This window comes from Populus nigra, chromosome 7 (assembly GCF_951802175.1).
Source record: "Populus nigra chromosome 7, ddPopNigr1.1, whole genome shotgun sequence".
Taxonomy (NCBI): domain Eukaryota; kingdom Viridiplantae; phylum Streptophyta; class Magnoliopsida; order Malpighiales; family Salicaceae; genus Populus; species Populus nigra.
In genome coordinates this window covers 12,921,679-12,993,767 of record NC_084858.1, presented here as the reverse complement: position 1 = coordinate 12,993,767, position 72,089 = coordinate 12,921,679, and the positions used below count along the sequence as shown (strand labels likewise).

Genomic DNA, 72,089 nt, shown 5'->3' with positions numbered 1-72,089 from the left:
GTGAAAACAAGTTAAAATTTAAGTTTTAGAGTCCTTAAACTTACATCATGATTTGACAAATGATGTTTCGTTTATTTTATTAAATAAAAAGCTTAGTACACTACATTTCATGTACTCTTTTTTTAAAAAAGAAATTATGTTGGCCTACCCTTTAGTTACAAATATGCTTAAGCCTTTTTTTTTTTCTCGACTAGGTGCCCTTGAGCTATCCTAGCCCAGGTGTTTCTAGACTTGGTCTTAGGTTTTTTAATATTTTAGAATAAAAAATTAAATAAATAATTACAATAATATTTAAAAAATCATCTGGTAATATTATTTTTTAAAATAAGATTAGAGCTTCTAAGATAATATTTTGTAATTATTTTATGAATAATTATACATGAATATAATATACAAATGTTTCTTAAAATTTTTGCACATAAATATTCAATGAAAATAAAATATATTTTTTTTATTGTAAGATTTTTCTATAATTTTCTCTAACTAATTATCCTTTTATTTTTCTATACAAGGACATAAAACTTATCAAGACATAATTTTTTTATTCTTTTGTTGAGAGTTTGCTTTTCAAATCATGATAAATTTGAATTTCAAAAAACATGCTTTTAATAAAATATATATAAATGTTTCCTTAAAATAAATTAATAAGGAAAAAAAGGATTTTGACTAAAGAAAATATTTTTCTCATGAATTTAAATTATTAAAATTCTAGTGAATATTTATTTTAATTACTTTAAGTTTATTGAAAAAATCATGTTGTTAATAAAACAAAATGTTAATCAGAACAAGAAAAAATGCATAAATAAGAAAATAAGGGTTTTGACTAAAGAAACATGTTTTTAAATATTTTAAACCCTTTTAAATATTAATTTTAATTGTTATAAATAAAATTTAACTTCGTTCTTTTATTTATTGCATAGTCTATTACACTAATGTTATTATTAACAAGGACTCTTTGTAGCCTACATATATAGAATATTTGCTTATGCATGTTTTTTTCTTTTTTTACTAGGAAGATAAATTTTTTATTTTAGTTTTTAATTAGTATTTAATACTAATTTTATTATTAATTAGTTTATATATTTTTGATTTCATTGTATTAAATGCATGCATCATCTTTCATTTCTCAACTAATAAATTTGATGATACCATTTATTCACCTTTTTTTTTCATTTTAAAAGTACTTTTGAAAAAATTTAAAAATTGTTTATTTTTTTCTTTACTTGAAATTAATATTTTTTTTGTATTTTTTGATCATTTTGATGTGTTGATGTCAAAAATAATTTTTAAAAAATTAAAAAAATATTATTTTAATACATTTCTGGGTGAAAAACACTTTGAAAAGCAACTGCAACCACACTCTTAAACACAGGTGGTTGCAGTTCAAAGTGTTTTTTGCTTAGAAATGCATCAAAATAATATTTTTTTTATTTTTAAATTTTTTTTTAGATCAACATATCAAAACGATGTGAAGTATAAAAAAATAAAATTTTAAATTTTAAGAGAACACTGCGTTTCCAAACAATAACCTTCATGTCATGTGTGGCGCATGTCTATTGTGCACTGGCTAAGCCAGTGAAAACTTCACAAACAAAAAAAAGGAGGGAGGGAATACTGAAAATATTGTTAATAGTTATTGAGATACTATTCATGTTTTTTTTTAACTCTTTTTTTTTAACCCTAATAAAATATTGATTTAAAAAAACAATTCAAAAATATTCAAAAATATCCCAACAAATAGATCTAATAGTAATTAGATTTAAACCCCTGATTTAATCTGATCTAATAGGGTTTACCATATTAGATTAAAATTCAAATTTATCTTAGTCCTTAAAAAATATGTCACTAGATCTTATTTTGTCACGTCAACCAAATCTTGCGTGTTTTAAGTTTTTGGTCAAATACGTAGAAGGGCATTATAATATGTTGGTCCTTCAAGGTCAGTTAATAAAGAAACAAAAAAGAGTTTAGTATTGGATGATTCGCTATAAAAAAGTGATGATACTATATTTAACAATCCATTCACTGATCAATATAGATATAACTATTTGAGCGTGTACTAAGAATCCAGTGCACATTATCACACAGAAGCAAATATCTATCAATCAGGATCTTCAGATAAAGTTTCAAATCAAGCCAACCATAATCGTGGGATCGATTAAGCAACGATCTAAAGGTCCCAACACTCCAGGCGCACTAGATTACCATGTCCGCGTCTACACCGTAATATTTCTCAAAATCTCTCTCTTCCTCATTAGCGATTCTTTCCGCCATCAGATTTCCCAACCCCGGCCACCTCATGACACCTTGTCATCGTAGAAAGACTACTCTTCTCCTCGCGAGAAAACCCTTGGTGGTCCTCATCGTTATTGACATTTTATCTGGCCGAAAAAAGTTAGCAAAACCTTTGGCTAACTGAAGCCTCAAGCCATTGATTCTTTCTCCCCAACGGTCAAAGACCGATACCACCACCACCACCACCACCACTAGTGGAGTCCATCATTATGATCTACCAGAATCTACCCTTGTTTTCATGAGTTCTTGCCGGAAAATTTCACCCCCTCCAAGAATGGTTGCGCATGAGCTATACGCGCAACCAGGAGTATTTTCAACATTTCCATTGAAGTTCAAGGGTATTTCAGTATTTTTTCTAGATAGTGACATTCATGTAAATTCAGGGACTTCTAGAGTATTTTTAATTTTATTTTTTTACATGAAGTTGTATTGTATTTTTTTATTTATGTAAAATACCCTAAATAAATAAATAAAAAAAGACGCGGGTTGCGTGGATCAAATACCTAATTTTTCATTGCCAACGTAGCTCCACAACTCATTTTTATATTTAATTTAATAAAAATAATTGATAATTAATATTTGATTTTGAATTAATTGTCTCTCGACTCAGGATGGTATGGTCTAAAGTTAAGCCCGGTCTTTGGTATGTTGACATGTACCTTCGAGCCTTATATAAAATGATCTTATCATTTATTAAAAGAACAATATCTAAACTACATACTACTAGTTTACGCAGATCATATTAAAACATATTTATCTTTAAAAACAAACGTTAATATAACTTATCTTAGTTAAATGAATATAATAATAATTTTTTTATATTTTTTATTCAAAATCTTTAAAATTAGTTAGAGTTATTTACTACTAGTTATTATAAAATTAGATGATAACTTTTCTTTTTCCATATCTTTTCCCTTTTCATATGGAATTAGCTCGCAACGATGTCCATACAATTATTATAAGAATAAGTATTGCATAAATAATATTCAGAGGGATCGATACACTTTGATTGGAGGAGCAACGGATGACCATTGTTTGGTGAAGGTCCTTCACTTCCTGCAACACTAGCTAAATATAATTTTATTGGGGTAGATTATAAAGTAGTTCCTCTAATTTGTTTTTTTTTTATTATTATTATTTAAGTAGTCTTTCTGGTCTGAGAAAGTAATTAATTATTTCCTTTTCTTGGTATTGATCGCACCCAATTTAATATTATTTTATATTAAAAAAATCTTATTATTTATTCGATCTTTTTATATTATGTATATATTTTTTTCTTTTTTATAATTAAATAATAACATAAATTGAAAAGAAGCATAGTGAAGGAAAAAAAAAAGAATTAATTTATAGATAAACTTAAAATTATAAAAACTAATCAATTAGTTTTTAAAATTAAAGAGACTATTTAATTAGTTTTGCAAAATGAAAGAGATTAACTTGTATCTACTCATTGGGTAATCTTGCTTGATCATTTGATTTTTTCTTATATGCTATTAGCCATAAATATATTTTTATAAGATGATTTTTTTTTACAATTTTATTCTCATTTTATAATTTTATGAAATGACAAAACTAACCTCAATTTAATTCTTCAAACATTAATAAAATAATTCAAACATTATAATTTCATTTTTCTAATCAATTTTTCTATTGTATTTTTTATTTTTATAAATACATAGATTTTACATTCATGAAAATAATTAAATTATTTATTTTTTTAATTATTTCTTATAGTTTAATCTACCATAACTTTTTAATTTACAACACTATATAAATAACAAAACATCACTATCATCAATCAATGATATGATATTATTAAGAGTATTTATATTTTAATATATACCAGGCGATCTATATTTTGATTATTATCGTAAAGTTATAATTTCTTAAGAAATTTGCTTGCAAAGTCTAAAATATTTTTTTTACAATAATGATTATTATGGATAGATTACATAAGTCAATAACAACATAAATATCATTATCACGTTAAGTTTAGATTTTAAGAAAACAGTTTTCTTTTTATATAATATTTGTTATTGAAATTATATACAGTGTTTTTTTTATTGTTTTTTTTAATTTAACCCTTCATAACCGATATTTTTTAAAGAAATTTATCATTCAATATTATATTATATTTAAGAATTCTATCTTGTATTTTTTTATATTTTTTTTTGTTAGGCTATATACCATTCTCATGGATTTAATTTTTTTTCCCTTGATTTTCAACCTTCAATGGTTTGAAACATAGCTATTAGACTCAATCCGGAGGTTGACCCGACCAAGGAGTCAGTTCTCAGGTTACATGGGTTGACCCGGATTAACCCACGTCAACCCAAATCAACCCAAAAAAATTAAAAAAATATATTTGAAGTTTTAATATTTTATATAAAAAAAATTAAGAAACAATCCATGTAAATATACGCTAGACATGTTATAAACAATGAAGTTTAAAAGATTATTTCAAAAGGTTTTTTTATCCCACGTTGAAAAGATATTATGGTAGTATGTTATCTTTTTAAGTTGAAATATTTAAATTAAAATGGTTTTTTTATCCTACATTATAAAAACATAACTTTTTTTCTTGTGAACATAGAGTATATATACTAAAGGGTTTCAAATCTCATATTGAAAAAATAATTTTTTTCTTGTGAACATAGAGTATATATACTAAAGGACTTTAAATCTCACATTGAAAAAATAAAATATTTTTCTAATATTTATATAGTGAACTTTGAAAATTTTTAATGACCAACTAAAAAATATATAAAACAGATGGGTCTTAGGCTAGGAGAAAAAACACATTTGAGAAAAAAAAACTAGGTCTCAACTAGGTTTTGCTAGGTCGCCTGGGTTACGGGTCAATCGGGTTTTGTCGGGTTTTTTTTCATCCCGGTCTTTTGTCTTACCCGAACCGGTTCAGCTACCGGGTTCAATAACTATGATTTGAAGTGGTGTTTCATAGTTTTTTTTTTATTTGCTTTCTATAAATTTATCTTGATCTCATGATCTAGGTTATAGATTTAACAAGTTAATCCAGGTTGACCCAGGTTATTTTTTTGGGTCGCTTTTCTAATTGATTTTTTTCTCGATTTTATTCTTCAACATCAAGTTAGTTGGAAAATTGAGCTTCATAATTTTTTTTTGATTTGCTTCTTATGGAATTTTCCTGATATTATAACCCGAGTCATGAGTTTAACAAATTAGTTCGGGTTGACTTGGATTGTTTTTTTTCCTTCTTTTTAATTGATTTTTTTTCAATTTTATCATTCAATATTGAGTTAATTGAAAATTAAACTTTATTTTTTTTATTTGCTTTCATGGGATTATTCTAATTTCATGACTCGAATTAATTACGGGTTTGAGAGGTTGACTCGGGTAGTTATTTTTGTTTTTTTTTTTCAATTTTATCTTTCAATATTAGGTTGATTATATAAATTATTTTTCATAATTTATTTTGATTTATTTTTTATATGGTTATCACAGTCTCATGGGTCATAGATTTAACGGGTCAATTCAAATTGATCCAATATGTCATATTTTTAATATTTTTTAAGAATATCTTCTAATATGTCATTGTATCAATATATTTTTTTAAAAAATATTATTCAATATACATCATATTTTAAGTTTATAATTAATTTTTTTAATTATTAAAAAGCACATTAAAAATGTTTGGATAGATATTTTTACTTTTTTAAAAAACAATCCATCCGAGCACAACACAAGCCAATAATCTATTTCTAAATGAAAGTTATTTTAGTTTTTAAGGATAGAGATGAACAAATGAAGAAGTTGGAATATCACCTTTCTCTCTCTTTTTTCTTTTCTATTTTTATTTTTTTTAAAATTGTTGATGAGAGCTTGATTTTACAGAACCCTTTTTCTCCCCAACTCAAGGGGCAAGAGGAAAGATTTCTTCGTTCCTTGAGCTAAAGACAGATTTCTTCGACACAAGGGTGAGAAGACCAACTCAACGGCTTGCAATGTGTTTAGTAGGTACGGGGATTAGTTGTGATACGTGTAAGCTGGTCCGAACATCCCGGATTACCAAAAAAAAATATAAAATTCCCAAATCCCAATTCCCATTTCTTTTCGTAGTTTGTGCAATCAAAATTAGAATAATCACACAATTCAACATCTAAATTTTTAAATAGAAAATTCAATGCAGAAAAAACAATAAAATTATAATTCACTTAAAAATTTTAACTATCAACAAAATAATAGGTTTAAGATCTTAGCTATAACTAAGTGCTACAACATATTCATCTTCAAGAAGAATTTATTTTTGAATTATAACAAGATTAGAAAGAAAAAGGTTTGAGAAAATCTCACACACAACAATTTTTTCATTAGTTTTTTTTTTTTTTTATGAAAAAAATCATTTTAGACATCATCAATTTTCAATCCAACCATCTAGAATGAAACGCAATGTGTTTAGATTTTTTTATAAAAATCTCAGTTCAATTCAACGATTAACAAACTGGAAACTGGAAACCAGAGAATGAAGGAAGACTGCTCAAGCTGTCTCGTTTGGTTTTTCTCCCATGGTCTCTCCTTTTCTCTTGCAAAGCCTTTCAGCACAGCAGTGCCATTTGCTATTTATATTAGAGGAAGCTGACACTGTGCACTTAGAAGCTTTCCTCTGTTGTTTATTTCAATTGTGTGGTATTTTTATTATCATATGGCGCGGGACTACACATAACAACACAACAATTCTCCCCTCCGTTATCCAAATCGCAATATCTGATTGTGTAATTATCAGAATATTAATCAGCTTTTTGTTTACACAGTAATTCAGGAGACAAATTATTGACTCTGATTGCGTGTTTGTCATGCAGTAGATCATAGTGCTTATTTGTTTTTTTTTTTTTTCATTATGGTTAAGTAGTGAATTATGAAAATCCGTTGATTGTTTTAGTTGATGATGGGAATTTGATGCTGATATTGGGGTTAGATTTTAATCCATAGAGGTTCAACGTCAAGTGTGGATGATGCACTAGCACATTGTCCTTAACGGAGGGTTCCAGCTCTCACTGGTGCTGTTAGTGCTTGGGTTTGATGAATTGTGAATGTTAAGATTTAAGGGTTTTGAAATCAGTGTTGGATTACTCGCTGTGTTCATCAGTGAGTCCAGATTTGTTAGGGAGTCAGAGTCAGATATATTTACTTGGTTTCTTCCCTTCTGTTTTCGTTATTTGCTAGAAAGGTGTTTTGCTGCTCCCCTGCTTCTTCCATTGGGGCATTTCTGTTTGTATGAAGTGTTGGATAGTAGATACAATTCTGGGAATGGAAGCTTTGCTTTGTGAAAAGTAGATGCCGCTGAATTATGAACAAGGTATGAGAAAATTTTAATCTCCAGATGACGGAAAATATTTTGCAATGGGAAAATGGGCCATCTCCTTTCTCTTATCACTGCATCCTGAAGCATGCCATCCCCTGATTTCAGTGTGTACATGTGAGAGATGGATCATTTTTATGCCAGTTGATATTGCTGTGCATGATCTAAATTATCCTTTAGTAAGGATGGTTAATCGTGGTGTTTGAGATGGAAGCTAGCTTCTCAAGCCTTTTTACTTCATTTTTTTGGCAACTTTCTGGGTGGGAATTTATTTTATCAAAACTTTCTGAAGTCTTGTTCCGGAAACATCATGCTTTCCAGGAAGAAGAGAGATGTGAAAATAAATTTTTAAAAAAGGGCCACAACTTGATCTCTGCTGGGCTGTGAACGCTATACAGGATAAAACAAATTACCAGCTAAACTCAGACAAGCCGCTTTCAAAAAGCATGGAACAGTAATTGGGATTTAGTGGGCAGCCTTATGATGTGTTTTTCTATCGTTATCATATTGTTTTTCTTGTTATAGTAAGTTGCATCATAAAACAACACAAGCCAGTAGCCACCATCCTTTTGTTCTGTGTTACATCGAACACTTTCCCATCCCAACGCATCTGTTACTTCCTCGATTTTGTTACGCCTGATGGAAGTGCTTCCTTTCACTCACGATGGCTTATTTGTTTCGATAAGATGCTTTTATAGTTTTCATTGTATCTTCTTTCGGGCTAGAGTTTAGGCAATTGATCCGTAGTCAAGGCTCTTACAGATGATTTCTGAGGAGGGATCTTGTGGGGTTTTACTCACGAGTCTTTAACAGGCACTGCTTGCAATATCTTTTTGTGTTTCAGTATGCCTGTTGTGCTGCTTATAGTGTGAGTATTAATGAGATTTGTATGGTCTGGTGTTCTCATGTGATTTGGTGACAGCTTAAGAATATCCAAGCACGAATATGTAGCATCGAATTGCTCAGTAATTTAAAGATACGATCCAATCGTGTTATTCCACTACTGCTCATTCTCTTACAGCTAAAACTGGGGCTGGGACTGGTTGACTTTCACAAACAGAAGAACCAAAAATGGGAAAGAAAGTAGACTAAATATGTTGCATCCATCTTAACCTAGCAAATCTGAAGAACTTGTGATGGATTGGTTTGAGGACTCAGCTCTAAGATAAGCCGTATCACAGGTGATGTCTTCCAGGTCTTTCAATGAAGGGTAAGGGCTACTGAGTTGCATGTCAGTGAGCACTTGACGTAGTTCAGAAATCTCCTCTTTGAGTTGATTATTTTCTTGCACTACCTGTTCATGGCACTCTGATACACGGTTCACCTTATCTACGAGCTGGTGATTTTCATTTCGGAGCCAAACCACCTGTGACCAGAGCTCATCTAGGTGTTTCTGCTTCCGCATGCGTGATCGGCGTGCAGATTCTCTATTGGAAATCATCCTCCTCTGTTTTCGCTCATTGATAAGAGAGAGTTGTTGCTCATCTGCCTCATCAGAAGTTGAGTGGCTGCTCATACATGATGCTTGTAGACTGAATTCTTGAAGCTGAGGAGGGATCTGGAAATTATAGGATTGATTAGTGAATTGGTTAAATTGAAACATCTGTGAGTTATCCTGAGTCATGCTGAAATGAGCTGAATACGGGGATGAGTTGGGAGGAACTAGATAATGGAGTCCTGCAATCTCATTTGGTTGCATGGCTAAAAGCTGGAGAAAACTTTCAGGATCTAAGCCTCGGAGTTCGAAGGTGAATTTCTCTAGTCTGGTATTGTGTTGAACGGGGTTAGAAGTCCAAGGTTCAGTCGCCTTTTATAGTGAGGGGAGAGTTTGAGGTGACCCCACTGTTGGCAATTTGGAGTAACAGAAGCAAAGCTTCTTAAGACATAGACCACTGGAGCATCATGCAGATCATGTCATTGTTCTTATGTAGCCCTTGTTAATGTATGCACATGAACACATAATTATAACACTAAGAGCTCGTGTACTGTTTGCCTTGTATGGTCAGGCTATGGCTATATGCGTGACGACAATGACGTGCACTCATAATAAGGTCCTGCATTTTGTGTTGTGGATAATCATCTGATATCCAATGATGCTTACATCAGGAGGGGAGTTCATATTGCGGGAGAGTACAATTATATCAATGGGGAAATGTTTAAGCAACAGAGAGCGAGGCAGAAAATAGGGTGCTAGAAGTCAATCTTCAAAGTGGAGGTGTATTATTTCAAGCCAAGTTTATTTAAGTAGTTTACTTAATGATCTTAGGCCAATAAGACTCTGTGACGTATGGAACTGGAGGAGAGGGAAAGCCAAGCCTTTTTCTAACCATATTTTGGAAAAGATTATACAACAGAGTGAATGACTCGACAGCCACTTCACAGAAATAAAATAAAGGAGTAAGAGTGTGCCCGTTTAAATTGATTTTCTGTATGCACATTCTCTCATGTGGAATACCTTGGTATCCTTCATGCATGGCATGTCATGGCATGACAGGCATCGTTGTCCTGGGAATTATTCAGGGAGTGCAGACTTTGGAGGATGGGCAGAGCCTGTAAACCCCTGCAATCTGTGTTCGTTTTTTCTTTTTTGGGTTTTGGAGGATGGCCAGAGCATAATCCGGCTATATCTGTGGAGACAACTTTCTTTGCTAGGATGTGCTTGAATGCCAAGTTCTAAAAAAGCTTGCTTTAAAATCTTGAATTTCTTATTCATGTGCATGTAAACATGGATTAAAACTGTCTTTCATGTGCATGATGATACAAAAGCAGCCATAATCTGTATTCTTTCAGCTTGATTAGATATCAGAACACTATGGAAACAGGGGTGGCAACTTTTAAGTGGTAGTTACGTGTGGTCCAAGATGTTCTTCGTACTAATTGGAAGAGGCCAATAGTTTTTGATTGCCACATATCTATCGACTATATTTTATGCTTATATAATGCATAGAAATTCTGACCCCCAGCAGGGAGATTTGACTGAGAAGTGGGATCTTTAATGGTGGGAAAAAGCTATGGCTACTTTTATAGAATCGGAAGGGAAATGGAGGTATTCTTCAGATCTTCCCCAATGCAACAATGGACTGCATGGTTCGCTGCTGATCTCCTTGCCAAAACCCGATCAAGACTACAGCTGCTATAAAGCGCTAGAGAAAGACACCTTAGCAGTCATTTCTCCCTCCCATGGAATGCAAAGCTTTCAGTAAGCAACCCACAAGGCCATTTATCTGTTCAAAAGATGCGAGGTTGCCCCGTAGAGGGCACACGCCATTGAAATGCGTAGTGGGCTGTTTCTTTCACTCTGTTAACAGTAACTTCCACCCAAGACCACTAGTTTGAGGATATTAGCGAGACCAGTGTCACATTTGAAGCTTTCTAGGGCACCCAAGTCAAATTATGTAGGCTCTATTAAGAAACTTGGAGAAGATTAGCTTTGATCTTAGCCACACTACCAAGCTAGTCTCACACCAAGTGGAAAGGAATGATCTCAACAAATGGTGATGGTGGGGAGGAGCAGGGGTGGTGATATAGATGTACTTCGATGGGCAGGTCCTCCACTAAACGAAAAGCCTCCCCAAGACATCAAAAACTTTACTAAAGGAAAATGCTCTCTCTCCCACACTTCAGGTTGCCTGATCAGCTTGAGTGGATCATATGGTCAACAATATCATTAGACAGATGTGGACTTGTCTTTCTTTTCTTGTCTCGTGCTTGTCCATGCCTTGTTGCGAATTCTTTCTCCTAAAGATCTGTGTGGATTTTCAGAGTAGAGGGTGGATCAGCTCTCCAAGACTTTACGGTGGTATATCATGTTTTGTTCATTGTACTTGTATTGTACATATAGTATAGTAGTTTATACCGCGTTTGAAAATGAGGCAACGAATTAAAATGTTTCTTGCTTAAAAATATATCAAATTTATAAATTTTTAATTATTTTGTTTGTTGTACTTATATTCTACACACAGTAAAGCAGATTTAAGAATATTTAAAAATATGATAACAGTTGCGGGTGAAAGTGATTTTCGATCGAATATACATCAAAGTAATGTTTTTTTATTTTGTCCGATGTACTTGTATTGTACACACAGTAGAGCAGATTCAAGAATATTTAAAAGTATGGTAACGGTTGCGGATCAAAATATTTTTTTACTTAAAAATATATTAAAATAATATTTTTTTAATTATTTTTTATATTAACACATTAAAATAATTAATAATAAACCATATAAACACGTTAATACCGCTATTTCTAATCAAATAAATCTATAAAAATAAGAGATTAAAGGGCAACTTAAATTGATTCGCGAAACTCACACACGAATTAACCACCCGCCTCCCTCTTTCTGACGTGAAAGGAATGATTACCACCGTCATCTTTTCCTCCCCGAGCTTGCATATCTTATCGTGCGCTTCAAATCATTTCCAATGTTTCCTCCCTTTCCCAACCTACCCTTGACCCTTGACACGAGATCACTCAATCCAGGAGCATGGTAGGGGTAGTTTGGGGACGTAAATATATAAATTAGAAAACATTTCCCTAGAATAAAGGTTTTGGTCATGCACGGATGGGTACTTGATTTAACTGCCTACCTCAATCTTTATGGTACCACAGTGACCCATGAAGGCAAAGCAAGCGTGTGACAAAGCACGGACACAAATTCTACTTCGATTATTTTTTTTAGTATAAAGTATTTCTATAGGCTTTCACATATCGAGTCTATTTTTTTTAATTAATTTGAGCTTATCCTCGAATAATTCATAATATTTTTTTTATAAAAAAAGAATCAAATTGAGTACTTGGACTAATAATGTGTGGAATAAACTCATTTATGAACTATATTGTACATGCAAAGGTCCACCATGATTTATTTTGCTTTATGAGCTCTAGGCAGACGAGAAAAACGGGGGCGCACGATAGATGTCACAGGTGGGACCCTGCTAACAAGCGCGCGTGGGTGCCTAGTGCACCACCCCAGCTCCCTATTGCTTAGCCTGTCTATTCAACCAAAAAAGAGACGGTCTTTCTTTCTACAGGGCTATTTGCTTTCTTTCTTTTTTGTGTTTTACTTTGCTTTGTTTCGTTCTTCCCCCTTCATCTTTCCGAAAGGGACTTTTTTTTTTTTTTTTTTTTTTGCAGGTTCCCTACGACATCCATTAAGAGGAGCTTTGCAAATTGGGTGTTGTCACTAGCGCCATTTGTGCACCCCACTAAGGCAACCTTGACAAATTTTGTGGATTGTGATACCATTAAAATTAAGGGCATCAAGATTTTATCTTAGGGCAGACTTCTAGGAAGTCCCCCAACTACCTAGTGGTTCTTGATCGAATGCCCAAATAACTTTTTTCTTTCTTTCTACTCAATTGGGTCCCTAAAATTTGATGAGGAAAATTTCAATTAAATATTTTTTATTTTGATTCCAAACTTGACTAGTGACGATTGAATGAAGATTTTCTTATGAATGGTCAGCCAGTTGGACAAGTGCAAATCAAATGGGAACACTTGTGACGTTTTGGAGCAAAAGCATAGAAATTCCATGCATCTTCTCCACCAGCAAGTTCCCTATTTCTTTTCCTACAAAATTTTTTTTTTTTCCTGTAATGAGGTCATGCATGGGATCTCCAGGGATTGGTCGGTAGAGGATAAGCTCATCATCAGCTATCACCTTCTTCATCATTTCTCCTCTTTCAATTACGCATTTAATAAAATGCCCTTCGATGGACTTATAATTTCTTAATTGCGAGGTCATTGTTTAACGCAAGAATACGATAGTCGTCATCCTGGATGCGATGTATAATTAAATGCTGGTGCTTTTTTATTATTTTTCAATAGATAGAGTTTGATAGCATAGTTATGGTTATAATTATTATTATTGTTGTTTTTTAAAATGTTTTTTATTTAAAAATATATTAAAATAATATTTTTTTTATTTTTTTAAAATTATTTTTAATATCAGCACATCAAAATGATCTAAAAACATTAAAAATTTATTAATTTGAAAAAAAAAATTAATTTTTTTAAAATACTTTAAAAATATAAAAATAAACCGGACTTAAATCACATATAGACTGATTTATTGCTGCTAACGCACTTGCAGTAAGGTCTTGTTCCACTAACAAATGTGGATAATAAAGGTGTTTTCGTTATTTTATTAATTTCTAAATGGGCATTAATATATATATATATTATGATTGACAGCATTTTATACCTAAAGCTAAATCTGCTCTGTATTTTTTAGTGGATTGTAAATAGTGCAATTTACAGTAAAATACTGATTTTATCCCTTAAAAAGTAAAAAGGTAAACACATGCTCACGAGTAAAATATAATTTTTATATTTTACTGTGGAATTACGCTCATGTTCTAGGAGAAAAACATGAAAAATAATGTTTGAGGGAGGGGTGTTTCTAAAATTTCACACTTTTCTATATAGTGTAATTATTACATGGCACCTGGGGTCAATTTTTGTTGCCTACTGCCGGGTGGTATTTCTGGTTTCTTAGGCTAGATCTTTCTTCGAAAGTGGATTGATTTATTTTCCTTTTATTTTATTTTTTTTGTATTTAATTTCTTGATTAATTGTTTTTTTTTGAAAATTTTATTTTTCATTATTTAATTTTATTGAATTCTCGTATATTATATTTGGTGTTTATTTTTTTATTATATTTTTAAAACCCAATCCGAAAATCAACCCTCATCATGTCTTAGGTCATGGGATGAATCGAATGATTGGGGTTACCGAGGTCAATCGGATTCTTTTATCGTGTAAGAAGTAAAAATGATATTATTTTAATAAAAAAAAAATAATAGCTTAAAAAAATCAAAGAGTTTGGATAAGGTTTTTCCCTGGCTAATTGCTTGATTTTTTATTAAACTAAAAATTAAAAATAACTTTTTTATAAAAAAATATAATAAAAAAAACTCAACGGGCTTTAACTTCATGTCCCACCAAGCTAATCATGTCATTTATCATCTTAAGATTTTGACCCCGTCAAGCCAGGTTATTTTTTTCTTATTTTGTGGGACTCATCCCAGCTTGGTTAAGTCGGGTCTTGCAATAATATTTTTTATTTATTTTTATTTTGTTTTAGATTAATATTTTTTCTCTCTCAATTTTCATCCCTCGACATTTAGTTTATTAAGATTATTGCGCTGTTATTTTTTTGAATTTTTCTTCTATGAGATAATCTCGTTCTGATGACCCGGATCACGAGTTTATTTTGAGTGAACCCGTTAGTTTATTGAGATTATTGCGCCATTATTTTTTTGAATTTACCTTGTATGAGATAATCACGTTCTGATGACCCGGGTCACAAGTTTATTTTGAGTGAACCTCGTCATTTTCTTAAATTTTTTTTTTTAATTATTTTGTTTTAGTTTGATTCTTCAACATTTAACTAATTCTAAATCATCCTTCATTATTTTCTTTTTTTTTTCCTTTTTTTTAATATCTTCCTATAATTTTTGCAATTGCTCATTTTTGCAATTTGTTTATGATCATTGCTTTTTTATTTATTTGTTTTATTAGATGTAGTCGATCTAATTACCTAAATCTTAATTTTTTTTCACTTTTATAAATTCATTAAGTTTGTTTTAACCCAATCAACTTAATGATCTGAATCCCATATCCTTAAAACTTTTTAAAAAAACAATTGCTTAGCATGAGGTTTTGTTTTTTTGCAATCTCCCGTGAAATAGCGCGAGCCAAAATATATAGTTGTTTTTTTTTTAAAAAAAGGTAAATAGAATTTCATAATCTAAAGTTTATACCATATTTTTTGTTTCTTATCCACAAGAACTATTTACCTTTATATATATATATATATATATATATATATATATATATATATATATTTCTTTTTAAAATATTTTTTTTCTTAAAAATATATTAAAATAATATATATTTTTTATTTTTTAAAAATTATATTTAAACAACACGATTGAAACCACGTTTCACCACTTCATCGCATTTTTTAACATGCTTGCAATTAATAACTCGATTAGGTAGCTATCACTCTCATTGTTGTTATGAGATCATCCATTATTTTGCAGTGTAGCAAATGCAAAGCCAAATACCATTTAACTTTTGGCATAATCAACTAGGATGGATTTCATATCACGGTGAGTGAATAATACATAGAAAAATTTCATAATTTTTCCTTAAGACTAATTGTATGCGACAATTGTTTTTTTCTTGCAAGTTTTATCAATTTATGCTTATGATTAATAATAAATTTGCTTTCTAGGTAGCCCCAAGCAGTTGTACTTGTATATATATGTTCGATTATTCTAAATGTATACACACCCAATTCCCCCCTAAATTAACTTTGACTAGAAGATGGCTAAACTACAAAGCTTTTTCATCTTCATGACTCAATAGGTTTCAGGCTTCCACCAGTATTGATGGTGGCGATGTAAATAATATCCTCTTAATTTGCTTGAAAAAAGAAGAAGAAATCACACGATTTCTTGGACGCCGCTTGCCTGCTGTTCACGGAGTCGCTGATTTCATAAAGTTCTCAAATCAGGCAGCCCATCATCAAATATTCCTGAATCCATGATTTATGTGATGAAACTTTACCAGAATTATCAGAACAATCATGAATGTATATATCCCTTCATAACCAAAGATGTGGTTTGCTTGTGATATGTACCCTTCAGTATAGGCATTGTTCTTCCACTTGTTGCTTGTCCATGTTTCAGTGTCCTATGTGTTGTTTTTTGTTTTTTCTGTTCTTTTGCTCCAATATATAATCTTTGATCTCTTTTGCCATCAAATCACAATATATTTCTCCACTCCAAAGTTCTTTGACCAAAGTCTCCCATCATGCTACAGCTAAAATCATCTCGGAACAAAATTTAGGTCATGAAATGTAGGGTATTTCATGGGGTAAAGCTAGAATTGGTCCAATCGATTTCTATGGAGAGCAACGATTGATTGGAGTGAAGAACTTTTTCCATGATAATTCCCGCTTTCCTAATGGCTAAAATCATTAATTTATTCTGTCCATACTTGAAATAAATTATTTTGAGTTGGCTACAAAAAATTAACCTGTTTGGCCTATAAAAGGAATAATTTCTTCGATCTTTTTTCATTCTAAAACCCTAACTTTTTTCATTGTTCATCACACTTTATAGTAAAGAGAATTCGAAGATAAAATGTCACATGCACAAGAGGAGCCACCTTTGCACACTAGTTTTATATATACGCATAGAGTTGTACTGGATATTTTCCAAACCATTATTTAGTTTTTGAGCATAACATTGTCCTCATTAAGGGAAGGCATGAATCGCCTGATGAAAGTTATAATTAGCATTTATGCTGCCATGACTAGCTAGTATATCTCTGATCTAAGGCCGGCTACAAAAAACATGCATATAGGCTATTTTTTTGAACGGCGAGTCATGTTCATCATGAATATTCCGATCACATTTCTTTAGACGATGAGGTTTTAACGTTTAAATTCGTTGGTTTCGCGTATCAAATCAAGTCTAGGAAGCACTAACAAAGATCAATGGTTGCGAGAGGCCTCCTTTCTTCACTTGCCTGTTAGGATTGAGTTAGTGGGGGTGAGTCAATTTGGATTTGCCTTGGTGCTCCTTGCCTTTCGTATTGGTCTTTTTTTGCTTATTTGTCAAAATCAGATTAACAAAGTAGTTTAACAACAAGAACAAACAGTAATAAATTGGATTATAAAGTTCATAACAGACAAAAATAGCTGGAAATAAAGAAGAACCCTACCCCTCAAGGGTGGTGAAATGGTGAAGGAAACAACGTCAAAAGGTAAATGGTGTGGACAGGGCACAGTGGGTGGCTACTGATAAAAAAAAAAAAAAAAAACAACAGTAAGGATTTAAGCGTGAGCAATATCATATGAAGAAAACAAAAAGGAGGGCACCAAGGCAACATCTCCCTTAACCATCATTTTCCACCCCAAAATGATTGAAGTAATAATTCCGAGTCCCCACACTCATTAAAATAAATACCATCTGAATCAGAAAGACAATGGTGTTTGTAGAAATATTGAACAAAAGCCAATCCCAAGGGCCACAGCCATATACTCTCTTGTGTGTAAGCAGTCGTTTTTCTAGAGGGAATTATGAGTGCTTAATTTGTTTGATAGCTCTTGTGGACACCATGAGAGCATGAGGCTCCTTCCATTACTGAAGCTGACTTGTTTGTTTGTATTTCTTTTTTGTGTTGGTTATTATGTGTTTTGATCGATGGCGATGGCACCCTTTTAATAAATACATGGTTACTGGGCAGCACACAAATGGCCGGGGAGGAAGAAGAAGAGAAGTGGGCGGATAAAATAACTGCAATGTAATTTAACCCATCTTGATAACACCATTTTCATACAATATATATATATATTTCTCACTGTTGTCATCAGTAGTGGACACAGGTCCCGGTTAATCCTTTCTTGTGGCCTGTCACTGGCAGAAACTTCCCTTGTTCATTGCACATTACTGCAATCAATAATGCTGTGGTTAAAATTAATGTTTTTTTCTTTTTTTTATGAAGTTGAATATATTAAAGAAGAAGAAGCTGGCCATCAAGAAGATGGAAACCAGCAAAATACAGGGAAGAAAACAACAGAAAACACAAAGAACATACACTCAGAACATACAAAAGGAATCAACTCCCTACCTCCCAACCAAGAATACACTAAAAATTTCTCTAGAGATCCATAGCCGTCTGTGAATGAAGGAGCTACATATATAAGGATCGAATCCAACCTGCAACCTTTGCACTTAGGAAGTTAAATTAATGTTGACAGTTAAATTAGTTAATACAGCTTGGAAATTTTTTTCTTCTTTTGAGATTGTTACTCGCTTTTGAAAGAAACATTGTGCAGTTTTTGAGGTAAAAAATAATAAATATTGTTCCTCAGATATATTCTTTTTATATCTCTTGTTTTAAAAATATAAAATTAATTCAACTTAAAATTATTTTTAAAAAAAATTATTTTTATAACTTTGCTTTTATTTTTACAATCAAATATATTTTGTCTTCACTATTTTTTGTTCTTTTTATCCCTTAGGTTTAATTTAGAAAAGTTTGAGTCTTGAGTTTTATAGAAATTGTCTTAAATAATGTTTATATATACGCTAGGCGTTTGCTCACGTGAGAGTATTACTCAACTATTTATTAAATATTAATAGATTGTTTCAAAAGGTGAATTAATAGGAGAGGCAAAGCCCTGTGTGTGTGTGTGTGTGTGTGTGTGTGTGTGAAATTCCATATTATAAGCAAACTTCAAAATCGAAAAACAAATTTTCTCCATGATATTTTAAGAAAAATTCAATATTATCTATCACAAACAAAAAAGAAAAAGCGAACTAGAGCTTCATTTTTTTTTATCCCAATACATGAATAGTTGTTTTCTTTTAAAAAGAAAATTAAAATTGATGGTATTTTTATTTTATAAATAAACTTATTTTGATTATAAAATTAAAATAATTAAATTAAAATATGATGATAAATAATACAACATGCTTTAAGTTTTATTTTGATTATTAACATTTAATATAAAAAAAAGCTACAATTGAAAACTCTCGAAAAGAATTGAGAAACAATAAATCTTAATAAATCATTAAATACAGGACATTGATATATGTATTTTAACATCATAAAATTGAAGTGCACCTCGTATGGCAATTACTATTAATTAATATTGTACTATTTATATATAAAAAAATTAAATTAACGGAGTTATCTTTTCACTAAAATCTATTTACATTTCATAAATAAATAAATAAAGAATATGATGTGAATGAAATCTTTCATTAAGGCCTCCTCAAATTTTGTGTGACCATATTAGCATTAGTATAATTAATATTAGATAATGACCAAAATGAACAATTTTTTTTTTAAATATAAAAATAAAATGTTTAGGTTATGAGAGCTTTTTATAGTTGATGGGTAAACCTTGAAACTTCCCAACCTAATTTTTTATTTAGTCTAGGTTTCAAATTAAATTGTTTAAAAATTGTTTCAACGAGCTCGTAAAATCAATACCAACTAAATATCATGGTATTTGTTTGAGACAGCGATAAACAATAAAAAAACAAACTGAAATAAATTATGTAGCACAATTTAAAATTAATAAAATATTAAAAAATAAAATTAAAAAAAAATCAGTAGCAAAATAAAGACCTTTATATATATATATATATATATATATATATATATATATATATATATATATATATATATATAAAGGTCCACCCCTTATAAAAATAAAAAAAATATATATACAGTTATGGGCGGGCAGGCTTGCCTCAGCCCACTCATTTGAGCTTTTTTTGTAACTTGTATGGCTATTGTTTTTACTGGCCCTTTGGTTGTTCCCTTTCTTCTCCTTTTTGTTTTTTTATTTTTTTAATATTTAATATTTATTTAATATTTATTGTTTAATATTATGTTGGATTTTTTATTTGCCCTTTGGGTTTTTTGGCCTTTTTTTTAATCTTATAATTTTTTTTTCCAATTCCTTCCTTTAATGTAAGAGTTTTTATTTAATTTTATCGCTTAATATATGATCGATGATAAATAAGTTTTTGTATTTTCTATCATCTAATAAAATAGAAAATTATTTCAAACTAATAGAATTCATAATTTAGATCTGAGTTTGGTAGGATGACTAATGTTAACTTGACCTATATGTTTTTTTCTTGTTGAATCTACCCAGTTAACAAGGTCATATTAAGAAAACTTCCACGCAATTTAAATTTAGACTTAGATTAAATGAAGAGTCAGGTTATGATGTTTCACAAATAGTTCCATGTGGCCTAAATAATTTTTAATTTTTTATGTTTAAAGAAATTTTAATATGACCCCAACCTTAAAACTAGTTAACAAGAATTAATTTAGTTTTTTTTTTAAGTTTAAGTATTCGTGTAAAGAATGGCTTTAATTTATTTTTCCATATGAACAAATCACTTTACATAATTTCCTCTTCAGGAAATTCTTTGATTATGTCATTAGATAAAATTTATTTTAGTTTATATTCTTATAAATAAATAAATAAATAAATAAATAAATAAATAAATGAGAACATTATAAATTTTACTGCCCTTTTATCTGTATAGATGATCTTTGATGAATTTGTCTTTAAATACAAATTTGTACCTTTATACTTTCATGGATATCTTTGATTATGTTGTCTTTGACTAGAATTTCCATAACCATTATGCCACATGCCTGCCTAAGTTGAATTGCTAATCATAACATCATTCTTTTCAGATAGTTTCAAATTAGCTAATCAATTTCGAGGCTTTTGGGTCGAAATCCTTGCACCATATACATGTCTATGGTGTATATCCCATTAATTCCCAGTAGAAGATGCACTGTCTTGTTGAAATAGGCCGGTAGTATGAGGTTGGAGCGCCATAAGTTTCTCTTTCTCACAATCTAATGACTTTCTCTATCTTTCTCTTAATTTCAAGGACTAAAATGTAACAAAAATAAGTTTTAGGATAAAAATGTTTTTGACAATTAAAAAAAACCCTGCACTCTTTTCTCATGGTCAAATTGGTCCCCACTACCAGAAATTCGCTAAATACCAACGGATTTACCGACGGAATATTTATGTCGGTAATTTGAGGTCGAAATTACCGATGGAAACTTTTCTGTCCGTAATTCAGTCGGTAACTACCGACGGAAATTAATTACGAACAGAAAAGTTTTTGAATTAAAAAAAAAATGGGTCGCTGACGTGGAGGTTTTGGCAGGTTATTTTTTTCCGATGGAATCACCGACGGATTCAAAACGAGGGATTTGAAATTGCCGGTACAGCGACGTGACCGGTTCACCATTTAAATTGTCGATGGACTCACCGAGGGATTTGAAATGGTAGATTCGTACGGTGACGTGTCTATGTTTCTGTCAGAATCACCGACGTAATCACCGACGGAGTTTCCGTCGGTGAAAACGTCGGAAAAAGTTAATATATGTCAGCTCTGCCGACCCTCTCCTCCCCTATTTCTCCTTCTTCTTTCTTATCCCAACTCTCCCCATCTGCAAACAACCAGCCCCCCCTCAACCCAAAAACAAAAAAATCTTCCTCATATCAGCACAACAAGTTATATTTCTTGAAGTTTTATGGTCACAGCATCCGTGTTCTGATTTACCGACGGATTTTATCAATTTTTGTAAGTAATTCTATCTTTTTAAATTTTAACATTTAATTAAACGTCAATTTTATTGTTTTTTTAGTATATGTATTTTGTTAGTAGATGTACATGTTTTATTGTTATTTCTCAAACAAACTTGTAGTATATGAATGCATAATTTTATACCTGTTATGGTTTGTTTTAGATTTTGTAAGATTGTATTTGTTTGTAAATTGTTAAAACTTTATGGAACTACCGAATTATATGTGCTATTTTGAAATAATTAATAGCTTGCTTAATGGGTCCGTTTAAAGTTTTATCAATGGTATTGCGGAGTGGTAATTTCTGTAAATTTATATATTTTAATTCGTATGGACGTTGATAAATGATAATGAATATTTAATATTTATGAGAAGTTGTGATTGGTTTGTTGGATAATCTCGAGGTAAAGTAATATTTTTGCAAGTTTATTTACCTAACTTAGTTAATTAATACATGATGTTATCATAATTTTATAGAGGTTCGATATAAGTCATGGATGATCGTTCATGGATGTATCGAGATTCACCCCAAGGATTGCGGAGGATGGATTATTGTAACTGGTTCAGGGTTTTATTAATTTCGCAACATCTATTCCCAGAAATTTTACTGGAGGCGGTATTAGGTGTTCATGCAGGAAGTGTGAAAATAAAAAGTATCTGCATCCAGATGTTGTAATGATGCATCTTCTACACAAAGGGTTTATGGAGAATTACCAGGGTTGGTATGCACATGGAGAAGTATTTGGTAGTAAGAGGAGAATGGAAGAAACGGTGGTTGAGTCTACTTCTAGTGCTAGCAACGTGCATGAAGCGACAAATGACAACACTAATCCTTACAGAAATATGGTTATGGATGCAATGAGAATGAATCAAGGTAATGGCAGTCAATGTCCAATCGTAGAAGAAGAACCTAATGCAGATGCAACTAGGTTTTTTGATTTGTTGAAAGATTCTTATGAACTATTATGGGATGGCTGCACGAACCACAGTAAATTATCGGTCGTAGCACAGATGTTCACCATCAAGTCAGATCACGGGTTGAGTGAGGCCGGGTATGACAAGATTATTGAATGGACAAGAAGCATTTTACCTGAAGGGAACAGGCTGAAAGAGAACTTCTATGCTGTGAAGTCCATGATGAAACCCCTCGGTTTAGGATACCAAAAAATTGACATGTGCCCTAACTTCTGCATGTTATACTACCTTGAAAATGCTGAGATGACCGAGTGCATGACATGCAGGCATTCCCGTTACAAACCTAGAACTGGCAAAGGAAAGACTCTAGTGGCATATAAAAAACTTAGATACTTCCTGATCACACCTAGACTACAGAGGTTATTCATGTCACCAAGGACTGCTGAGCACATGACATGGCACCAAGCACACCATGCGGTTGATGGAGTGATGGTTCATCTTTCTGACGGCGAAGCGTGGAAACGCTTTAAAAGTGTTCATCCTCACTTTTCAGCTGAATCAAGGAATGTGCGTCTTGGGTTGTGTACAGACGGATTCAACCCATTTGAGTCATTTGCTGCTCCTTATTTTTGTTGGCCGGTCATACTCACAGTTTATAACTTGCCACTGGAAATGTGTATGAGGCCAGAGTTCATGTTTTTATCTACTGTCATACCTAGTCCAAGAAACCCGGGGCGGAATATAGATGTTTGTCTTCGACCGTTGATTGATGAGTTGGCGCAGTTATGGTCCTCCGGAGCTCTGACTTATGATATATCGAGGAAACAAAATTTTCTTATGAGGGCGGCTTTGATGTGGACTATCAATGATTTTCTAGCTTATGGAATGCTTTCTGGTTGGAGCACGCATGGGAAACTCGCATGTCCATACTGCATGGAAAACAACAAGACATTCACGCTAGCAAATGGAGGTAAAGCTTCTTTTTTTAACTGTCATCGTCGCTTCTTGCCACTTCATCACAGGTACAAAAAGAACAGAAAAGATTTCTTTATTAGCAAAGTTGAAAAGATGTTGCATCCCCGCGTCTTTCTGGTGAAGAATTGCATGATGTTGTCTGAGAGTACGGTGACATTGTGTTTGGCCTTCAATCAAGTAAGCAAAAGTTTCCTGGTTTTGATTTGACCCATAATTGGGTAAAGCGAAGTATCTTTTGGAAGCTTTCTTATTAGAAGACCAATCTGCTCCGCCATAACCTTGACGTCATGCACATCGAAAAGAACATGTTTGAGAACATTTTCAACACTGTCATGGATGTGAAGGGGAAGACAAAGGACAACATCAAGGCTAGATTGGATATAGCTTTATACTGTAACCGTAAAAATATGGAGTTGGTTTGTGATGAGTCACGGGTCGCAAAACCAAGAGCAAGCTTTGTGTTAGAGAAAAACATACAACTGCTAGTCTACAAATGGCTTAAGAGTCTGCGTTTTCTGAATGGACATGCATCGAACATATCAAGGCTGGTTAATATAGAGGACTGCAGATTGTATGGAATGAAGAGTCATGACTGCCACGTGTTTATGCAAACACTCATCCCATTAACTTTTCGTGATTTGTTGCCAAAGGGAATATGGAATGCACTCACGGAGATCAGTCATTTCTTCAGAGATATATGCTCCAACAAATTGAATGTTGATCACATTGAGAGGATTCAAACGAATATCGTCGAGACACTATGCAAACTTGAGATGATATTCCCTCCATCATTTTTTGACTCAATGGAGCATCTCCCTATACATCTACCGTTCGAGGCAAAAAGTGGAGCACCGGTCCAATATAAATGGATGTACCCATTCGAACGGTTAGATATTACAGTTGCAATGTAATTCATATATAAAAATATTTTATATGTTTTTCTTAATTGAAAATGCTTGATTAATAGTTTAATGCAGGTACTTGTTTAATCTCAAGAAAAAGGTTAAGAACAAGACGCATGTTGAGGCTTCGATATGTGAGGCCTATATTGTTGAGGAGATCTCAACATTTATCTAGTACTATTTCAAACCTCATCTGAGAACGAGAATCAATCGCGTTCCACGGCATGATGATGGCGGTGAAGTGCCTTCCAGTGGGAACTTGTCAATATTCTCCAATACTGGACGACCCACACCTAAAAATGCCGTAAGAGGAAGATATTTGTCGGAAATAGAGTTTAAACAAGCACACAACTATGTTCTATTTAACTGTGATGAGCTGAGACCTTTTATTCAGTAAGTTTATACTAATTAAACTTTGTTAGTAATATACTGTTAATTATATATTGTAATTTCATACACTCATTATCACTTGCAGGCAACATCGTCAATATTTGCTATCCAATAACTCACAGCTGACCGAATCCCAGATCTTTCAATTACAAGATGAGCAGTTTGCCACGTGGTTCAGAACACATGTAAGCATTATCACAAACTCATTCTAACTTGCAAAATTACTGTACGTATGCATGTCATTACGAGATTCTCGTTCATTTACTGTTTATTGATGTACATTACATACAAGGTTTATCAAATGGGAAGGAGTGCACCTAAGTCATTGTCTTCACTAAGCCTGGGGCCTGAAAGAAAATGTAAGTGCTACAACGGGTATTTTGTCAATGGATATGTTTTCCATACTGAAGAATACGGGCAAGGAAGAAAGATATACAACAATGATGTTTGTGTTAAGGGATCCACTAGTAGTGAGTTAGAAGTTGACTACTATGGTAGATTAAAAGAGGTCGTCGAACTGCAATATCATAACGAGCAGAATATAGTGTTTTTATTCAAATGCTATTGGTATGAAACGACTGACAGAGGAATCAGAGTTGATCCGCACTATAGTCTGGTCGAAATCAACTCAAAAGCTAGACTCCGCAACATAAACGATGTCTTTGTTTTCGCAAAGCAATGTCAACAAGTTTATTACACATACACCCCTTCATTTAGAAAGGATCGATCAAGAGTGGATTTGTTGTCCGTTTTAAAAACGAGACCCCGGGGTCGTGTCAAGGTTGTTCAGGATGAGAACGAAGACACAAGTATGCAAGATGAAGTCTTTCAAGTTAGTGAGGTGGTTGAACCATATCGAGTTGCTTCTTCGATTGAATTGGAAGAAATTTCAAATTTTCATGTTTTCGATGATAGTCTTATTGATGTTGATGTAGAGGAGTTGAATTTTATTTTGAGCTCTAGCGGACAAGCAAATGTCGATGAAGAAGATGATATTCATATTGAAGATTGCGATGAAGGTGATGACAATTCAATTGATGAAGAAGAAGAAGAAGAAAATTCTGACTAACTACCAAAATGAACCCCTATGTAAAACCCTTTTTTTCATGTAATTTAGATTATGGATGATATATTTTGAAACACAAAATATTTATTACTTGAAATAATTAGTTGAAATGCCACAATTACGAAATAATTACTTGAAATAATTATTGATCATGGATGATATATTTTGTGACATGAAATAATTACTGGTAATGCCACCACATGACCGACAGCCACACCGACGGACTTTGCCACCACATAACCGACGGCCACACCGACGGACTTAAGTCCGTCGGTGTTTCACAGAGAGTTCGAAAATAATTACTGGTAATGCCACCACATCATCGACGGCCACACCGACGGACTTAAGTCCGTCAGTGTTTCACAAAGAGTTCAAAAATAATTACTGGTAATGCCACCACATCATCGACGGCCACACCTACGGACTTAAGTCCGTCGGTGTTTCACAGAGAGTTCGAAAATAATTACTGGTAATGCCACCACATCACCGACGGCCACACCAACAGACTTAAGTTCGTCGGTGTTTCACAGAGAGTTCGAAAATAATTACTGGTAATGCCACCACATCACCGACGGCCACACCGACGGACTTAAGTCCATCGATGTTTCACAGAGAGTTCGAAAATAATTACTGGTAATGCCACCACATCACTGACGGCCACACCGACGGACTTAAGTCCGTCGGTGTTTCACAGAGAGTTCGAAAATAATTACTGGTAATGCCACCACATCACCGACGACCACACCTACGGACTTAAGTCCATCGGTGTTTCACAGAGAGTTCGAAAATAATTACTGGTAATGCCACCACATCACCGACGGCCACACCTACGGACTTAAGTCCGTCGGTGTTTCACAGAGAGTTCGAAAATAATTACTGGTAATGCCACCACATCACTGACGGCCACACCGACGGACTTAAGTTCGTCGGTGTTTCACAGAGAGTTCAAAAATAATTACTGGTAATGCCACCACATCACCGACGGCCACACCGACGGACTTAAGTCCATCGATGTTTCACAGAGAGTTCGAAAATAATTACTGGTAATGCCACCATGTCACCGACAGTAACACCAATGAATTTATAGCCGTCGGTACTTTGTCAATTTTACCGATACAATTACCAACAGACTGCGCGAATATCAAAGGGTTGTGCATTAAATGCATCTCTGACCGCATCATCTTACCGACAACTTTACCGACGGACTGTGAAAAATATGGAGCGCCATTAAAAAATTTGGTGCGAAATTCAAAATTTACCGACGGATTTTTAACACCTCACCGACGAAATGAATTAAAATAATAATTAATGTTATATCCGTCGGTGAATCCGTAGGTAAAACTGGCTTTTAACCTACCTAGACCGTCTCTTCAGTTCATTTTCTCTTCTCCTCAGTTTTTCACCATTCTTTTCCTCTCCGTTCTTCACTCCGACCTCAAGCTTTTTTTATCGTGAATCTCCATCAGTTTAAAATGTTAGTGTTTCCTCTATTTCATTTTACTTTAATGGTTTTTTTTTGCTATATTTTTTGTTATTTTTTTTGTTTTGGTGTATTTTTTGTAATGTAGATCAAGTCTATAGTTTTTTTTGCATAATTCATTGCTAAAGTCTATAGTTTTTTTTTGAATTTATTGAATATTTTTTATTGTTGTATTGGCATAATTATTATTAGTTAATTTGTTGAATATTTATTGTTAATGTTGAATTTACCATAGAATTAGTAATTGAATATGTTGGAATAATTATTAGTTTTACTCTATTATTGCATGCTTTGTGTTTAATTTTTTCCATTTATTTTGATTGTTATTCTAGAGTTTTTTTTTTAATTTATTGTTTTGTTGTATTGGCATAATTATTGAATAATTACTTGAATTGTAATTCTTAATGTTGAATTTACCTTAGGATTAGTAATTGAATATGTTGGAATAATTAGTATAGATTGGGTAAATTGGTTGTGGCTATTGTTAATATGTGCAGGTTTGTGGATTTGGGTAGTATCCGGTATAGGGGAGGTGCTGTCGAATTTTTTTTTTACATTTGAATTTAATTATATAATTATTAGTATCAAATTGTGTAGATGCGTAGAACGAAAACCAGAGCTGGTCGGTCAAGTGCGGTCGCAGCTAGTTTGTCTAGCAGCGAGGATGATATTTCCTTAGGTGCCTCTCAAGAAGAGGCACCTACACCACCTGCGCCATCAACCGATGCTGCCTCTTCCAGCGGTACTTCACAGCGCAGAGGCGGCGTGCCTTTGCAGTGGAATCAATTTACCCGCAAGTACGAGGCACAGTGGAAGGACGACCTTTCAATGTAAGTTTGTTAAGGTTTTAGTTTTTTTTTTAAATTACAACATAATTTAAGAAGTAATCACTATTGAATTTATTTCATTTATTTTCAGCTTCACAAATATTGAAGCCGCCCGAGTAATATCATCGGCGTTTAAATCGTCGATGGAGATTTCATTGTTTCAATGGAGTCAGATATCCAAGCATCCTGAATGGATGCCTCAAATCAATGCATGGTTTAACAGGTTTGAGGTTGATATTAATTTATAATTTTCAACTTATGAATATAATTGTAAATAAATTATTATTTTTATTTAAACTTGTTTATTTATACACAGCACAAATTCTGCTGGGACATTGAGCATAACACTGTTGTGAGGAGGGTGTGGGAAAATCATGCGGCAACTAGGTAAGATCGAAAACAATACATGATTTTTTTTAGATAAAAATTTATGTTTCGAAATGTAATTTTTGATTGCGTAAAGTAGGTTGCGTGATTTTTGGTATGAAGCACATAAAAAGGCAAAAAAAACCGCGAGGGATAGGGGTTTCCAAGGCTGGAACGATGTTGCGGTTAGGAGGGATTTCAAACCGATATACATCCTAGAAGATATATGGCCGCACTATCTTGAGCACATGACGTCTGAGCGGTTCACACAATGCTCACAGTCCGGTGCTGGCAACCGGAATCGGCCAATTCATGGCGGGGTGACAACGCACACTGGCGGCTCCATTCCGTTTGCTGCACATGCGAAACGGATGGTAAGATTAATTTAAATGAAATATATCGTTAAATTCAATTGTTGTTAATATATCTTTTTTCATTATAGGCTGCGTCTCTTGGACGTGAGCTGAGCCCAATGGAGCTATATGTGGAGACGCACGTGCGGAGTCAAGACCGCCAGAAGGGGGTGCAACAGTTCGTTGATAACCGTGCTCAGCATTTCGTGGTATGTTTGTTTTCAACCATTTTATTTTGTAAGTTATTATGTTCATTGTATTGAATATGATGATTACTTTTTTTTTTATTTTTATTTTCAGGAGACCTATAATAATCGGTTGAGAGAGAGATACGAGGACGATATTTTGACCCATCCAGAATTCGATCCGGATTTGTGGATAGAGGTGGGCTTGTCAGGTGGACCCGATAAAAATTGGGTTTACGGGCTCTCCAACACTACGGCCAACAACTTGTGGTCGACCCGTAGTGTTTCAACCATTGGGAGCTCCCAATCAATATCGAGCTCTCAATCTAAGCAGTTCGTGGCCTTGCAGCAACACACGACTCAGCTCACCGAGAAATATGATAACCTAAAAGCGGAGTACGCACAACTCAAAGCGTCTCATGCACAACAAAGAGTGAAGTCTGAGCAACTCAAAGCGTCTCAAGCACAACAAAAAGCGGAGTATGAAGCGGCTCATGAACAACAAAAAGCAGCTTATGAACAGCTTCGCGAAATGATTATGAACATGTCAAATAGTGGAACATGTGCGCCTAATCTTTTTTGGCCATATAACCACCAGCCTCCGCCAGGATCTCCTCCTCCTCCACCAGCTCCACCTTTATATTAATTTGTAATCAACATTATTTACCTTTAAAACTTCATTTAATATTTTTCTTGAAACATATTCAGTTTGTAATGAATATTATTTAACTTTGTTTTTTTTTAATGTTTAATATAAATTTTATTTGCATAATTGGTTTGTATTACAATTAATTTATATAGTTTTATATTATATATCCTAAATAATTTTTTAAAAACAAATTAAGAAAAAAAATATTGCCAAGGATTTTACCGACGGATGAATTCGGTCAGGATTTTAAAAAATCACCGACAGACTTACCGACGGAATTAATCCGTCGGCATTTAACAGTAGCTTCCACAAGTACCGACAAATTTACAGACGGACATATTCGGTCGGTATTTCATACACTCACCGATAGATTTACCGATGGTTAGTTTCCGTCGGTCAATCACAATATCACCGACGGACTAAAAATCCGTCGGTATATTTCAAGCGGGAATCTTTTTTTTTGCGCGCAAATTCCGTCTGTAAAACCATCGGCAAATGATTTTTTTGTTTTTCCGACCGATATGGCAACGGAAGGGGAAATCACCGACGAAGGGAAAGTTGACGGACGTAATCCGTCAGTGATGATGTCGGTAAAAAAATCACCGACGAACTTCTAATCACACACCGACGGAATTGTTCCGCCAGTAAAACTGTGAAATCTTGTAGTGCCCTAAATCTTTTCTTTTGCAAACACTTAAACTATTTTTATTTTTTTTTTATAAAATTAAGCATTAATTCAATGTGAAAGTATTATTTTATAAGCCACAAAATGACTTTGTTTGGCAAAATTGAAAATCATCCTGATGTCGAAATGGTTTTTAACATTTCAATAATCTTATATAAAGTAAATCAAAACAAATTATAAAGGTAAATGTTAAGCCAATACAATGTTAAATAATAAATTAAAAAAAAATCAATAACCAAATTAAAAAGAAAACAATTAAAAAATATTCATTACTACAATCCACGTTACACATGGAGTCTTGGACATAATGAATTGCCGAGTGAAATCAGCACGACCTGTAGATTTCTTTTGAATTTGAATTAACATGCATGTTACTATAGAAATATATCAGGTGAGGTCGTAAAAATGAAACGGTCTGGTATTTAAGGCTCGCTATTCAAGATTTATTGATAATCAAATGCATTTATAAAGGTTCTATATATGGTAATTGCATCAAACTTCACCATAGGTTTCTTGGATTGATCCTGGATCTCTTCCACACTTTTAATAATGAGAAAAATAAAACTTTTTGGGAATTTCAAGGGTTGATATTGAGAAAATTGAAATATAGTAATCCAAAGGGAATATTGTTGAATTTATAAGGGCTAGATATAATTTTATTTTCCTTCTTTTTTCGTTTTCCTCGGATGGGTGAACATGTTTGTCTATTGCGAAGTGCTTGAGGGGAAACTTCCATGGGTGGGGAGGTGAAACTAATAAAGTAAGCGATGCAGTCCATTTTTTTAAGGCCACCAGCAGAAGGGAAAGATTATCCTTGGAATATTCCACTTAACCATCTAAATTAGCAATGATACTCAACACCAAGTAAAAACACTTGTTAAAGACAATTCTCAGAGGATCAAGTACTCATTTCGTTGATAGAGCTAGCTAGTTTATATCCATTCACTTGGGGCAATCCTCCAAGCATAGGAAAACAGAGAATGCAACTACTTCAAACTTTCATGACAAATTTAAATTAAGATTAATCCTTGAAAGCTTGATTAGTACAGCACCCGACCAAAAACGACTAAAAATAAAAACATTCTCGTATATCGTTTGCAGCCGGCTTGGGCCTTGGAGAGTAAAGTAGCCATGTACTAGAAACTCTAATTCTTCACTCCATGCAACATTCGATATGTATGTATGTATGTATGTATGTATGTAGTATGTGGGATGCATAGTGTTGAATCGAAATCAATGTACAGTTTTATTTTTAAATTTGATCTTGGAATTTAATTCTAGATTAAGACATTATATCACAGCAAACCTTTCCATGTATATCATTGTGTTTCTCTTAAGATGAGCCATTGTCCATGAACATATATTGTTAGCATGCATTATATATGACGGGAAATCTAAAAAATAAAATTAAGACAAATCCTAGCTTTATGATTATGGATTTGCACGCTTGAACCTCCCTTTCTTCTTAAGGATTTTCTGTTAGAAAAAAAGGTAGAAATAGAATTGTGTATTAAACACAAGTATGGATAGAAAACGGCTTAATTTAAAACTCTCCCATCCTTTCTTGTCTTAATTCCTTGCTCTTGTAGTAGTGTGACTGCCACACGGTTACAACCCCGATGCTCATCACCCTTTGTATTTCATATATATCACCTCAATGTTAGCTCCTTCATTTTGCCCTTGAATTCCTCTCCAACTGTAGATGCAGCCATTTATCGTAAATCAACATGGCACAGAGATATCAGTCAGGTTTTCTATTTTTATTTTCACCACTTGATGAAAATGTCTGTATTTGCCTCTGAGCAATGGGCACTTGAGTTTTCAGGCGACTGACATTCCAAGGCTGTGGCATATGCACATCTCAATATGTGCATAGATAGATTCATCGGACCCTTGGATAAATAGTTTGAAATTGTCACAGCTCGTAAGTAGGACAATTTTAATGTCATAAAAATGAACGATGTCCTCTTTCACAGGGACAGCGCCAAAAGCTTTATAAATGGGCTCTTATTAAGGAAAGAAGGTTTCTCTCTCCCGCCAACTCCAATATGGCCAAGGTAATAATTAGATTAGAGGGCTCAGGTTTACTCTTTTAGCTCGTTTAATTAAAAAATCCATTAAGATGCTAATCATTTTATTTAGTAATTACTCATAATTAATCACATCTTCTTTTCTTTTTCCATTTCAGCACACCGAGAATGAATCGTGCTGCTCGGTTGAGAATCCTAGCAGCCTTATCGTGGAGATGGGTGAACTAAGCCTCGAATCTCCAAACTTTGAGATGATGAATGACGAGGAGGCAGCAACAAATATTGTAGAAGCAGCAGCAACCTCTAGCAAGAAGGGCATTTTCGAGAGATGGGCTAATGCATTGGTGATGGTGCCTTTCACCATCTTAACAAATCTCTTTGCTGCCTTCTGCACAGTCAATAGCAGCAACTCTTTTGGCCTCGCCCCTTTTAGTTTCCATTCACTGGTCTTCATCGTGATGCTCAATTTCTATACCTCAATCATAGGAATTGTTCTATGGCAAGTGTTTCCAATGGTGGCTAGAGGATTTCACCTAATGGCATTTCTATGCGCCTTGCTTTCACTTACCATTCTCTTCGGTGCAGTTCTTCCAATCCAACTCAATGGCGCGCCCTGGATTTGTATGGCACTTGTGGTGCTCATAGTTTTTGTCCTGCTTATCCACAACCTCTCCCCTCATCCTTAGAAATCTTACGTCTTCAATGGAATGGATGACAAATAAGAGCAGTTTGGAACTATGAGTTAGAGGAAGAGTCAAATGTCGATTGAGTTTGAAGGTTGCTAGTTGGTTCTCGCCGAAATGTGCTATGTCAATATATATATATCTTATCCTAGTCCAGACATTACCTTATGTGCTTTTAACTGATTGATTAGTACTTCGATGTCTATCAATCTTCCAACCATTCCACAAAAATAAAATAATAATAATAATACTATCAATGAGGGAAGGAAAAAAGAAAAGAAAAAGGTTGTCGTTTATACGTGTAGTCTACAATGTATTGCTATTGCCTTTTGTCTAATTGTCTCTGCACTTTTTTTTTATATAACACAAAATAGTATTCCGTTAGTACTAGAAGTAAATACAAATATAATACTATTTTCACACAACAATCGTAAAATAGGGATTAAAACTATTAGTAGTTGAATTTAAAATTTCAGATGAAGTAATGTGATAAAAAAATCAACACGTGAATTGTTAACTTGTGACAAATCCGTAAACTTCTTGATCGGGTGAAGTAATTATTTTAAATGAAGAATTCTTTTAATTTTGAGGTAAAAACATTTATAAAAAAAATAAGAAAATTTGAAATAAATTTATATATAACTTTATATGCAAATTTGGATTTTAGCATAAAATCTCTTATTGTACAATTTTACGATATCAAGCATATCTCTCAATCCGATAATTGGATCGAACTGAAATCTTATCAGTTTTCTGATATATTTCCTTATCTTGAATAAAATTTCAGATCAATCAGAGTTTAGTAAGGAATTGCAAGAGTGTAGATGTCAGCAAAAAAATATAGACAATCACTGCCAAAATTCTTATATTTATCGACAGTATTTTCCATTGGTATTTGTACTATTATTCTGTTGGTAATAAATTTACTGATAAGATCACAAACAAAAATGCTCTGTCAATGAATCTTTTTTCGGTAATTTTTTGTGTGTTGGTAAGTCCATCGGTAATAAAAAAATATTATTACCGATGGATTTAATGACAGGAAAATTGTGCTAAAAAAATTTACCCGCTTCATTCCATCGGTATTTTCCTTGAGAAGCTTGTCATACAACCGATAAAAATACCATATACAATTTTGTTGGTGATTATTTAAAAATATTTTTAAGAAAATCTATTTAACAAAACTAGAAAATAATTACATAATTAAAATCTATTTAAATCCTATAAATAAATCAACTAAAAATTGAACTCATATGAAAAAAAATCTTACAATAACATTAACACAATTATTAAGAATAGAAAAATTTTCAAATAAAAAAAAAACAAATATAATGAAAAAAAAAACACAAAGAAAAAAAAAAGAAAAATCTTACCTTAATGTAGTTGCGAGTGAAGTTGAGATGAGAAAAAAAAAATATTCATGAAGTATATTAATTAAAGAAAAACCAATACTTGTAAATATTGGGAGTTGAGGAGAGAAGAGAAAGAAAGAAAGGGATATTGATGTTTTTTACATAAGAAGAAGAAGAAGAAGAAGAGGCCCGTGACATGACCAAAAGATTAATGTCTTCTCCCAAGTGCAGGAGTGTCAAAGTAATAAATAATCCGACAACACCGGGGTTGAACCATATGGAGGTTAACTATATAAATTATAAATAATAAATCAAAAGGAGTTGAAGAGAACTTTTGAGATGTGATATTAATGTAAGGACTAAACAAGGATAAAACAATTGTCAAGGTTAGAGGATCCACTAATGGTATTTCAAACAAATATAGTATAAACTCTTTTTATATCTTGACTGGAAACCACACACAAAGGAGGTTCCAATCGGATTATAAATTGTTAACATAATTACATTAATTATCTCATTCGAGTAATGCCAATACTTGTAAATATTATCAGGTATTCATGATGATAACTTATGTTAACAATAAATCAAGTTCCTTTCATAGCACAAATGTCGGTTATATCATACATTTGGGCTATGAAAGTGCCAAGAATTTATTGTACCAAGGGTTGTTCAACACAAATCTAGATTAACCATTTAACAAGCAAGGTATTAAGAGTGAGTAAGATAATAAATACAAAACATGTTAGTATCAAACATTAAAGTCTAAGTTGAGTTTATACTATACTTATTCTTACACCATTAGTGTAACCTTTTCACCTTGACATAATAAACTTAACTGAACAATATGAATAATAGAAACATAGATAAACAAGATAAAGACATAATTATATAAGTATAGAAAAGGAAATGAAAAGCATAAACAAGAGATTAAGGAAAATATAGCATGGAATAAAATTTAAACATTACAAAATACAAAGAAAGAGAGCAAGAGCAAGATGTTGATCTGAAAATAAAGATGCCTAAATGCATGGCAAATGTCTCCTTTTATAGGCTAAAATTCAGAACTATTGATTTGATGACTACTTGTTAAGTGGGTGGCCACATCTTGACTTGATGACAATCCTTATCTTCTTGTCTAAACAAAACGTCATTGCTAACATCAGAATTTGAATAGATAGTCATCAAAATTGGTACATTTGGACTTCTAGAACTCGAGATATGGGTTGAACACTGAACAATGTCTGGGTTGCAGGATAGATTTCGACTTCTCTGTTGTTGCAACCATTTGAACTTGAAAATGACACTTTTAAATCTTGGACTCTTAATGAAAGTTTTAGGCCTATGTCTTAGCTTTCCATACATATAAACTAGACTTAAATCCAAGTTCTACAGCTTCAGTTATGATCTTAACCAAATGGTGTTCCAGTTTAGACTGAACCAACATCTATTTTCTAAGCTTAGCCCTCTCTTTGTCTTCTCAATTTCAGTAGTTAAACTTATCAATCAATCCTTTGAGTTATATGATAGGCCTGCATTTAAAATGAACATTTACCATAAATTAAAGGTATCTTATATTATTAGACATGTTATTATAAAACATGCTCTAGTTAAGCAGTTATTGATACTTCAAGTGCAAAATGATGATATAAAACCTTGAAAAAAATACACTTTTAAGTACTAATTACACCCTCCAACCAGCTTATTACTAGTCCCTAGTAATCAAAACGTTAAAATAGAAAAATAATTTGCAAGTTCCACAAAGCAAGGCATTCGTCATTCAACTTCCTTTAATCTATTTAGATAAACAAACTCTCATTCAATTTATATGTCTGCTCAATACCTCTTTACCAAGATATTAATAAACCTTTCTTTTGTACTCAATATATCAACACATAGTTATGGGGCTTTACTTGAAAGAAAACAAAATTGTGTTCTAATGTTTAAGGTTAACTTCCTTGGGTTGGGATGATTTTTTTTTAAGTAATAATTTATAACACAATGTATTTTGAACCCATGTAGCGAGTTTTAGGTTAATGACTCCTAAACTAGTTGGTCTTAGGGCATTAGGTGTTGAGACACCCCTTTGAGCTTAATAACTCGAGTTGCAGATACTAAAATGTAGATAGTGCAATGTTTGATTCCCTTAAACTTTCTCCTCAACCTATGTAACAAGCATTGGGTCAATAGCTCCCAAGTCAGTTAACTTTAGGGTATCAGGTGTTAAAACACCCATTTAGGCTTAATTGCTTAGGTTAGGGAGGCTACGAAACCAAACTTATCTACGTTTTTATTTATTTATTTAATTACATTTATTATCAATTTTTTTTGTTTTTTTTTTGCAAATTATATATTATTCATTTCCTTTAGTTGTTACCTTTAACAAAAGAACATAATTAATGTAATGATCCAATGTGCAACCCATAAGCATGTGTTAAAATGTGTGTGTGAAAATGATGATTTATAAATACTTGTTAAACAAGTATATTAGCAGAATCAAGTGATAATAATGCGAGAGTTTATAAATCTAAATATTTTATGAGAAGTATGTGATAAACCTTGTTATGAATATTGCAAATAACCATTGGAAAATGTTTACTAAGATGCGTCTCAAGAGTCAATAAAATTCTCCCTTACTCTGCCATCTTAGTAATAACAATTTTGTCAAATGGTTTTATTAAAAACAAAAGCAGTTAGTTAGTTAGTTAGTTTTTGTCAACTACTACCCTTCTCCAACCAAAACGAGACATTGTCTTTAATGTCCTAAGGCAGAAAGATAGAATATAGAAGATATCACCTGAAACAACGAACACTAGCAAACCTGAAACACACTGAAACAAATATAAGAAACAACAAAACACAAATATTATGCTATTAATAAAACCAAAAGACACACGTTCTTACAAACTAAGGCTTAAATTGTAGTTGTGATTTTGGCTCACATCTTCCCTTGGTTTTACGTTCAAGAATGGTTTAAACGCCCTCTATAGGTCGAGGATAGACTTCCCATCTAGTTTTCTTAAAAACTGGCCAACAAGGTCTTTTATAGTCAGATTCCCAAGACTATGCGGAGCATGTTCTTTATGAAAATGGGGTCATAAGTCATGAAATGCACAATGCACATTGCCACTAGGATATGTCCTAAAAGTCAATAGAAGATTATCTAAAGACTCTTTATGTTTTGAAATAAATCCTGACTTTTGACAATTTTTACAAGCTTTGCAGAACACATGTGTGTCTTTGAACATGATGGGCCAATAAAATACACATTGTAAGATTTTTACAGTCGTCTTCTTCGATGAGAAATGACCCCCACATGCCTCAGAATGACAAAATTTAATGACATTACTTACCTCATTGTCCGAAATGCATCTTTGAAATATTTGATCAGGACAATATTTGAATAAGTAAGGATCATCCAAATAAAAGTTCTTCAATTTGTTCAAAAACTTTCCTTTGTCTTCGGTACTCTAGTGAGCTGGCAAAAATCCCGAAGCAAGAAAATTGATATTTTTAGCAAACCAAGGCATTGAACTAAGAGAAAGTAAAGATTCATCAGGAAAGTAATCATTGATTGGTGTGATGTAGGATGTCGAATCTATTGTCAATATTGACAAAAGATCCATATCAATATTTTCAGTGCCTTTCTTCTCCTCGACTTCTTCTTGAGAATAAATCATTTGTAAATTTACATATTCGTCAAATTCTGTTTTACTCACGGTAGATTCAAATTGATTATAAACTAATTCTTCAATAACATCTACTTCATGTGAATCATTATCATCTCCAGGTTGCTTGCAAATGTTAAAAATATTCATCTCCAATTTCATGTTTCCAAATGATAGCTTCATCAGTCCATTCCTACAATTAATCAATGCATTAGAAGTTGCAAGAAACGGACGTCCTAAGATAATAGGAAATGAATTACATGTTTCAACATGTTGTGTATCCAAGACAATAAAATCCACAAGATAAATGAATTTGTCCTAAGATAACAGGAAATGAATTACATGTTTCAACATGTTGTGTATCCAAGACAATAAAATCCACAAGATAAATGAATTTATCAACTTTTACTAACACATCTTTAATTATTCCTCTAGGCATTTTTACAGATCTATTAACAAGTAAAAAAGTTACAGAAGTTGGTTTTAACTCACCTAGATTGAGACTTTAAAAAACCAAATATAGAAGTAGATTCACACTAGCTCTAAGATCAAGTAAAGCTCTTTCAATTTTATGTTCTCCAATAAAGCATGAAATTGTAGGACAACCAGAGTCTTTATATTTCAAAGCATTATTGTTTTGAAGAATGACACTTACTTGTTCGGCTAAAAAAGCTTTCTTTTTCACATTCAGTTTTCTCTTCACGGTGCACAAGTTTTTCAAAAATTTAGCATAAGAAGGTACTTGTTTAATAGCATCCAACAAAGGTATATTGATCCTTACCTATTTGAAAGTTTCAAAGATTTTAGAGTTGTGATTGACTTTTCTTTGTTTGATCATGGCATGAGGAAATGGAATTGCTAGCGGAGAATCAGCCTTTTCTTTGCAATGTTCATATTCAACCCCCTCCTTACCCTCAGAGATTAACTCATCATCTTTCTCACAAGGTTCAAGAGTGGGTTTTTCAATAACCTTACCATTGTGAAGAATGATGACTGATTTGACTTGATCCATGTGTTGGCTTCCAGAGCTACTCACACTTGAATTATATTGACCTTTGGGATTTTGTTGACGTTGAGATGAAAACTTACCTTTCTCCTGAAACCTGAGAGCAAATGTGAAATTTGCAAGAGTATATTTAAAATCTGTCATGCTTTGAGCAAGTTGAGTGTTGATTGTCTCTTGCTTTTCAATGAATGCATGCAATGTTTCCTCAAGATTTCTTCTAGGAGGTGGAGCATAAGAAGGATATCCATGAGAATTTTGGAAATTATGGTGTGCTTGAAACAGTAGTTGTGAAGTTTGTGTATTATTGTTATCACTCTTCCAACTGAAATTTGGGTGATTTCTCCAACTAGGGTTGTATGTTTGCGAGTATGGGTTATGATTGGGCCTTTGAAAACCGTTTAAAGCATGGGCTTGTTCATGGAGGCATTCCTTGAAAGAAGGCAAAGTTGGATAGTTATTGGTTGAGTGTTCATTGGTTTCACAGATTTGATACACAATGTCTTGAACAAATTTTAATTGACCACTCTTTTTCAATTCTAGTGCCTCGACTTTTCTAGCTAAAAATACAAACTTGGATTGGAAGTCATGATCTTCTCTAAGGTTGTACATACTTCCACTAAATGTATGAGATTGAGTTTTACCTGGTGCCTCACAAGTACTGTAGTATCCTAATTTTGAGCATTTTTAGCTAGCAAATCTAGGTACTCCATTGCTTTATCAGGGTTTTTATCTTTAAAAGTTTCATTGCACATCAATTCCACCATTTGCCTATCTTTAGGTGTTAATCCTTCATAAAAATGTGAAACCAATGTCCATGTTTCAAAACCATGATGAGGGCAAGCATTAAGCAAGTCTCGATATCTATCCCAACATTGGTAAAATGTTTCTCCTGGTTTTCGAATAAAAGTGGTGATATATCTTTTAAAAGAGTTTGTTCTGTGAGACGGAAAAAAACTTCTTTAAAAATTGTTATTGCATTTAATCCCAAGTACGAATGAATCCTGGTCTCAAATTTTGTAGCCATGTTTTAGCTTTATCTTTTAATGAAAAAGGAAACAGTTTTAATCGAATGGTGTTCATGCTACAATTTGAGTCATTATAAGTGTTACAAACTTCTTCAAATTCTCTCAAATGCAAGTATGGATTTTCTAGATCTAGACCATGAAAAGAAGGTAAAAGTTGAATAATGTCTGGCTTAAAATTGAAGTGAGATGCATCAGAAGGGAAAACTACACATGAGGGTGCACTTGTTCTTATTGGATTCATGTGGTCTCTAAGTGTTCTAACTCGATTATTCTCATTATTTTCATTATGAAGCGACTGGTTATCTTCTTCTGCCATGTTTTCTGAAAACGATGAGGATACCCTATAAAGTCTACCACTTAATATACGTGACTAAACTCTCATTCACGTGTAGGAAGAGAATAAAATGGAAGAAAAGAAAAGAAAAGAAAAGAAAAGAAAAAAGAAACAAAACAAAACAAACAAAAGTTAGATAAAAGGAAAGAAAACAAAAGACAATAAAATAAAATATACAATTTATACAAGAATTTACCTCCCCGGCAACAGCACCAATAACTTGACACGACCAAAAGATTGATGTCTTCTCTTAAGTGCAGGAGTGTCGAAGTAATAAATAACCCGGCAAGACCAAGGTTGAACCACAAGGAGGTTAACTATATAAATTATAAATAATAAATGAAAAGGAGTTGAAGAGAACTTTTAAGATGTGATATTAATGTAAGGAATAAATAAGGATAAAACAATTGTCAAGGTTAGAAGATCCACTAATGGTATTTCAAACAAATATAGTATAAACTCTTTTTATTACTTAACTGGAAACCACACATAAATGAGGTTCTAATCAGATTATAAATTGTTAACATGATTATATTAATTATCTTATTCGAGTAATGCCAATACTTGTAAATATTATCAGGTATTCATGATGATAACTTATGTTAACAACAAATCAAGTTTTTTTCATAGCACAAGTGTCGGCTTTCCAACAAAACAAGAATCAGTGCATTTGGATTTCTAGAACTTGAGATATGGGCTGAACACTGAACAGTGTCTGAGTTGCAGGACAGATTCCGACTTCTCTGTTGTTGCTACCATTTGAACTCGAAAATGACACTTTTAAATCTTGGATTCTTCATGAAAGTTTTAGGCCTATGTCTTAGATTTCCATACATATAAACCAGAACTAAATCCAAGTTCTACAGCTCCAGTTATGATTCAATAACTGAATGGTGTTCTAGTTTGGACTGAACCAGCATCTCTTTTCTAAGCTTAGCCCTCTCTTTGTCTTCTCAATTTCAGTAGTTAAACTCATCAATCAATCCTTTGATTTATGTGATAGGCCTGCATTTAAAATGAACATTTACCATAAATTAAAGGTATCTTATATTATTAGACATGTTATTATAAAACATGCTCTAATTAAGGAGTTATTGATACTTTAAGTGCAAAATAATGATATAAAACCTTGATAAAAATACACTTTTAAGTACTAATCAGCCCGTCTGTTGTGAAATGAGGGATTCTAGTCTTTTTATTGGGGAATTTAACCAACAGTTTTACCGATGAATAATTAAATATTAATATTTTTAATCATTTTATCGGTGATTTTGTTTATAATATTTAATTTAAATTTTCAATTTAATCAAAAATTTTCAGAAACCCGCTAAATAATACCGATGAATTTTCAATTTATCGATGATTTTATTTGTAAAGAACAATAATTAACAATGTAATTGAGAAGTGAATAGTTCCAGATATCTTTGAAAAATATTGATGGAATTCAACATGATGAACAATTCCAAGAAGAAGTGAATAGTTTACCAACGAGTTTACAAATAGATTTTACTGATGGTATTAATACCGTTGGTAATTATGTTGGTATAAATGACACGTCATCATAGTTTTTGACTTTGTTTTAATTTCTTTTTTTTCCACTGTAATTTACTCGGTATATACCGAGGGAATATTTCTGTTGATAAAATTCACTGCAAGTTATTGACAGAAACTTTTCGTTAGTATTTTCATTTATGTTTATCAATTTTCTAGTAGTTAATGACACGTGGATTAAGTAAGGCTATTTTTTGTAAATGAATTAAAACAACCCCTACCCTTTTCTTTAAGTGTTGGTCGAGTGTTCCAGCAACTCTAAAAAGAGAGAAAGAGCTTAAAATTTTCTTACATTCCTTTTCTTCTTACTTCCATTGCTTAAACCTTGGTGAGAGATCATGCTAGTAACATAAAAGGTAAAGCTTTGTAGAGAAATTTTCACCAAAAAGTAATAATATGGGAAGAACAATGGGGGGTTATGACTTAGAGAGAGTGTATTTGGAGAGAGAAGAAAATAGTGTTGGTGCCCTAGAAACCATATCTCTGTCATTCACCGTCTAATTGGATTGCGTTTTAGATATGTTGTGCATCTCATCACCCTCTATAGGGATTGTGTTTATTTGTCATTTTTTGAGAGATATGATAGGCATGATATTTCTAGGAAAACCCACCTGGTCAGTCACAGTCGCCAGCTTGTTTCTCCTATCCACCATTGGATTTGCCTGACATTTTATAGGGAGGTTTTTCTATGTGTATTCTTCCTTATGATTGGTGGAGATTGTAAACAAACACCCTAACAAAAACTTGCTTTTCCTGAACAGTAACTCGCCATCTTTTACGTCAGTTAAACTATTTGACAATATTGTATAATGTAACCATTGGGTTGAACTAAATTTTGGATATGTAGTGAACCATATGATGTTCCATAACTTCATAGTTGGGATTGATCTAAATTTGAATATACTATTATCAAACTCACTAGTTCACTATTGCAACTTGCTAAGTCACTATTCCAACTCGGTTGTTGTTGCAACTCACTGGTTCATTGTTCCAACTTAGTGGATAATATGAAAATAAAAAAAAACTAAAGAAAATTCATGTCTCCCATCTATGGAAGTTTCAGTCGAGTGTTGAAATAAGAGAGTTTAGATTGCTTAATTTAAATTGATGTAGAAATTATGTTTGATTGTGTTATATAACATGTTGTGAGATTTCATATGAAGAAAGTTGTATGAAATTTATAAAGATTTTAAATGAAACTGAACACTTATTGGGTATATGTTACTCCATGTTTTGTAGGTTGATAAGTATGTTAAATGAGTGCATAAAGTGAGACGTTTAATGGTGAAAAATTTTAAAAGATGCAAAAACTTTACTTGGCCAAAATTATGAATGTGGTAAAAGGAATGATTAGATTGAAAAGGGTAGCATGGACTTTGTCAAACTTGGATTGAATTATTTTATAGAATTCATTGATGAAAAATTGAGTCATTTAGATGTTAAGAATCGTCGATGAAAAATTAAGTCATTCGAAAATTAAATGTTAGTGTAAAAAGATGTTAATGTAAATAAATTAAAATGATACATAAAAATAGTATATCCATGGACTTTTAAATATTAATTTGGAATGTTCTATTGCAACGTAGGAGAAGTGTTCAGAGTGGGACCCGACTTCTCAGGAGCATGTATAGTAAGATTTCAAGGTAAGGGTCACCCTTAACTTCTTTAATTATGTATTTTGTACAACTATGTATCATGAGAGATTATTTTCTACATGCATAAGAAATAAGGTTATGTGAATATTGCCTTTTGGTATAAAAAATATGGTTATTTGAATATTACCTATGATAGGAAAAATATTATTATTATATGAATGTTACCGATAACATAGGAAAATTATTATCATGTGAACATGCCTATGGGGTTAGGAAACTAATATGTATATATATGGGTTGTGATTAACTACAACAATGGACATTTATATGTAAATCAAAATTGACACAACAATAGTTTATATATATTATTGATTACATTGACCATAATAATGGATTCAAAAGATAATAAATAAATTAATCATCTGTAAAATTAGAGACTAGTAGGTTAATTGATACTTAGTTGACTATGTTGATGGGACTAATGTGAAGGAAATAGCTACTTAGTCAACCATGTTGATAGGACTAAGGCTAGGGAATCAATATTCAGTTGGTTGTGTTAACAGGACTATGGTTATAGCACCTAACATATTTACCTTTAATTTAAATAATTTAATTATGTTTGTCGTTTGTTTAAATGTTTGATGCCTTTAAGAGATAAAAAAAAAAGAGAAAAGAAAAGTAAGGATGAGAATAGACTGGACAATCAATTGAAATTACTTATTAGTCATCCCAGTATATGGATACTAATGATATCAGTGTAGCTGATATCGACATTGAATAGTCATCTAGGTGTGTGGATGCTAATGATATCAACGTGGCTGATATCGATATTGATTAGTCATCCAGATGTGTGGATGTTAATGATATAAACATGGTTGGTATCAATATTGATTAGTCATCTAAGTGGGTGTGTACTAATGACATTAGCGAGGTTGCTACTGGCATTGATTAGTTGTCCATACGATTATGAAGACTAATGATATTAGTTCTATTGATATTGGCATTGATTAGTCATCTAGTTGTGTGGATGCTAATGATATCAATGTGGCTGATATTGACATTGATTAGCCATCCAAGTGTGTGGATGTTAAAGAGATTAGCATGGATGATAACGGTATGGATTAGTCATCCGGGTGTGTTGATGCTAATGATATTAACTTGGCTTATATCAATATTGATTAGTCAATCATGTGGGTGGATGCTAATGATATCAGCATGGCTGCTATTGATATTAATTAGTTGTCCATATGACTACGGAGACTAATGATATCATTTCTATTTGTATCGACATTGGTTTTTCATTTATGTATGCGAAAGCTAAGGGTTTGGATACCAAGGAAATAATTATAAGTGGAATTTTTAAGTATCCAAGATAGGAAGCTAACTTTCAAGATACACAACAAAAAAAGGGGATTGTTGATATTGGCTTTATGCATGTGATGATTGTATGTTATATGAATAATCATTAGATATAAATGTGTGTTTGTGTAATTGATGAAATATAAAAATTGTGGGGTGGGCTTGAGGTTGCCTAAGAGTATTAGAAAGTTGATGTGAAAATTTGGGATTAGTTTGGATTTGATTGTTAAAGATGTTTGTTATACTTTGTTATAGGAAGAAAATCTTGGGGAACCCTATATTTAGAGGAAACTTTGCTGAAATTTTATTATTATAGAAACAATAAATGAATAATGTATAAATTAATTTTATGAATGGATTATTGGTGTAAGGCCAATAGAAAAAAAATGAATTTACCCCTAAATTCCATGTAGAAGACAATTTAAAAGGTGAAAATTGTACAAAAGTACGGGGTAATACATTATGATGATATTATGTAATTGTTTTGAGACTACTTAACCATGGAATTATTATGAAAATGTTGAGATCGTCCTCAGAATATGGATGGAAAATTTCTCTAAGTTAAGGAGTGTTAATTGACTGATGATATGCATCATGCAGAAAATTAAGAAACAAGTTTTGGTTAGAGTTCCAGTAGAAGGAGAACTCCACTGGAAATTTTTTAAGTTGGGCAATCCATTTTTGAATGAAAACAAAAAAAAATGAAAGAAAAAGAGTAAAGGACTTTAACAAGATAAATGTTATGAGGACAATGTGCAAGGTAATTCAGTGTGGAAGTTGTAAAATGAACCCAATGAATTAAAAGATGTATGGTGAAGTTGCATTGAAAAAAGTTGTAGTTAGTTTTGGAAATTCAAGAGTGGTTACGAGATGAGGATGATAGTCTAATGCGTAAAAGGATGAAAAGAGAATTCATCAAGGAATAATGAGAATGTATTAAATCAAAATTGATATAAGTCTTAATATGTTGTGGAAAGGTTAAAGAAATTAATTTTACATGTATTGTTGTTAAATGTTAACAACTATGATGACACAAAAATTAATAGAACTCTTATCATTGTGTATATGTGTTATAAGGCTTTTTCTTGTAGGCCTTGCATCTTCTTAAGGCATTATTGAGCCGCCTAGCATTTCAATTGGAATGGGTAGCTGTACATATCTAAGGAAAAGAAGGTGAAGTAACCTTATTAATAAGAAATTATAAATTATGTATCATTGAGTAACTTATTGGAGAGTGAGTTTGAGGTGGTTAAAATAAAAACATTCCCTATTTTTCACAAACCATATTGTTAAAGAGGTGTAAACTCCCTTAAAAAGTTCGGGGAATTTGAAACAGTAAGTAAAGGGTATTTTAGAGTTCTCATTTTTATTAGAACAATAAAAAGTCAACTTTGCCCTTAAAGCCAATAAGAAATCGACCATGGGCTTTTTGGTCTTTTCAAATACGTTTTATGGTAAATCTTGTATACATAGAAGGTAATTTGATAGTTTTCTCTTGAAATATTAATTTTTTAATCAATAAAGTTGTTGTCATGTGCTTACCACACACCAGCGTTTGGGAAGCAGCGCGTCTTTTGGGTAATAAGTGCATCATCTTCCGGTTATCGAACAAGCCCTTTCATCGTGTCATTGAATGTGCCGCCACACTCTATTCCACCTAGTGGAGTACGTGTCGTCGGTAATGTGACAGTTTGTCATCAGTTGATCTATTTTTTTCTCATTTTCTCTCTTCTCCCTAATAAATGCAGGTTGGTCCCCTTTTTTTATTTCAAATATATTTTGTCATACATATATTTTTCAATTTGGTACCTCTTTTTTTAATTTTTATTTTTTTCCCTAGCCTTTTTATCAAGGTTTTGGTTGTTTAATCTAAGTTTGTTGTGTTTTTTTTTCTTCTAATTTGGTTCTCATACTTTGTTTTTTGTTTTGTTTTTATTTTAACCCTCTAATTAAAGAATTGTTCTTGCCTTATAATTTATTTATTTTTTTAATTTTCAATCATATTATTTTAATTACTATTTTTTTATTTTAAATTCTTTTGTGTAATTGGTTTTTTTTTTCAATTTCATCCTTCAGCATTTAATTTGTTGAGGATTGGATTACTCAGTTTTCTTATGTATGGTGCTTTAAGTGTAATGACCTATGTCATGAGTTTTAAATGTTGTCTATGACATAGCTTTTAAACCCGACCTGGAGGTCAACCTAAGCGAAGTTCCGGGTCACGGGTCAGATGGGCTGACCCAGGTTAGGTTGGTTGACTTGTGTCAACCCATTTTTTATAAACATATACAAAAGACATTATTTTGAAAAAAAAAATAGAAAAAAGAGGCCAAACGATTTTGAATAGGTTTCCATGCCTTATTGGGTTGCGAGTCAACCCTTTTTCTTAATCGGATGACACCAAGTCAATCCTCCTATTTTTTATGGCACTTGACTCGTCCGAGGCTCAGATCACTTAGGTCACAAGTCAAACTATTGGATCAAGATTGCTATTTTTATTGTAGATTCTTTCGTTTTATTGATTTTTTTCCCGATTACATCTTTTGGCATTTGATTTGTTGGGGAGTGGACTTCTCTGTTTTTTCATGTATGATACTTCAGTTCTAATGACCTGTGTCATATGTTTTAAAAGTTATCTATCATATATTTTCAAACCAGGCCTAGGGATCAACCCGAAGCAAGTCACGAGTCAAGTTGGTTGATTTGGATTAACACGAATCAGGTGAGTTGACTCGGGTCAAGCCCTTTTTTATTTTATAAATATGTAAAAATGACATTGTTCCTCTCTACAAAAGAAAAAAGTTTAATAGGTTTTGACTTGATCTTTCTAAGGCTAATTGGCTCATCAGGCTATAACTCGAGTTACCAGATTTTTGTTTTTTTTTAAACGCACTTGTGGCGCTAAAACATTTTATGATAAATTAGCATGGATTTGCAACATAGCATGCCCCTGTCTAGTATGACCTATATAATGATGTGAAGCGGATATTAAGAGAACTATTAAGAATTGTATGTTTAGATGATAATGTTTTTTATTATAGTTGTTGAGGTTTTTTTTTCTTTACTGGAATACACTTTTTTGTTGTTTTTTTAGCAATGATCATGGAAATTTTAATGACTTCATATTATTTTAAATATCAATTAAATTATTTTGTTCTACTAAAAATACAACTTTTAAAGAACATATAAACATCCCAATAAACAAAAATAAAAGTATAAACACTGACATAAAAATAAACTAAAAGGTCTATTCATATTTAGCAAACATGACATCTTGTCATTTCGACCCAAAGACCATGTCATCATAAAATAGTTGGATCCATAGTTGTAAAACTCAACATAGAAATGGACTCGGGTAAGGCTCGAGTTATGGATTTGGAGGTTCACCCTAAACCAACTAAAAAAAACTAAAAACAATGTTATTTTGAATAAAAAAATTCAATGGGTTGCGGATCGAGTATTTCCCGGGTTAACTAGATTTTTTAATAGGATCAATTCTTCTTCTATTTTTTATTCAACTCAGACCGTTCCAAACCTTGGATCGATCAGATCGGCCCTAGTTTTATAACTAAAGATGGAACTCAATCAAAACACTTGATTAAAAGAAACTATAATATGATTTCATGTATTTGAATTGCAAAAACAAAAATAAAGATATTCAAATAAAAAAATAAGAAATTCATGAATCCATGCACACATGTTTCATTGTTTAGAAGTCTTCACACTATTTTTCTGGCATTTGGATACATAGATTTCCCTTTCCTTTTTCTCAAGATAATATATCTGGTTTCTTTTTTTCCAAGTACTCTATGACAAATTTTCAAATATTAAGAAGATCTTCCAATCCATTTATTGTTAGCTTCTTATATGACATATGGCTTTTGTTTTTTTCTTTTCTTTTCCCTTTATAAATTCTTATTATGGCTCTTATACTACAAATTTAATTTTAATGCCTAGAATCTTGATTATCCCTCAAGACTAGTAATGATGTCCTAAAAGATCAAACTAATTTATATGTAAATTGAAAAGTGTCGAGCCCCTTATCAAAGGGTAATGGTCACCTTATTATATGATATGATGCATCAAGAAGTGAAAGTATATGTAGAAGATATACTTGCCAAATCAAAAAAAGAAGAAGATCATGTACAAGTTTTGAGAAATTTGTTTGAGAGGTCACGAGAGTTTTAATTAAGATTGAATCCTGTACAGTATTTGTTTAGGGTAAAAACAAGAAAATTGTTGGGTTTTATGGCAAGCAGTCAAGGAATAAAAGTTGATCTAGACAAAGTGAAGGCAATCGAGGATATGTCAACACTTAAGATAGAGAAAGAAGTAAAAAGTTTTCTTGGGCGTTTGAATTACATAGCCCGGTTCATATACCAACTTACAGTAACTTATAAGCTCATATTCCGATTGCTTATAAAGAAAAATCCAAGGGTGTAGGATAGAGATTTCTAATAAGCTTTCAATAAGATCAAGAAGTATTTACATAACTCGCTTCTGATAGTACCCCTTATGCCGAGATGACCTTTGATCTTGTATTTAACAGTGACAAAAACAGTTATGAGTGTGTGTTAGGCCAACATGATCAATCTACGAGGAAAGAACAAGCCATTTATTACTTGAGTAAAAAATTTAATGATTATAAATCCCGGTACATTGTGATAAAAAGGCTATGTTGTGCTTTGGTTTGGAGTGCAAAAAGACTTGGGCAATATATATTGTATTACACTACTTGGTTGATATCAAAATTGAATCTGCTTAAATATATCTGTGAAAAGCCTTACTTGTCAAGATGAATAACAAGGTGGTAAGCGTTATTGGCAGAATACAATATTATATTAAGGTCATAAAAGGTAGCGCAATTACTGATAATTTAGCAAATAATGTTGTAGAAAACTACGATCCATTAAATTTTGATCTTTCTAATGGGGATGTGTTATCAGTTGAGGATGGTGGTTGAATGAATGAATAGTGGACCATGTACTTTGATGGAGTTGTAAACATATCATGGAATGGGGCAGGAGCAGTAATAATTCCCTAAAAAAGAAGCAATAACTTGTTTCAATGAAGTTGTCGTTTGAGTGCACTAAAAACATAGTTGAATATGAAGCTTGTATCATTGGTCTAGAAGATGCTTTAGAGTTGAAAGTTGAGAAACTTGATGTATATGGAGATTCAATGCTAATTATCTACCAGGTGAAAGGAAAATGCATTATGCCATTGGATGAGTCAATTTTTTTTAATTTGAGAGTTAAATTAAAAAGAATAAAAATATGAACCAAAGGACAAGAATCAAAAGAATAAAGACCAAAATGAAAAAAAAAACAAATACAACATAAACTTGGATTGAAGGGTGAGATTAAATGGGCCATTTAATCTGCCAGGTGTATATTATCTACCATTTTGCGTTGCCAGGTGTATATTATCTGCCATTTTTTTCATTTTACGCTATGCCATTTAATTTGAGAGTTAAATTAAAAAGAATAAAAACATGAACCAAAGGACAAGAATCAAAAGAATAAAGATCAAAATGATAAAAAAAACAAATACAACATAAACTTGGATTGAAAGGTGAGATTAAAGAAAATAAAACTTTTATAAAAAGGTCTAGGAAAAAAATACAAAATCATAGGAATAAGGATAAAATCTAAAACATCAAAACATAATTAAAAAAAAAACAATTGAACATGCAGAATCATTGAACTTTTTTTTTACATAAAAAATTCCTAGAAGTAAATCGAAAAACTTATGCACGCATCTAACTAAATAAATCAATACTCATTGTGCAAAGATATGAAAAAAATATCATCAATAATAAACAAAAATGAAACTGAAAAAACTAAAAGAAAAATATAGATCAAGATATTTAATATCTCAACACGGGTAATTTACCTTGTTGTGCTTAATAAATTTGTTTATTAAAATAAATTTATCATAAAAACTGACACATATATAAAATTTATTGAATAAAATAAAAGAAAAGAAATATTATGTAAGACTGGATATATTTAAAATTTTATAAAAAATCAATATTTTTAAAAAATAATCTATATAAAATTTTAAATAAAGCACAAATGAATCATATCAATCTCTTTAAAAATTAAACACATTCAATATCATTAAAAATAATCACAATCTAAAAAAGGCTAAATAAACGGGAAAATCACAAAGAAGTGATATTAAATAAATCATATACATAAAAATTATTTTAAAAAATACATATAAAATAAGGAATTAATAAATAAAAAATGAATTTTGTTTTATATAAAAAAAGAAGAGGCCTGGTAAGCCAGGCATAGCTAGGCTTGGTAAGCGAAGCCTAGTGCTTGGCCCATTAAGCAATGACTCGCATACAGGCCTTTATCTTAATAAAAAAAAAAAGCTAATGGAGCGGATGACATGTTATATACCTCAATCATTTAAAAAATTGACATTTCGTCAGGAATTCCTAAAATTTGTCCACCACAGTGGTTGAAAAAATAGGATCCTATAGTTTTAGATAAATAAACTCATCTTCAACCCATTTTGATCTAACATACCTATAAGAGATCCTAGGAACCTTATTAAACTACTTTATGGCTTTCAAAAATACATAACCCAAAATCAACTTGAAACCCAAGATTTTCCTGAACTCAGATCTGATTCTTTAAACACTTTCAAAGTAAAAAAAAATCTAATCTGAAATATTCTCATCATAAGAAATCATTTAACACAAAAATCAACTGTTTTGGTGGCCGAAATCATCACTAACAACAACTTTCTCTCTCTAAGCCAGAATCTAGCTACTCTTTCTCTCTTCTTCACCCAAAAAAAACTGAAAGTGAGAAAAACAAAGTTTGGTATCAAAATTCAATTTTTGAAAATTACATGAACATGTTACTTGAGCTCAAAAAGATGAGGGACAAAAATGAACTTTTGAAATAAATTTCAAATCCACTACTTATTATGCCCACTCTTTTCACTTTAGTCCCCTCCTTTTCAATTCAACCCCCCTCCTAAAAATATGTAATTTGGGTGCTAATTTGAGATCAAAATGGCTAAATCACACAAAATAAAATTTGAGGATCGAATTAAAAATTAAAAAAAAAACACTGCTCAAATCTATAATGTTGTGTGAGAAGATGAGCAATAATAACAAAAGAACCTTTTTTAGTTTCTTTTAATTGGATGGTGATTGAGCTATATATGTGTTTTCATTTTTTGTTCTATATAAAGTTATTTCATTCTCATTTAATTTTTGCTTTGTTATTAAATAAGATCATTGAAACCTTTTAGAATAGAGAGTATATTTTTATAATATTAACAAGTATTTTTTTTTATTAGTCATTATTATTGTTGGCTTTTTTTATAATTATATTATTAAATTAATCAAGTTTATTTAACCTATTTGAATCAATAATTCGAGTTTAAAATTTTTCTTACTCCTTTAAAAGCATTATCATCATCTAAACATTTTGACTCAACTCGTGTATAGTGTTTGATAATGTAGTGTATGTTACTTTTAAAAAATAGTTTTTAATTAAAAATATATCAAAATAATTTTTAAAATTTTTTATAACAGCATATCAAAATTATTAAAAAACACACTTTAAAAACATTAATTTAATAATATTTTAAACAAAAAATATTTTAAAATACTGGTTTAATATAAAAACAAACACTCACTAATAATGGTTTAAAAAACTGATCTCAGAATGTCTTTATTGCTAACATAAATAAAAATATATACCAAGTAACTAAATAATTGGTGCGATCAGATTTTAGTCGTGGATGATCATTGAAGTTATCCTGCTACTGTCGGTGATTCTTCAATGACAAAGCTAGATTTGGGCAAGGGATAAAATTGATTAAAACAATCGTTAAAGGATAATATTGCTGAAACGAATATAGATTAGGGACGTTTTTGTAGTTAACCTATTCCAGAGGACGATAACAACAGAATTTTAAAGGCTGCAAGACCCGCCAAAGCATGAGTGCCATGGTTCATGGCAGTCCACACCTCTCAATTATGGCTGTTAACAAGGCTTTTCTTCTCTTACCACGTAATACCTTTATACAAGAAAATCCCACCTATACCTACCAACACTTTCTCCACACTCGCTCAAAACCAAACCCAACCACCCGCCAAGATCAGAACTTTTTCTCATATTTACCAAGAATGCTCGAAACAGAACTCTCTGAATCCTGGCAAACAAGCACATGCTCGAATGATTTTTTGTGGGTTTGAACCTACAACCTTTGTGTCCAATTGTTTGATGCAAATGTACATAAAATGTTTGTATTTGGACTATGCGTGCAAGGTGTTTGATAAGATGTATCTGAGGGATGTGGTTTCTTATAACTCCATTATTTCTGGATATGCTAGTTGTGGGGAAATGGATATTGCGAGAAAGTTTTTTTATGAGATGCCGGAGAGAGACGTGGTGTCGTGGAATTCAGTGATTTCCGGGTTTTTGCAGAATGGTGAGTGTCGGAAGTCCATTGATGTTTTTTTGGAGATGGGGAGGTGCGGTGTGGGTTTTGACCGAGCGAGTCTTGCTGTTGTTTCGAAAGCTTGTGGGGCTTTGGAAGAGTGTGATTTGGGAATTCAGGTTCATGGACTTGTGGTGAAGTTTGGATTTGATTGTGATGTGGTCACTGGGAGTGCTTTGCTTGGTATGTATGCAAAGTGTAAGAGATTAGATGATTCACTTTCAGTTTTTGGTGAACTTCCTGAGAAGAATTGGGTTTCTTGGAGTGCAATGATCGCTGGTTGTGTTCAAAATGATCGGAATGTTGAGGGTTTAGAGTTGTTCAAGGAGATGCAAGGGGTGGGAGTTGGGGTTAGTCAATCTATCTATGCTAGTCTTTTCAGATCCTGTGCAGGATTGTCAGCATTAAGATTGGGTAAAGAGTTGCATAGCCATGCTTTAAAGAGTGCTTTTGGATCTGACATCATTGTAGGAACTGCCACTTTGGATATGTATGCAAAATGTGGCAGGATGGCAGATGCTCAAAAGGTACTTAGCTCAATGCCGAAATGTAGTTTGCAATCGTATAATGCCATTATCGTTGGGTATGCCAGAAGTGATCGAGGCTTTCAAGCTTTGAAGTCATTTCAGCTTCTGTTGAAGAGTGGCCTTGGTTTTGATGAAATAACTCTATCCGGAGCATTAAATGCTTGTGCATCCATCAGAGGAGATTTGGAGGGGCGTCAAGTTCATGGATTAGCGGTTAAGAGTATTTCTATGTCAAATATTTGTGTTGCAAATGCCATCCTTGACATGTATGGTAAATGCAAGGCTCTTGCTGAAGCTTCTGATCTGTTTGATATGATGGAAAGGAGAGACGCTGTCTCTTGGAATGCAATTATCGCAGCATGTGAGCAGAATGGAAACGAAGAGGAAACACTTGCCCATTTTGCATCAATGATTCACTCAAGAATGGAACCTGATGACTTCACTTATGGTAGTGTCTTGAAAGCTTGTGCTGGTCGACAAGCTTTAAACACCGGCATGGAGATCCATACTAGAATTATAAAATCTGGAATGGGTTTTGACTCATTTGTGGGAGCTGCCCTTGTTGATATGTACTGCAAGTGTGGAATGATAGAAAAAGCGGATAAAATCCATGACAGAACAGAACAAAAGACAATGGTTTCTTGGAATGCTATTATTTCTGGATTCTCTCTGCTACAACAAAGTGAGAATGCTCACAAATTTTTTTCAAGAATGTTGGAAATGGGTGTAAACCCAGACAACTTCACTTATGCAGCAGTTCTTGATACTTGTGCAAATTTAGCTACTGTTGGTCTTGGGAAGCAAATACATGCTCAAATTATCAAGCAGGAACTGCAATCAGATGTGTACATATGCAGCACTCTTGTTGATATGTACTCGAAGTGTGGAAACATGCAAGATTCTCAGCTGATGTTTGAGAAAGCACCTAACAGGGATTTTGTAACGTGGAACGCCATGCTTTGTGGTTATGCTCATCATGGTCTTGGAGAAGAGGCATTAAAACTTTTTGAGCGTATGCAACTTGTGAATGTAAAGCCAAATCATGCAACTTTTGTTTCTGTCCTCAGAGCATGCGCACACATGGGGCTTGTTGATAAAGGGTTGCATTACTTTGATGTCATGCTGAGTGAGTGCGGTTTAGATCCTCAATCTGAGCACTATTCATGTATGGTTGACATACTAGGGAGATCAGGGCGCATTGATGAGGCATTGAATCTTGTTCAAAAGATGCCTTTCGAAGCTGATGCTGTTATCTGGAGAAATCTGCTTAGTGTTTGCAAGATCCATGGGAATGTAGAGGTTGCAGAAAAAGCAACTAGGGCTCTTTTGCAATTGGATCCGCAAGACTCTTCTGCTTGCGTTCTTCTATCAAACATTTATGCTGATGCAGGAATGTGGGGTAATGTTTCGGAGATGAGAAAGATGATGAGGCATAATAAACTGAAAAAGGAACCAGGTTGTAGCTGGATTGAATTGAAAGATGAAGTGCATGCATTTCTTGTTGGAGACAAAGGCCATCCAAGACACGAAGAGATATATGAGAAACTTGGAGTGCTAATCGGAGAGATGCAGTCAGTTGGATATATACCTGATTGTGATGTTTTCCTTGATGAGGAAGTAGAAGAACCTGCGCAGCTAGAAGAGCTAAGAACCTGCGCATACAGTAGTTTAACATGTTGATGGCTGGATCTTAGAATTAAGGGTTTGAGAAGTCCTGAGGATTCAGTAAGATTGTAGGTTACGCAGTATTAACATTCTTGTTTGGTACAATATAGAGCCTACGCCAAACCTCAGATTACTATCCAGGCACATTCCTTTTTCCAATTGAGCTTCTCACCCAGGCGGGTACATATCGCTTACTCTTGGGAAATCCTGGAAAGTGGAAACTGCGGCAGTTGAGTTATCAAAAAAAAAAAACGTGGATCAGAAATGATGTTGGAAAACTGGCCATCAAATAGCTCCAGAATCCGGATAAAATTTGTCTCGAGTTTTTGTTGTCAATTTACAGCAATGTAAGACATCCATAAGGAGCATTTTCAAGTTGTAAAACCGTATCAAATCACTTCCTAGATTCAGAAAGGAAGACCTTCAAGATTGTACGCTGCATTCTTGTCCTCTCGATGGTGTATCATTTTGGTTATCCACAAATCTGGGAACAAAGATCTTGACATTATACCTTAGCAATTCTTTTAAATCGTTTCATTGGTTGCCAAGCGATAGGATCATGTGAAAGTACTACATGCTCTGCTTGGTCATGGACCACGGTAGACGCTGCACCTTCGCTCTCTAATAAAGTGAAAATGGACTCTCCTTCACTTTCTTGTTCGGTTGGGCTATCTAAGCCCGCCTGTTTGCCAGATTTATGATAGGCCGTCCCATCTCCAATGCCAGTTGATCAGAACTGCATCTATTGCTCAGTCGAGTGATCGGAATCTAACCAAGTGACCACTGTTCTTTTCCAGAATTGCTTGATTTCTTCTCTAATAGAACTTATCCTTTCCTCTCTTTTTTTCCTGATTTTGGCGTGCCCTTTCGTTAAAAACAAAATATAGAGCAAGAGTGGCCCTTAGTCGCAGTAAATTTCTTCCTGTAGCGCACATGATTCTATTCAAAAGAAGTAAAAAAATCCAACCTTGCATGAGATTGAACCGAGCAGAGCTATTTATCATTTCCAAAGATTTTCCTCCTGATTTGTGTGTTTGTTACAGAAAATCAAGTTGCCAAAATAAAATCTTCTAGGTCATTCTTCATCTGTCTTAAAAGCTTGTGCCTAATGCTGCTCTGCTGGGCTTCTAGCACAAGAAGAAGTAACATTGCTCTCACCAAAACGGAAGCTTCTGTGGCTGACATATGTATACTATTGCCGAAATCAGTGATATGAACATCGCTATCAAAACATGCTTAAAGCTAAGCAGTCCTGCAACTATTCTTCTCACAGTCTCAAGCTCAGATATAGAATCTGCGGATGCCACTTCAGTTTCACTAACAGGTCCACTTTTCTGGGCCTTGTCCAACTGTAAACAGAAAGGATATAAAGAAAGGAATTTAGAACCCAACATTAATCCATGACACAAGTTCTAGTAATTGCGGTGCTTGAATGGGAGTCAGATGTGTGTAAAATTAGGCTCGAAGGCTAAAGAGTTTGCAAAGTTTCTAAACTAAATGTTCAAAGTAGGGACTTGAGTGATGTTCTTAATTGCCTGAACAGGAGTTCACATAACAAAGTAAAAAATGTTCAGACCAAGGACTTGAATGTTGTACAAAGACAACACGCCCAAAAGGCAGAACTTATTCCTTACTTAAAAAAGAAAAAAAATGGTAATTTAGTCGGTATTTAAAACTCTTGAAAGAAACAGAAGAGTTTAGATAGAGGTAAAGAAAGACTAGGTTTTCTCCGGTTCCAATGATTAATGTGAAAGCCGACTTATTCAGAATGTAACTGCTAATACCCACCTCAGATATAGTAGCAGAGAATTTGACTAAATTTTCACCACTTCCTTTGTAATGATACTTGATATTAACAAAGGCATCTTTACCTGTCTGCTGTAACTTCACCACCAGAGTTTGGTTCTGTAGTGCTAGTGATGCTAATTGCATGTACCACAAAACGCATCAGAAAACCTTAGCAGAAATTTCTCATTAGTATCATTCCTTGTCCCATCACCCACCCCGTCATATCAGAATTCAAACCAAGTCTATTGATAACCATAATATTTATAAATATAATATCATATTTAAAAAATACAAGATGATATCATTAGTATCATTCCTTGTCCCATCACCCACCCCGTCATATCAGAATTCAAACCAAGTCTATTGATAACCATAATATTTATAAATATAATATCATATTTAAAAAATACAAGATGATACACATGAATAAAATTTAAAAAACTGCCCAAGTTGATGATGAATGACCAAAAAAACAAGTGGGAAAGTTGAAGCACTAGAATGTATAAGATTGGTAAAACTAGCAACTCGATTTTGATTGACAAAAATGCTCCATTGGTGAAAATATTTGTATTTGAGGTAAAGAAATACAAATTTAGATGAGTAAGGACTAAAAAGGATTCTAGAAGGCTTAATTAATTTTATTGAAGACTTAATTGCAAGAAAAATCATTTTTTGAAGTCAATTCGGGTATTAATTAGAAGAAATTAAAATTTGGGGATCGGAATTAAATTTTGAAAAGTTTAATTGGTTAAATCAAGAGCTTAATTGTAAAAAAATTTAGTTTTGTAGCCAATTAAAGGTTTGAGTAAAGAAATTCAAAGCTAATGACCAGATCGTAAATGGCGCGAGATGAAAATGGTCAATTAAAGGTCCAAATGCATAAATAAAAAACCATGGACCAAGATGAAAATGGTGCTAAACTTCGGGATTGATTTTTGAGTCCGACGAGGGTTAAATTGCATACAATTAAAAATTTTGTGTCAATTAAAGGTGCATGTCACAATTAAAAGAGCATGGACTAAAATCAAGTATGTCAGATCTCAAATTAAAAACCTTGATTTCGAGGGATTTAACCTAGACAACATATCATTCAGCCTTCGTTCATATTTTTCCTTGACAATTCGCAATGATCAGGTTGACACCTTTCAAGAGCTCGTTATGAAGTTTTAGACTGTAAAATGACAGGCAGTTCTTTTTATAAATGGATGAGGAACATCCCCTCTACAACCTTATTTTCATGAAATTGAACGTTTACATCTCAATTTTTCCATAGAAGCCCAACATCTTATTCTTAATCAGTCATCACTCAATTTTTAGATTATGAGCTGATCGAGTTGGCACCTTCAAGCGAGTGAATGTGAATTTATAAACTTTCAAATTAAACAAGGTTAGATCCTAACAAAATACGTGCACCCTCTCTACTAACTTTAGGTGGTCTTCAATGATGATGACATTAGAATTGCTCTGACGAAGTCATGAAAGTGGCCAATCCAATTAGCCTTGATTGATATATCCATTTCCACAAAACCACCCAACTTTTTCATGTGTTCGCACTTAAAAATTCCTAAAGAGTTTTTATCAAAGGCTTCTTACACTTCTCTCAAGATGGAAGGGCTAAAACACTTCACCTTTGCCTCCAAGTTTGATCAAAACCACCTAAATCTAAAACCATTTATCTTGTGATAAAACTAGCCTAGATTTGGTTTGTTAGAACCCTAACAAACTCATCTAAAAGCTCTGAATCATCCTATAAAAGGAGAGGTAATATGACAGGAAAAAAACACAAAAAGAAAGAAATTTGGCTAACGTCTAAGGAATTCAATATTGAGTTCAAGAACTAACTAAAGATTCAAAGGTTTGTCCCTAGTGGCTTTAGAGATAAGAAGAAAGAAAAGCAACAGTAGAAGTCTACTTTTATTGAAGATTTCAAGCTCGAAAGATATGCTTTTACAAATTTGAAAGTGAAGTCCATTACAACTGCTAGATTCAAAACCTTCTGTTTAATGTATAGTGCAATGTTTTTTTATTTGGTATGCATATGACCAAGTTTCTCAAAACAAATATAAAGAAAAATCATATTTAAAAAGAAATAAAAATATATGGTGAGTTTTAGCATTTTTTTTATATATAAGAATATATTTGCATTTATTTTTTGATATAATAATTAGTTTATTAAAGTCATGAGAACCTAACTAATATTTCAATAACTCTCTTTTTTTTTTTTAATTCATAAGAATAAATAGTCAATATTCTAGTATAAATGTTAGACCTACAGGTAGGCTGGTATTTAAATACTAGAAGTTGGTCAGAAAATTCTCAAAATTATTCTAAATATTCACCACAGTACATGAGTTGTGGAAAACTCTTTCGCCTTCCATGATAGTTGAACTCTGTCAGGGCACCTACAAGAACCCTTCCCATAAGAATTTATCTGGTCATACGAGCCTATAATAAATTCAAAATGCAAGAGTTATTTATAAGAGTAAATAAAAAATTTAGCCATAAACTGGCCAACGGTTAGCAACTCATCAAAACCTTTAAATCATATAAAAATCACATAATGCAGCTTACCTCAGTTAAGGTGTGTTAAGGGTGCTAATACCTTTCCTGGTCAAAATCAGTTCCTTACCCTAGAATTTCTAATAAAACTAATATACTCAGGTCTCCTAGTGACCCTGAACCAAACAATTAGGTGGCGACTCCTTGAAACCTCATGTCGTTCGCCCACGTGCAACACAACTCCTGTTTTGAAAATCAACTTCTTCTATATTCTCTAATTTTTTTTATTATTTTGTTCTACTTATTCTTCAATTTTGCTTTTGTTAATGCATGGCTTGCCTGCTTTTTAAAGCTATTGATCTCATCTAGCTTTGTCGAAATGTGTGTTCGGTTGCATGCCTTTCTCAATTGCTTTGATACAAATATCACAAAATATATGCAATTAAAATGGCTTTCTAACATGCAATTAATAAGTTAATTTTCTAGAAGCAATATAATTAAACTGTTAATATACAAACAATATGTGATGATTTATTGGAAAATATTGTTAGCATTGTGTGCTGTTAATTAAAGTTAGCCATGGAGTAGATTGTTTCAACATTAATCACAGTATGGTGGAGGACACTGGTGGGATAAGATGAGCATCATGGCATGAACGAAAGTTGTGAGATTGTAGAATTGCAGTTTGTTCCATGCAATAATGATCGGTAAAGTATTATCTTTTGTATGCTGATAGTAATCCTTTTAAAAACATTCAAAATGTCAACCCAAAGTTCCACAGAATGCCTACATATTTTTGAGGAAGAACTTTCTATAATATAACACTAGTACACATGTATGAATAAATTGATCAGACTATACAATAGAATGCTTAAGCATGTGTTCTTAATATGAAATTAATTTTCTAGCCAATATATGATTATTATGGCAGATTGTTTTATAAGATAAAATTTTAGGCCATGAGCTAAAATAAATAATAATGTTATTACTGAAATTGATATGCTTAATGCATGCATAATAATCCAAAATGTAAGTGTATAACATGAATATGTCTTCATTTTTTTTTTTCATTTTTAATACAACTTTAAAATATGTAAACAAGAATAGATTAAAAGATCATCAGTCTTTTAGGTTATGAAGCATGGGAACCCAAGAAGAATAAAACAGGGAGACAGATCTAGTGTATGGTTTAGAGTTTAAGAAAGAGATTTAGGTTAGGAATGGGTAATCTTTTGGGTGTTCGAATGATTTGTTGACAAAAAAAAATGAATATAAGATCTAATAATTAGAAAGAGATTTGGTAAGAAAGTGAAAGTTTGGGAGGTGAAGAGATTGGAAGGAGGAATAATGGAGAGAAGACCAACAAGATAAATGAGAGAGGAGACAAGTGAAGCAATGAAAGGATTATTTTGGATAGTAGAAAATCAACTATCTCATGGAGTGTTAGTTTATATTGTGCAACTATGATCAGTATTCAACAAAAGCAAGTCACGCTATAGATTCTATGAGTTTAAAAGTGTGGTTAATATGCTAACCCAACAACACAATTTTGTGGTTTCAACTTAATGTAGTAGTCACCACAAAAACAAACAGGATCTAAAGCTTCATTGATTTTTATTATTTTTTATTTTTTTTATTTTGTGTATTTCACTATTATTAGTGAATAGATATACTTTTTATTTGTATCATATTTAATGTCTAAAAAGTGATGTGTGTGTGTGTATTCATGAAATATCTGGAATCTTAAAATGTAAGATATTAATCAGCATAAATCTTGTTAAAAAAAAAATTTCTAATGGTGAAAAAAGGTTTTGAGAAAACTGGAATGCTTGGATTGGTGAGATCTAGTTTAGAAACTCATATCTCAAGTTCCGTCTTTTAAATTAAAAAAAAATATTAATGAAATATCTTGAATCTTAAAATGTAAGATATTAATTAGAATAAATCTTGGTAAAAACTGTTGAATTTAGTCTATAATTCAAAATCTTGGTAAAAACTCTTGAATTTAAACATTGCACGTGCCGCAAAAACACGACATCCTTCCTCGCATGCTGGCACGTGGTTACATGCGTCAAATATTTTTTTCTTTTTCATTCGATTTAGTCCATGTTTCTCTAATATCTCTTCAATTTGGACTATAATTTTTTATGAACTCTTATATGTTTTCTCTTCCTGGTTCAATTTTGACCATGAATTTCTACTAATTTTTTAATTTTATCTCAAATTTTATCCCAACTTAGCCCAATAAAAACCCAGTTGGGGAGAGAGGATAATACGAGAAAAGAAAGAAATAAAATGGCTCAATAGATCTCTAGTGCAACCTAACCAAACACAATTAAAAGCAGAAATATACTCACACCTTGAAAAAATATTGTCATGCTCATTTTAAACCATTTGATTTTAAATTATTTGAAATACTAATCCTAAAAACAACATCGGTCCACATTGAACAATTGACAATTACTTGTTTTGACTGTTACAGGGTAATTTCTTTCTAGTTTCACACAACACTTAAGCAAAATATATTATTTATCTACCATAAATTTGATGTATTTTGTACATTAGAAAATAAATTGTGTTTAACAGTTAAAAAATTAAGAGAAAACTAAAACTAATAAAAAAAATGATATGATCAATATAACAAAATTATAACTTGTAGAATTTGACTTAAAACAAGACATTGGAAGCTATTCGATCCTTGCACGGAAACGGAAAGTAGATTCCTTGTGAATGAGAATAAGAAACCTCATATGCTATCCATGGAATATTTAAATGCTAGAGATTATTAGATAAGCATCCACGTTAGACTCCATCGGTGCATCTTATTTTTCATGTTAATCTAGCACCCTTCAAGTGAAGAAAAACTTGGCACTCTATCAACATTTTGATCTTTAGGTAGAGTTTTTTTTTTAATTATTATTAACTTTTATATATAAAAACAAGATTTGTTCTTAATGGGATTTTAAACGGCCATCTCTATTTAATTTTTGTATGAAAAGATTTCTCAAAATTTCTTGCCATGCAAATCAATGTCTCAATGAATGAATGAAAGCTTAAGTGCAAAATGTTGTAAATTGTGACATGCGAAACCTTATAATTTCCTTTTCCTAACTTTTTTTAATAATTGAATATGTTTCAAAGAATCGTTTCAACTCAATAAATTTAATTTTTTCTAATATATCTCTTCAAAGAAAAACTATTTGAGTTTTAAATTTATACATGTTCAAATTATCTTGTATTTTATTTTTATAAAATAAATAAAAATAAAGAGATTCAAACTCGTAATTATTGATCATCAAAACTATAATACCATATTAAAAAATTAAATCAACTCAATAATTTAATCATCTCCATCGGATATACACTAAACTTGAAAGTCATGGGATGGGATCAATACTAAAAGTCAAGCATGGCCACTCATAGCCCATCTGCTTCTTCTTATGTCAGAATTTCTTGCACCAAAATTCCCTTTCTTTAACGTGTCCCCGCGTCGAAGTGAAAATGGTTATTTGATGGTGAAACTAGGGGGACCATTACTTGCATTATCATGACTTTTCTTGGGCTATTGGGCTCATGGACCCACACCCTTCACCATCACACCCCCACAATTTCTCTCACGACGCAGACACAAGAACATGTGAAAATGTGATGAAGATTCAATTCATGACTCCTGAGCTTTGCTAGAACAGCCTCAAAATTGTAATTTAGCTTTTGTTTTTTTATATATATATATTAACATCATGTTTATAAACTAGCTTGTATATACTTTAACTAATTATATAGAACCTAAAATTAATAAATATATAAATCAAAACTCTAACTAGTAACTCCTAACAAATAAATTCAAAACCTAGCTAGAGCTTTTGTTTTATAATAAACTAATATTAGATCTGTCTCATTAATCAGTAAACTGCTTATGTGTGAAGCTAATGCTTCATATTTAAAGAGAACATGCCAGTAAATTGCTTGGTCTGGATTCATAGTGGATCACAATCACGAATTTCCTCCAAGTTGGCGCAACCATAGCCTCATGTTTATTATAGAGTAATAATGAGTAATCATGATTAGTAAGCCTTCCATGTTTTTAATGTAGTCTTATTCATGGTGATTAAGGCCTGCCCATGATAAAGAAGACAGAATTAACTACTGGGTTGGGGGAAAATTAGTCTCCTAATTGATTATTATAAATAGACATAATCGCCAACTTGGACACTACTTTATTATAATAATTTTTAGCTCCCTTGTTAGAACTGTCGCTTCAATGATGACAAAACTACGCGAAAAACGTGGCTTCCTTGGATCCATCTCCATTATTACATTTATGAATAGATGTACTTATTTTTGCTTAAACTTGGGTTTAAAAGGGTTAAAATTAAGGTCATAATTTATGTTTCGTTTGTGGTAATAATTATTTTTAAAATATTTTTTATTTAAAAATATATTAAAATAATATTTTTTTATTTTTAAAAAATTATTTTTACAACAGCACATTAAAATAATTTAAAAACATTAAAAAAATATTAATTTCAAGCAAATAAAAAAAATAAAAATTTAATTATTTTCAAAAGCATTTTTAAAACACAAAAACAAACCAAACTTAATATTTTTAGATTTGTGGGGTCTGGATTGCTTCCATATCCAATTTTTATTGGTTCAGTTATATAGTGAACTCAAATACTTGTGAGGTATGATGAAATACCAAACTTAATATTTTTAGGTTCAGCTACGCGCTAAACCCAAACACATATGGATTTCACAAGATATCAAACTTAATATCTTTGAATTCAGCTATATTCTAAATCTAATTACATATGATTTTAACAAGTTGTCAGATTTATACGAGTTATCAAATCTCATATTATTAGATTTAGTTATGTATTGAGTCTAAATATATGTAAGTTATCTCGTGAGATGTGAATTCTAATATCCATACATGTGAATCTAGTAAAATGAGAGATTCAATATCTTTGAGTTTATTTACTAGTAAAGTCTAAATATTTATGGATATCACGAGCTGTAAAACAATATAATTGGTTGAGCTACAACTAGTGAAGGATCAGACGTCCGGAAATAAGATAATGTGGATGTCAATCAGCAAGCAAATCTCCCATTTGGACCTTCACACGTTACACGTTGGATTTTTCAAAGTTCTTGGTCTCGGGATGCTACCCTTCTGCATCCTTTACATAATTTGTTTTCTGATAGGTTATTTTTGAAGATTTTCTCCCTTAATAATGATTTGGATTAAAAAAGTTTCTTGTTTTTTTCACCACCAAATTGGAAAATAATCCAAGTCTGTTTTTATTTTTTAATTTTAATTGGACTTGCACAGAAATTTAAATATCATACAAAATCTACCTCTATCAATATAAATCCAAACAGAATGAGCAACTAAATTATTCATCAAGAACAAAATCACATAAAATTGCTCATAATTGGCTGCTAGATCCTTCTTTCTTTCAAAGAGTGGATTTCTAAAATCTATTTTCAGTAGAAATAGTCAAACACTTCAGATTTGAGATTTTATAGATTTCAACATTCATTATATATATATATATATATTGTTTTGAATTTTTATTTTAAATAACCTAGATTAATACCAGATTAATCCTCTAATTCATAACCCGAGCTTGAGTAAGGATAATTCATAACGGAAACCTTGGGGTTGGGTCAATCCACGACATAAGCTTTGAACAAGGTGGACTCTGATCGGTTCTTATAACTATTATATTCTTTATATATAGCCATCGTCATTTTTCTCGTTTTGAGTAAATGGGTGTATTTCTTCAGTACCAGACAGACAAGACCGTGCATACATACGACAAGCTCTCTTTCTTCTGATTGATTATTTCGTTCCTTTATAAATCAAAGACAAGACATCAAGCATGGCATCTATCTCTTTGTAAAAACTCAACAGCCCTTTTATCTTCTTACATTTGGCTCCTTTGTTTCCGTCAAATTCTTGATTTTTAAATCCCTCAATCTTGATTTCTTTCTCTTCTGGGTCTTCAAGAGTTGTTGCTTTGCCTCTGTAAATTGATTGGTTTGGTATTTATATATGGTCACTTCTGGGATTTTTGTTTTAATAACTAAGATCCTAGCTTTTGATGACTGTGAATATTTAGTTGTTTTTATAGCTTAAAAATTCGAGGTTTTGTTATCTGGGTTGTTTTGTAATTGGTTTAGTAACGTTTCGAGGGATAAAAAATATTTCTGAAAGGTTTTTAAAGCTGGGCTTTGCAAATTGTACTGTTGAGGGCTATTGGGTTTTATAGTTGATCCTGATAAGCTCATTTGAAATCCGAAGCATTGAGTTCCTATTTGGATTTCTACAAAAGTACACAGGTCAGGATTCTTTCACTTTGCTAATTACTTGAATCTAATATTCAAGCTTCATTTATTGTGCAGTTTTGAAGGCGATTTTTTTTCTCCTTTTTAATGTCACAGATATCCTTGTAGCAGACAGTAGGAGGGTAATCTGCTTTGTAGATTTTGTGGAAAGTTTGAAAATTGTGATTGGAGAAACCAGTTAAAGATAATAGAAAGATGACAACTGGAAGTATTGCTTCGAAGAAGGAGAGGAAATCAAGGAGGAACAAGCCAGTAGATGAGAATGCTCCCTTATTGCCTAAAAGGCAAGAGGATGTTGGTTTTGATGAGTTTAATGGAGCTTCCTTTACTGGGGCTGTGTTCAATTTATCAACTACAATAGTTGGTGCAGGAATCATGGCTTTGCCTGCCACCATGAAAGTGTTAGGCCTTGTTCTTGGGGTTTCCTTGATCATCTTCATGGCTTTCCTGGCAGAGGCTTCAATTGAGATGTTGCTAAGGTTTAGCAGGGCAGGGAAGTGTGCTTCTTATGGGGGACTTATGGGGGATGCCTTTGGAAAAACTGGAAGGATTATGTTGCAAGTTGCTGTTTTAATCAATAACGTTGGTGTACTCATTGTGTACATGATTATTATTGGTACGATCTCTTTCCATTATCTGTCATGTGTCATGTGTATGTTAATTTATTGCTATATTTCTATGCTTTTATTACCTGCCTATATGTTCTTGTGAAGTTATATCTAGTTAGTGGATTTTTTTATATTATAATTTTTATGTTTTTGTGGTTCTCATTTCTACTCCAGTTGGATCATGCTTAATAGTAGTTGAAAGACCTGAAATTTGTTCTGTGTTTGCTTAACTGAAGGTGATGTGCTGTCTGGAACATCTTCAAGTGGATCCCACCATGCAGGTGTTCTTGAAGGTTGGTTCGGAGAACACTGGTGGAATGCGCGAACCTTTGTTCTTCTTGTCACAACACTTTTTGTATTTTCTCCACTGGCTTGCTTTAAGCGAATTGGTAAGTTGTCTTGACTTGGTCAGAAAGAGTTAATATTTAGCTGCTTTCTCATTTTTTTCATGTGCATCCCCATCGAGTCAAAAGGAAAAAACAAAGGAGATTTAGCAATTGTTGATACCGAACTGTGTTATATTTACAGTATTTTTGGCACCTTGCACAGATTCTGGTGATTTGGAGTGCTGGCCTGATGGCTACTTTACTAGTAGGACTTTTTTTTCCTCTTCTTAGCAAAAGAGCAATTTTTTGCAGGAAACTTTCCATGTATCAAGAGCTTCAGGAAGACCATTAGTTGTAAAATGGATGAAAACTTGCTTTTGCTCTTTTTCAAATTTCTTTTTTTTGCTAAAAGGGTTAATATTGATACTTTCCATTCTAGCTATTTTTTCTTGTGAACTATGCTTGATATGAATGCTTTTAACATCCATATAGCATATGTTATTTATTCACTTGTTCTGCTATTTCGCTCTCTTTGCTATGTGAACTCCTAAAATCATATCTTTTCCAGCCCAATTTAATCCTATACTAGCTTTTAGCTGCTTGTAATAATTACATGATTATTTTACCATTTTATGTTTGGTTCTTCAATAGGGAGAATGATTATGCCATGTATCTTTGCAGATTCTTTAAGTTATACATCTGCCTTATCAGTCGCGCTAGCAGTTGTATTTCTTATCATCACTGTGGGGATCACAATTGTCAAGTTGATAAATGGAAGTATAGCGATGCCCAGATTGATGCCCGATGTAACAGACATGACATCCTTCTGGAAACTCTTCACTACAGTCCCTGTTCTTGTCACTGCATATATCTGCCATTACAATGGTATGCGATACTAATTTACCTGTGAACTGGATTTTAACCCTGTTCTTGTTAAAATTGATGATTGATAAATATAGGACATAGGTTGATGAATATGTAGGCAGTAGTAACCATCTTAAGGACTGGTTGCAGAATCCTTCAAAAAAACAAAATCAAAGATGCATAATTTCTCTATTTTAAGCAGCATATTTTAGTACAACGAAAATAAGTCACCTTGTTTTTGTTTAACCACCATTGTGGACCAGTATGCTGGTCGATTCTTTTAACCCTTATAGTCTGAATTTCTGAATCTGAATGATGTCTTGAAATATTTGGATTGTTTGCCTGTTCATGAATCTATTCAAATAACCTTCTTAGTTTACTCATGGTAACGTAATTAAGATTGTAATTCCTGTTCTTATGGTTGGGTATAGATCTATGAATATCTGACCTGAATCTAAACCATTGTAATTCTTGTTCTTATGGTTGGGTATAGATCTATGAATATCTGACCTGAATCTAAACCAGTGATTAATAAGTACTGATCATTGTGTACATCATTTCCAGTTCACAGCATAGATAATGAACTTGAAGACTCTACTCAGATAAAACCAGTTGTGAGAACAGCACTTGCCTTATGCTCATCTGTGTACATGATGACAAGCATCTTTGGGTTCCTTCTATTTGGCGATGCAACTCTTGATGATGTGCTTGCCAACTTTGACACCAACCTTGGCATTCCTTACAGTTCTCTGCTTAATGATGCTGTTCGTGTTAGTTATGCTGCTCATCTTATGCTAGTATTTCCAATTGTCTTCTTTCCATTAAGACTCAACTTGGATGGCCTCCTCTTTCCCTCAGCTCAACCTTTTCATCAGGCAAACACGAGGTTTGCATTAATCACCATTGGGCTTATTGCTTTAATCTTCTTGGGTGCAAATTTCATTCCAAGCATCTGGGATGCTTTCCAATTCACTGGAGCAACTGCTGCAGTTTGCCTTGGTTTCATTTTTCCTGCTTCCATCACTCTCAGGTGAGTTCTTTACTTGAATTTGCAAGTTCAGCAACTATCCTTTTCTTTTTGAAATTTTTTTTTAATGGATTGTTATAATTTGTATGTTGTAATTTGTAGAAATACCATTTAGACTAGACATTGGCAAATGTTTAATCAGTAACTCTTATCTAAGTGATAATGGTAGGTTTAAAAAATTATGAAGAAAAACTTGCTGGCTGGTGATTCCCTGTGAAATAAATAAACTGACTGCTGGACAACCTGTGATAAATGCAATATGTCGGCTCATACTACCTAAACAAAAGGCCAGCGTTGCAATAATCTCTTTTTTCCTGTATATTTTGCTTGTGTTCATCTAGACATCATATCCAAAACCTTAGAGCAGTGCACCCGACATTATTGTGTCATGGAGCGAGCACTTGGTTGGAGTAGCTTTCTCTTTGAACTCATACACCATATAAACTATAAACCACCTGTAAGAAAACATTCTATGAATCGTTCTTGGTATCTCTCCCAAAAACTTAAGCTTCTGGTCAAGAAGTTCTTTGACATTCCCAACCAATAAAAGCCACATTAATGGAATACTGCTTAACCACCAATAAAAGCCACATTAAGAGGATGTATTTTCCCATTATTGTTTGATTTCTCTCGAGCGTTATCATTGTTCTGTAATTTTGGAATAATGCTTAACCAATTTATTTAATCTATTTTCTTGCCTTGTTTCAGGGATCGCCACAATATAGCATCAAAGAGAGACAAGATCATATGTATTTTTATGATTGCGCTTGCCGTCTTCTCCAATGGGGTGGCCATATACAGTGATGCCTATGCCTTGATAAAAAAGAACCCGTCGCCTCGTGAATGAGCTGCCTTGCTGCTATTCAACGTTGGTGAATGGACTCGAATAGATATATTTTTCCATGTAAGATACCTGATTGGCCGAAAAATCCTTTTTGGTCCCAAGTTGAAAGTGCAAGTCCTATAGCAAGATGCAACTTAGAACTTTAATAAGAACACTAGAAATCGATGTATGAAATCAATTTGCTAGAGTATGTGAGGTCCATCCGCGTAGACCCCAATTATGTGTTTTAGTGTGCTGCTTTGTGCTTGAATTTGCTATGTTGATGAGAGTGAAACTGTAGAAATTAAGACACATAATATATATTATATGAATTTGCTTTCATCTCTGAGTCTTGTCCATGGTGGACTAATAAAAAATAAAAAATTTGTCTAGATGACAGGCTCATGTCCACAAACTCATGACACAATTGGATGCAAATATTTAAGCAATTAAGTGAAGTTATGGTTTATATTATACTTTAATATACTTTTTTAAATGAGTGTTTTGGGCTTTAAATTTCTATTTTGAACCATAACTATTTAGTCATCAAGTTAGAGTATTTTATAGATACTTTTTGTGATTCAAAATATTTTATACAAGGTTTCTATTTAAAAGAGAATACAAGACATGCAAAATCAAATCATATATTCTAATTAAGAAGTGAGATTAAATTTGTAGGAGTTGATTGGTGTTAAATTTATTTTTTAATTTATAAACAATCTAATATAGAATCTTTTAATTTACAACACTCCTTTTCAAGCTAGCTTTAAGATGTCTTCCATTGCTAGCATGCCGATCAAGTAGTTAAATTATTTTTTGTGATATCTATTTGTAAGTACATTAACAACTTGTTCGATAGTTGAAACATTTATTTTGCAGATTACTCCACTTCACAATATATCTTTATGGGCAAGGAGTTAAGAATCTTGAAGTCTTCTAAAAATCTTTTAATCCAAAACTTCACAAATCACATGTGAAATTGGTCTAAACTTAGCTTCTACATTACTCATTGCCACAATACTTTGTGCTTTGCTTCACCAAATAACTAAATTCCCTCTAATATTGGTACAATAACCAGAAGTTGATATTCTACTAGTTATAACTCCAACCCATTTTACATTTGTGTAGATTTCAACATGTAAATATTCATGTTTCTTAAACAATAAACTCTTTTCAAATATCCATTTCAAGTACCTTAAAATTCTATTAAAGATATCAAAGTGTTTCATGCCAAGTGAATGCATGAATTGCCTAACCATACTTACTAGAAATGACATGTATGGGCCAAATGAATTAATTTTTCTATGTGACTTTTGTATTGCTCCTTATTCATCACTTTTTTAGTTTTTGCAGGCTAAAACTTCAAGTTAGCTTTAATTGGTGTTCTAACTGCTATACATCCTAACAATCATATTTTCCTTGAATAACAAATATACCTTATTTAGACTTGAAAATTTCATTTTAATAAACTATCTCAAAGCACTCAAGTCTTTGATATCAAAATCCCCAGCATGTTTTATAGATCGACATTTTAAGATGAGGTTAATCTATGTGGTGGTTGGTGGGTGTGTTACTAATGTATGATGGCTGGAATGTGGTGGTTATTCTGTTGGCGTAGAAGATAAATAGAGGGTAGGGTTTTAGGGTATAAAATGTTTAAGGGTATGTTTGACTAGTTTTTTTTATACCATTATACTTTTCTCATGTTACTACTGATCTTGCTTAGTTGATATAGTACTCTTTTTTTCTCTTTAGCTTGTTTTTGGTGGATCACGTGTTTTATAAGAATTGTAAAAATTCTAGGGTTTATAAATTACTACTAAGTTTCAGGAACTTGACAAGTCCTTTGATAAATCATTTAGTTGTAGGAACAACTAAAAAGCCTTGCTTTGATATCAAAGTTGGTGTAGGACAAAGAGAGGTTTAAAAAGAAGGAAAGAAGCAGAAAAAAGAAGAG

General features: G+C 32.5%; 3 protein-coding genes across 3 annotated transcripts; 2 read left to right on the top strand and 1 right to left on the bottom strand.

The window, feature by feature from the left end:
- Window positions 1-8,602: 8,602 nt before the first annotated feature.
- On the bottom strand, window positions 8,603-9,404 carry LOC133698206 (basic leucine zipper 43-like). The gene has a single exon (XM_062121057.1). The coding sequence runs from the start codon at window positions 9,330-9,332 to the stop codon at window positions 8,742-8,744; it is 591 nt and encodes a 196-aa protein (XP_061977041.1). The 5' UTR covers window positions 9,333-9,404; the 3' UTR covers window positions 8,603-8,741.
- Window positions 9,405-53,106: 43,702 nt separating this feature from the next.
- On the top strand, window positions 53,107-56,361 carry LOC133698734 (pentatricopeptide repeat-containing protein At3g02330, mitochondrial). The gene has a single exon (XM_062121768.1). The coding sequence runs from the start codon at window positions 53,168-53,170 to the stop codon at window positions 55,859-55,861; it is 2,694 nt and encodes an 897-aa protein (XP_061977752.1). The 5' UTR covers window positions 53,107-53,167; the 3' UTR covers window positions 55,862-56,361.
- A 9,468-nt stretch (window positions 56,362-65,829) lies between these two features.
- On the top strand, window positions 65,830-70,474 carry LOC133699616 (amino acid transporter AVT6A-like). The gene is made up of 6 exons (XM_062122927.1): window positions 65,830-66,478; window positions 66,581-67,100; window positions 67,329-67,481; window positions 68,100-68,303; window positions 68,847-69,312; window positions 70,018-70,474. Exons 2-6 carry the CDS (start codon window positions 66,680-66,682, stop codon window positions 70,154-70,156), a joined length of 1,383 nt encoding a protein of 460 aa, XP_061978911.1. The 5' UTR covers window positions 65,830-66,478; window positions 66,581-66,679; the 3' UTR covers window positions 70,157-70,474.
- Window positions 70,475-72,089: the final 1,615 nt, after the last annotated feature.

Bases quoted from the DNA above. Each gene is read 5' to 3' on its own strand.
- LOC133698206 (XM_062121057.1), bottom strand. From the start codon at position 9,332: ATGCAACCAAATGAGATTGCAGGACTCCATTATCTAGTTCCTCCCAAC.
- LOC133698734 (XM_062121768.1), top strand. From the start codon at position 53,168: ATGGCAGTCCACACCTCTCAATTATGGCTGTTAACAAGGCTTTTCTTC.
- LOC133699616 (XM_062122927.1), top strand. From the start codon at position 66,680: ATGACAACTGGAAGTATTGCTTCGAAGAAGGAGAGGAAATCAAGGAGG. The intron at 67,101-67,328 runs GTACGATCTCTT...GCTTAACTGAAG, and splicing joins TGTGTACATGATTATTATTG to GTGATGTGCTGTCTGGAACA. The intron at 69,313-70,017 runs GTGAGTTCTTTA...GCCTTGTTTCAG, and splicing joins CCTGCTTCCATCACTCTCAG to GGATCGCCACAATATAGCAT.